At 39.2% G+C, this 72089-nt stretch overlaps 2 protein-coding genes and 1 long non-coding RNA gene across 3 annotated transcripts in view; 1 reads left to right on the top strand and 2 right to left on the bottom strand.

Annotated features, from left to right (window-relative positions):
• TRPM7 (transient receptor potential cation channel subfamily M member 7) overlaps nucleotides 1-31461 on the bottom strand; it is a 57757-nt gene extending 26296 nt beyond the window's left edge. The window contains exons 1-11 of the mRNA XM_068410938.1: nucleotides 31383-31461; nucleotides 10009-10088; nucleotides 8556-8594; nucleotides 7893-8091; nucleotides 5970-6183; nucleotides 5295-5419; nucleotides 4509-4680; nucleotides 3469-3643; nucleotides 2114-2237; nucleotides 1198-1270; nucleotides 808-908 (exon numbers count right to left, since the gene is read on the bottom strand). Of these exons, the coding sequence (XP_068267039.1) occupies nucleotides 808-908; nucleotides 1198-1270; nucleotides 2114-2237; nucleotides 3469-3643; nucleotides 4509-4680; nucleotides 5295-5419; nucleotides 5970-6183; nucleotides 7893-8091; nucleotides 8556-8594; nucleotides 10009-10088; nucleotides 31383-31385 (1305 nt within the window). The 5' untranslated portion in view covers nucleotides 31386-31461. The remainder of the gene's footprint in view (nucleotides 1-807; nucleotides 909-1197; nucleotides 1271-2113; nucleotides 2238-3468; nucleotides 3644-4508; nucleotides 4681-5294; nucleotides 5420-5969; nucleotides 6184-7892; nucleotides 8092-8555; nucleotides 8595-10008; nucleotides 10089-31382) is intronic.
• On the top strand, nucleotides 31123-32545 carry LOC137669059 (uncharacterized). The gene is made up of 2 exons (XR_011049035.1): nucleotides 31123-31277; nucleotides 31395-32545. It is a non-coding gene; the product is annotated as an uncharacterized lncRNA (long non-coding RNA).
• A 7671-nt stretch (nucleotides 32546-40216) lies between these two features.
• SPPL2A (signal peptide peptidase like 2A) lies at nucleotides 40217-70402 on the bottom strand. The gene is given in 20 exon segments (XM_068410154.1): nucleotides 40217-43060; nucleotides 47535-47568; nucleotides 49814-49870; nucleotides 49873-49976; nucleotides 50317-50394; nucleotides 51229-51328; nucleotides 51764-51784; nucleotides 51786-51818; nucleotides 51977-52033; nucleotides 52733-52782; nucleotides 52785-52810; nucleotides 53103-53189; nucleotides 53877-53978; nucleotides 55330-55426; nucleotides 57240-57391; nucleotides 60322-60455; nucleotides 63801-63890; nucleotides 64722-64904; nucleotides 66163-66282; nucleotides 70166-70402. Coding segments are annotated over 20 exon segments (1611 nt in total). The 5' UTR covers nucleotides 70220-70402; the 3' UTR covers nucleotides 40217-43028.
• Between the last annotated feature and the right edge of the window lie 1687 nt (nucleotides 70403-72089).

The raw sequence follows: 72089 nt of genomic DNA, 5'->3' as shown, positions 1-72089 counted from the left end.
AAGCACGATTTGCTTCAAAGACAAATGCTCAGAACCATCATTGCTATCAACAAGCCTTACAGTATGTACTTTTGACTGCACATTCATGTAAGATTGTGTTTTATTCTTACAGTAATATGGGAAAAAGGCAAGGTCCACAATGTAGTTTTCAAACTAATTCGCAGAGTACAAGAAACAGCAAGCTGGAACACAGGAGGTTCCACATAAATATGAGGAAAAACTTCTTTACTGTGAGGGTGACCGAACAGTGGAACAGGCTGCCCAGAGAGGTTGTGGAGTCTCCTTCTCTGGAGACATTCAAAACCCGCCTGGACGCGTTCCTGTGTGATATGGTCTAGGTAATCCTGCTCCGGCAGGGGGATTGGACTAGATGATCTTTCGAGGTCCCTTCCAATCCCTAACATTCTGTGATTCTGTGACATTTTATCCTCCCCCTCAAAAGACACTGCAATGCTGCCAACAGTAGTTAATATACATTTTACTAGATGCTTAAGAACTTCCTATAAAGTTCTGTAAGGAAGAAAGGGTATCTGACTAACATTAATTCAGCTTCCACCTCTTCCAATGTATTTTCTCCTCTGGTTATTAAGAACATTTAGCACATTTCTAAAATTTTTGGATGATTTTCAACTACACAATAACAGAACAGCTGTAAGACTACGCAGTATGCAAAAATTACTGTCCTCAAAATAAATGTGTCAGTATTCTACAGTCTCTCTCCACAAAAGTCAAAAGATCCATTCTTTACAGTAAATTGAGTTTCTCTCTTCGAAAGTATCATTCTGCTTAATCCAGACAATTACATACCAGCCACTGTTGCCCATAAACAAAAACGTGATTTTTGGCTATGTCAACTCTATCCCATGCAAGTGTAAGAACAAGCTGGTCAAATGCAGATGCATTCGTGCCTTAAGAAGCAAAAACAATGAAAAAAATATAAAATTAATTAACATATAAGATAATAAACATTCTTGCTTCCTAAAAAGGCCAAATCAAGCAACCCACCACAAAGTTATACAGTATATTTCATTATTTATGACACATTATGGTATTATACAATGAGAAAACATAGTAGGTAATGATTTGCTTAAAAGCTAAAGATCCATACAGTTATAGTATTTTATAAATAATCCACCATATAAACACTAAACAACAATAGCTGGGGATTCCAAATGGTCTTAAAATTAAAAGTCTCACCTTTTAACAATGCTGTTAGTATTGCAACATCAATGTCCTGATGTTCGTCTGACCCAACATGAAAAACTGTGATCTGCCCAAAATGGTAAAATAGGGAAAACATATTTTAAAATTATTTTCAGGCAAAGGTGATTAGCTCCAGTCTTATGTCAGGAATTGAAATATATTAAAAAGTCACCTTATCTTCGATGCAATTTAAGCCTATGCTCAATTTAAATTTACCTTTAGTGTGCACTCTGTATTGTTTTCCTAAATGGGTACCACACACGACAATCTTTTATGAGAAAAAGCACAGCAGAAACCCTTTACACTCTCCAGTCAATCTGAACTTCTTTTCCCACTATGATTACAGTTCTCTGTTGTCTACAAACACCACACAGTATTCTGTTTACCCCTCCAATTCATTCTAGATTACCAGATTAACCTGCCAGCAAACATGTTTAGCCGAATACGACCATTTTAAACCTTAGAACAGCACAATACGATGTTCAACTTTAAGCATGCAGTGATAGTAGACCTTTGTTAGTACACTCATAATTGAAAGAACGAAGAAAAAGCAAAAAATGTCCCAAGGTTTTCAAAAATCAAAGCAAGGAAAAAGGACAGCAACCCAAATACAAAATACATACACACTATAAACAAACCAGAATCCTGTCATCTGAAAACAAACAGGCTTGGAAACAATGACAAACCCAGATTACCAGAAATAATCACGAGAATTAAGTCTCTCTTGGCCACGAGATAAAGTATACATGAAAACTGTATTCGACTATCTTCTATAACTGGAAGATCTGCTATGTCCAGAAAAGATAACTGCATTACTCTTGATCACATACAACACTGAGATACAATTTAATATTATATCTACAAATGCATGCTCCTTGCATAAAAAACTTTTATGCCAAGATCTACTTACAAGTTCTTTTTTTTTCATGCATTCCAGCAGTGTCTGAAACAAATGAACTGCTTCACTTTGACCAAAGTTAAATGTCTTTTTGATGGTTGAAATGATTTCAGGCTCAGCACCCTCAGGAACATTCCTGAGATTGAAACAACAGGAAAACACACTGTTATACATGAACAGCAAGAACAACAACACATTTAATTAGTTTCAACATGTCTATTCAAAGTCCTGCTATCTAAAAGCTTATTACTGTTCCAGTGGCAAAGTCTTGGGTAACCTTTAGGAAGAAGTATAGGTTAGTTAATCTACGACTTTCTATTACTGCCCCCTAAAAGTAATTCAGCTTCTCTCCCTTTCCTTCCCACACTCAGTTCTGAGATACTCTCAACTAAAAGATTTTGACACAAAACACAAAGTACACACCCCTCTGAGTAAGATCTGCTTCTGATCTTACTATGGACAAAGCTGGTTTACTGCTACGTTACATCCCTGGCTCCTGTTCTGAGGCAGTCCCTGCAACAAGGACCCAGTATGTTTAAGGATTTATGCAAGTCTGACAACTAACTAGAAATCACTAAGTATTATGGAGCCCAAGCACATCTCTTTTATTCTTTGAAGCTGCACTTAAAACAGACAAGTCTTTCTACACTAAACAGAAGTGTGTAAACAGTTCAGTTTTAAGACTATGCTGAAGAAACAATATAGAAACTCTTTCTGATCCCTTTTCAAAAAAGTTACTACTATGCAACAGCTAACTGCGTGAAAATATTTCCATTCAACGTAGTCAAGTGATATTTTCAAGTAGTTTGGTAACATACTATTCTCTATGTTATTCTTGCATCTCTGGAAGGTCTGGTCAGCTCTGACTTCTGTTGAGCAAAACTCTATTGTGCACTCTTAAGAACAGTCACATTTATCACTTAAGTTACTGTGGCTTAGTTAAAATTTGAAGTTGAAGCAGAGAGAGCATTTAAACTGAGAGATGGGTCCTCCAGTTACAAAGGTGTAACAAAATTACCACACATAACTGAAGTTACACACGAGAGGTTTCCCCTAATTTATGATACAGGTGTGTACCCTTTTCCTATCCTTTTTGTAAGCATTGCTAAAGCAAGCATACGCTACAGGATTTGGTGCAACTGGCACAAGGTACATGGGAGGAACCTAGAACTAGAAAAGCAGCCTTGGTCTTTAGCCAGAGCTATTATTGCAGCCAACCTGGAAAGCAGCAGCACAGGCAAGATTACACTCTCAGCTTTTAGCGTGTGTCTTTCCACAGAAAAAGCTCTCGCACAAATTCATTAAGGAATGGTCTCAAAACCCATCCATGTATGACTGACAGTTTGGCTAGCAGTGCTAGGACTTACCCTCCCTCCTCTGTTTGTTTGTGAACATACGCCAATATGTCTGCAGCTCTACCAGTTCCTTCACATACTACCACCGGCACAGGAGGACTTTCTTGAAGGAAGTCTAAAACTGTGAGTATGACATTGGGGCCACCTTCGAATACAAGTGCCACCACAGGGACACCTTGGCCAATTCCTAAAAAATTTGCAAATAAATAATAAAAAACAGACAATGTTGTAAGTGTATAGGGAATGCTAAGATTGATTTATACATATTTAATAAATCAAGTATGTCCCTTCTATTGAATAAAAATTAAAATGCTGCCTGCCAAACATTTTAACTGTTACTAATGCACAGTTTCAAGCACTGTTTACACTTTGGGCTGGAGGGAAAGCACTGCAAAGAAGCTGATAAATACAATGGAATACAGTCTATAAAACAGAACAGATTCTTCACAGAAATATTCCTGAACTAACGCAGAAAAGTGAATATATTTTCTTTAGGGAACTCCCCTTCTACCTTCCCCCCAAATATTTCCCAAAGATGACAACACATATACAATTTGAACATAGTTCCATGGAAACCCTCTACAGACAGGGAGTATTACAAAAGCATTCCTAGAAGAGAATAAACACACGTGTTGCTCCATAATTGGGAAAACACCAAAAGAAGTCATGGCTTCTTTGCACAAACACAGATGATGTTTTACAAACTCAGTTGCCCTATTGTGAAACTGCAAGTGATCAATGTCAAAACCATGAATCAACCAGACCAGTAAGGCCTGACAACATATGAATAACTCAAGTGACGTACATTTGCTTTATTAAAGCAAAATTGACAACTTTATTCAAAAGAACCCTCTTCTCTGCTCCCAGAGAAAACCTAAATCCACCAGCAACATCTAGGGTCCAAAGCAGCAGTTTAAATTTGAAAAACAATCATTCAGACAGGAAACAAACAAAAGACTATTTTTTTCTATTTTCTTATTCAGAAATTTGTTGCAAGTACCTTTTCATTAAAGCATAGTAACACTCAGCCCTCAGGCATCAGAATTGCTTACTTGCATGGATCCGTTGCAAACTAATAGTTTTTTCCAGTTCTCTCCGCAATTTAACTTCCGCTCCATACTTTCCAACTGTTCCATCATCCACCAGAATGAAATGGGAATGGAGGTTATTTAGGACGTTTAGTTTACTTAATGGGTTTAACAAGGTTTGATACGGAGCAACCACCTAAGTATAAGCATACAACAATGTCTTTTACTTGTAAAGATTAAAATTTGTTTCTGTGAAACAACTTTTTGTCTAGACACAAGAACTTGTGGCTCAACAAGAAGCACTGACACATGTAAGCATGCCTTGGGTCAGGATACACCAACAGCAGTAGCTCTTAACTTTGTGCAGGAAAGCAGATAACTATATCACAAAAGGATTCTGTTCTGAAGGATAGCAGAGAAAAGATCCTTTGAGAAGGTGTCTTTGGGGAAAACTTGTGACTGCTCTGGCAGCAAACAGGAGCATTAAAGACTCCACATCAAAACTTTTCATCTTATCGTTCTCTGTAAATGTGAATTCTCTGTAATACTTTAACATTTTTGTTATTTGATTCACTAATATCAGTAGGGTGGAAAAAAGGATTAAGAACTTGAGAACAAGCTTCTCCTCTAGCACATTTGCATTTTGTAACTTGTTTACACTAATGATCTTGCATAAGTCACAGATGTCAATGTATCTTCATAGTAAAGCAAGTATTTCAATGATGCAAAGAAAGTGAAAACACATGCTTGAGCAGATTTGTCAAAAAATGTCAGGTAAATCATTATTTCAATTAGGTAATTTACCCTTACATCTCTTCCAACAAGGTCATTTCTGTTTTCAATCACTCCCCACGGAGCAATCCCAATAGTGCAAATCTTTCGAGATGATCTGGAAGCATGTTCTCTTAGAGCATCACCAACATGTTTTGCAACACCTGTTTGTGCATGAAAAGGTTTCAATGTATTGAATGCTGCATCTTATTAAGAAATATAACTGGTTTATTAGTTAACTGGGTCTTTAAGTATCTGGGAATTTATTTTACACAAGCCCAAAGAAAAAGCATCATCTACTAGAAGGAAACAAAGTACTATGTATCAGTAATTCAACAAAATAAATATTAGCCTAATAAGAACTAAAGAGTTTCCAGTATATTATTGTACTTGTTTTAATCACATTAAGTTTTTCCTCTTGCAGTTTCAAAAACAAAACCACAAAAAACAAACAAACAAACAAAACCAAACCAAGACAAATAAAAAAGCCCAAAAAAACCCAAAAAAAACACACCTTTGTGTTGTTTCTCTTTGCAGGAAAAAACAGCAGCCCACTTCCAACTACACATGTTCAAAATGTATGATTTTAATTTCATTTGACCAAATACACTCAAATTTACTTTGCTTTTAGATGAAGGTATGCATCCATTAAATCTTTTGGCTCTTATAAACCATAATCCAGTTGACTGTGCACATTCATTGGTATTTCTTTACCTGTGTTCACCCCTCCAGTTATAATCCAGGCTCCTGTTGTTACTGCAGCTTTAACAAGACCTTTGCCAAGCAACTGTTTGATGCGTGGGTGAAGTTCAAATTTCTGCATGCCCCCATGTACAGATATAACAAGCTTCGGCAACTCCATCTGCCATTCTTTAAGCATAAGTTGCAGAATAGCTTCAGGCTTAGTGTCATATGACAACCGCACATACTGCAGGCACAAGAAGAGAGTTTAAAGGTTCTTAAAAGAAATCATCACAGAATCAATGAGTAAAAAGAACAACCAGGATGTATTTCAGGATATATTATCCTATTCCAGGCTATGGGAAATTTAATTCACTTTCTCAAAACACGGCAGATGCAATAAATCAATAAGCTTACTTTAGGTCCTCCAGAATTAAGGGCAAGACAGTTAACGGTTTTGAAAGCAAGTTTTGGAACGGGAATGACTACAGAAAGATTATGTTATTCCATCCTGTTGGCACAGTGACCTAGAAAAATGTGTCTTTATGAAAGCACTGGATGATGTCTAAATTAGACGAAATTCAGAAACATTTAAAAAGTTTTGCCATCTACTGGAGACAGGCTTGCATGGCTCTTGTGAAAAGTTTTACAGAAAGAGTTGCTTGCTTTTCCTTCCCTATTCCTGGTGGGAAGGAAAGCTACATTCTTTAATAGAAAAATTCAAAACTTGCAGCTTTTTAACTTGCTGTGTTTAACAGCATAAGATTAAGTAAACAGCTGATCAGTTAAATATACTGCTGCGTCTTTAATACAAGCTATTCAACAGAGGAGGGGACGTTATGCAGAAATTAAGCCCTACTTGAATCAAGTTCTAACTAAAAAAAAAAAAAAAAATCACTATTCCAATACACTGGTTTTAGCAACCCCACTAGCACTCTGCAGAAGTGCTAGAGAAAGCACAGAAATGAGTATAGGCAGCTTGCTATTTCTGTACTCCTAGAAAAGGACTCACAGCACTTTAAGCTATGCTAAGCGTACAAAGGAACACATACACTGCTATTACGAACAGGAAAGAGTTCTGCTAAGAGCCCTTCTCTCCACAGAGATGATCTGACCTAGAGCACCGGACTCGCCTTGGGGGCTCTGCCAGCTGCATAAAGAACACAGCTCCCTCATTCAAGCTCTTCAGCATAGGAGCCACACTCTATCAGAACTCCTTGCAGCTTATAACTGCATGAGTATTAAATCATTTCTACCACAACTAGAAATACTTTACAAAATGGTTGTGGAGAATATGTCAGGATTTCCCATTTTCTAGCCTCTCCAGTACATGTGCACTTGTGAATTGAGTTAGTTTCCAAAATTCTGATTTATTGGTATGCTTGTTTTTAACTAAGCCACTCTCTCAAAAAACTTAGTTATTCTGATCAGTACGACTATGCTTTAATAATTTCGAACAAATCTACTGAAGAAGCATATTCCGCATCTGTCCGTAATTTTAAACAATTTTTCAGAGTTTGAAAATTATGAATAGTTAAGATAGCAGATGTTACTTAACAGGTCCTATAAAAATTTAACAATACTGAGTAAGCAAGCAGCACAGATGAGTAAGCTGTATTTTCATGAAGTCTGAAACAGTGACACTGAATTCTTAATGTAATGTTTCGCTGAAGTGATTATGAACTCGTCACCATTTGCAATTTGAAGGTAAGACTGCACATGAATACAACTAACTCTGATAGATCTGAGCAACTTTTGTTACCAAAAATAAATTTAAAAAATGGAAATTAGAAAGAACTCAGATCACAATTTAAAAATACTAGAATAGTAGAGGGCACTGGTTTGTCACAATATGGGTGACATTGTTTTCAGCCTTCCATTTCAAAAGTTAAATGAAGCATCCACCATCTCTATCAACTTGTTTAGAGTAAGAAAAAAAGAAAACGTCATACATGCCTTAGCCCTGTAAGAATGAGAGCCACCTTGAAAGGTGATGACACCATACGCATCAGTAGGGGTCTGTTCTGTATGTTTTTCCACTGACCATTCTTCTGTTTCCTGATTAGAGTTTTCACCCGGCTTCACATCGGAGTATTTCATAGCAAGACTTGCAGTAAAACAAGCATGTTGCCTGACCAAGCGACCACAACAGCACCTGCAGCCAACCATATCATTTAGAAGACTTGAGTAAATACTATTATTAGAAGACAAGAGAGAAGAACTTCTTTTATCTATAACAGAGATACATCAGATTTAAAAAGCAAAGATTCTAAATATTATATAAACCTCTTTTCCAGAGCAAGCCTTCTTGCTATATTTATAGCAAAAATTAATCACAATACAGAATTATTATGCAAAATATTGAAGCTCACTGAGATAGAAAGTTGGAGGCCGGAAGAAACTGATTCTTTGAAGCCAAATAATTTATATAACATTTATAAATCTGTGATCTACGTATGGCAGACAGTTCTTTATTCATTAGTTATATTTGGTTTATATCTAACCTTTCACCAACTTGTCACTTGCAATATTGATCAAAACTTTTTAAAACCCTATTATGAAAGCGCTTATTTAATGGAAAAAATATTCATAAATATTATAATTACAAAGAACTCTTACCTGATAAGTTGCTGACAAATCTGACTTCCTGGAAGGCATCTATAAGAAATATTTAAATATATGAGTAAACTTCAGCTTCAATTTTAAGGGGGGGAGGATACACCCCACTTACACCACCTCACATGCTTAAAGAGAGATTACTGAACAAAAGAGGTCTCCAGTAAATGGAAAACATGCTGCCCAAGTTTGCCCGTTTTTAACATGGTAACTTGCCTGTCTGTCTTTTACATGACTGTAGTATACTTGGCAAGTAAAAACACATAAACATACAAAAGCTTCGGTCCTGAGACTTCAGATGGGTTTTCAGGCTTTGAACCATCAATATCTGAAGCTCAGGAATATTTCAGAACGAATTATCTGCACTACTCAAATTGAAACATTTTGCTAGATGTTGAGAAGTTACTTACAGACCAGCATATTCTTGGACTCATTCTAACTACACAGGGCTGCATCTAGTCTACAAATTCATCCTTCTAATATACATGCAAGTTGAACTGCCTCTGTGGGAAGGTTATTTGATAATTTCTGAGTTGCATGTACAGAAAAAGATATATTTGAACAAACCTTATACAGTAGTGTCTTTATATAAACTTTATTATATAAAAAGAACTCTTCATTTCTACCCTCTTTCATCTTAAACATTTTCTCTGTTTTCCTGCTAACAGCTTTCTTAACATTCAAAATTAGCAGAGCAGATAAATTTATACCAGTTTCCATAATTTTCATAAGCAGCTGTTAACCAACTATGGTTAAGAGCTAGTATGCAAAAGCACACAAATACAGATGTTGCACAGTAGTCTTAAACTGTTTTCAGACTTTGAGCATAAACAGGTTTTTAATTTCGTCCTCTATAGAAGTTACACTGCTATTAATTATCTATGTTTTTAATACTGAACTATAGCTTTAGATCAGTTTGGAACAGTTATTAAAGTGTAATTATCTATACTAAAAGGTATAGATCAACGAAACATACCAAATACTCATTTATGCATAATCTGCAAACAACAGTACGTGATTCTCACAAACTGAAGGACAAAGTCCATTGTATGCTACAAATGGGTTAAACTAAAAGGGCAAGTGTTGAAGATCATTTTGTTCCCTGTGAAACACTCTGGAAATGTTAACAGCTTCCTAATTACTTTGTTTGCATTTGCAAATTTTCCATATGCTACAATCATGGCTATAAATTCAAAAAGCTTCTCATGCCACATGGTTTCAAGGAATGTAGTGAATTATTTACAATAACTTAAAAATTCTACAGCATTTACTTTGTTCTTTTTCTGCCTCAAAACAAAGTTCTTAAAAGAAAAATAACACTCTTCCCCAATAGAACAAAAGAGGTTTATATCTTTTTTCTTGGAAAAGACTGAAATATACATTTTTTTTTTTTACAATACTGACTGGTTTTAATTTCAAAGAGCAGCAATGAGTTCTTGCATCATTTCTCATTTACCTGTGAGGGTCTTTTGAACTTGGTATAATATACACACACTCCCTCTTGGTGAAAGTATTTTCTATCCAGGATTTCTGGGACTGAAAAATAAAAAGTGTAACAGTATTATAAAATACAAATCATACAATTTGGCAATGAAAAATGCTTTTTAAGGAAACAAGAATTAGAATATGAAGGGTGTTTTCTATTTAAAGATGAAGGCAAGTAGGGTCTAACATAAAGAAGTTAAATTATCATTTAGTGTCTTGCTGTCTCCCAAAAACTAGCAAAACCATACATGACCCTATAAAAGCATCTCACACTGCCTAAAAGTTGAGATAACCAGAATGATTACATAACATATTTTATACAAAAATCCCTTAAAATCCAAAGTAATATTTTTCAAAGCTTACATTTAAAGAGCAAAAATTTGCAATATGCAAATAAAGATGTACCAAAAAAACCCCAAACATTTTCAAAATATACTGTTTACCTACCTTGCTAAGAAAAAAAAAAAAAAGAAATCAGTTAACATTTTTAAAATAAACTGCACTATGCTGATATAACAGTAATTTCATCTATTTACCTCTTTAATAAAGTAAAATTTTCATCTTGAAATTGTGGGTAAGGAAGTTTTCTAACAACACTGGCAATCTTTTCTAGTAGCAATAAATAAGTCATAATCTTTGTTCTTCATCAAGAAACTTTTCATTTCAATAAACAAATTTAATTAGCCTCTCTAAGCAGTGTTTTAAGCTTAAACTTGAAACATGTTCTGAAACATGAAATTAAGCATATTTACTTCTTCAAATGCTTACCTATTCTAATAGCTGGACATAATTTCATTTCAGTTGCTTTAAACAACCATGTAACATTATCTTACACAATAATCTCAGGCTTACATGCTAAACAATATGCATAATGCCCAACGTCTACATCATGTTTCAGTAATACATTGGGAATGGAATCCAGACAGTGATTTTTAGTTATGAAAAACAAGAAAAAAATCTTGGGATGCCAATTTGTACCTTATGCAGTATTGCTTTAAATCCTTATTAAGATTACATTAAAATTTCTTCATAGCTAACAGCATGCCCTGTTCTACATTTACATTTTACCTTTAAAAAAATTTGAGAAATTTCATACCCGTTCTATTTTACAATGAGGGAAAAATATACTGATGTATATTATTCACAGGTATCTAAATAGAGGTCTGCAGAAACTATGAAGAAATTAATATATTTTTTTTTCAGATCTATCATAACAGAAGATTCAGTAAAGATGGATGGTTTTTCACTCACTGCAATTTCAAGATCAGTTTAAGATAATGCAGAGAAAATATTACAAGTAAGAATGTACCAGCTAGTTTTAATACAGGTCCCCTGGAAAACTGCTCCTCAGCTGCCGACCCCCTTTCAAAACATCTCCCAGACTCAGCAGATCTTTCCCACATTATTCACCATGATGTCCTTTGAATATTTTGTTTTAGTGAACTTTGACTACGAATCCGTCAAGACGGCAACAAACTGCTGCTCCAGTTCCTGTCTTCCCGTTAAGAGGGCCACCAGTCTCTTCCAAGGAAGATGGAAAGTTGCAGGGTACAGGCACTTCCCAAGAGAGAAAGAAGGGTAGGAGAAAGGTAGATGCACAATACACAGGGAAGAATCACGGCAGGGAAGAGGAGCTGTAAATAACAGAACGAGCACTCACACCATATATTTTACATTTACATTAATATTTTAAACACCTGGAATAAACAGCCAAAGCCATTATTCTCTACTGTCCAACCTCCTTTCCCTTTACATAGGAAAGAATACTGCTGCAAAGGAGAAAGAAAGAAGGTCTAGCAAAGGAAGAGCAGGACATAAGACATTATATGCAAACACAGTGTTACGAAGGATTCTATTACAGTTATGGTGCTTTTCCTTCGTATATTTTTTTCTTTCCCCTTCTCCTTTGGAGCAGAAGATCGAAGTGACTGACTCTTAACAGGCTTGTGAAAGAGAAGATCTCTTCCTCTGCTGTTCTCAAAAATCCATCTCTAATCTTTCCGTAGCTTTCTCCTCAGTTCTCAGATAAGGAAGAGAAGCACATCACTTTCCACAAGGAGCTGGGTATTTCCTGGGACACCTGTGCCTTACATGAGCTGGGCTCAAAACAGCTTTATCTCCTCTTTACCTTTATCAGAAGATTAGCAGTGTTATAAAAATAAGTTTTATATATCTGTATATGTACATTTATATATGTGTATTCATACTATATGTAAAAATACACATATAGTAGGTAGTCCAAATTTTTTATCTTCCTCCTCTCATAGTATGTTTTTACCACTATCAAGCCTTAGCCTTTGTGATATGAATCCCAGTTCTGAAAGCTGCTCTCTGCTTAGCCAAGCGTCCCCACTGTTCACATAGGGACATGTTTTTGTACTTTCTTTCTTAAAAATGAGGTCTTCTATACATCATTACTTTAACATTGCAGCAGTTTAAACTTACATATGAATGCTGCAGATCCTCCAGAATATAAAGATAGAGAAGAGTAATTTAATACTTACAAGTTTTAGTCAGCTGGCTAAAACCACACCTTGAAGCAAGCTATCACAGGCATAACATGCTAGATATTGAAACATGAAGTACATAAACCACAAGTAATTGCGTCAATTGCTCCAAGCAATATTGTTTTATCATTAAGTGGTGATCAAAGCTGGGGACAAGGAACGTTGGCTCACAATGTGCAATAACACTTTTCATAATAAACCGTTCAAAAAAAAGAAATTATTAATTTTTATCTTAAAGAATGTGCTGTTTTAACCACTCATCAAGGATTTCTCTCTATTCTTCAGCAGTGAAAGTATTTTCAGCAGACCATGGGTACATCACATGGAAGAGGCTCTATAACATTATTAAAACATACTTGTAACTTTTCATTTGGTAAAATTAGACTCTCTCCAGAAGCACTCCCATACGCTGATTAATCTTTATCGCAAGAGGTTTTATACAGAACTTCCTTATTTTTGAGTCTTGTTTTCAGCTGAGAAGAAGGGAAAAGAAAAAAAAAAGAAACAAAAAAGCCAGCCAAGAGAACAGAATAAGTGAGAGAAGTTTCCCATAAACAGGTAAAGATCACATTAAAAATGTAGGAAGAACTGACACACAGTATTGCCTTCCGTGTAGTAGGAACTTTTATTACATAATGTTCCTGTGATGACCAGAAAAAGGAACATAACGCGAAGACACTTAAGATAAATTACTTGCAGCAATTACCTCTAAGAAATACTTCCTCACCAGCTAAAGATTAAGTTAAAATAGGAGATCAAGTCAATAGTCAAAAATTGATCTCCAAGTTATCAGACTGTTTTTAAAAAATTGCCTATTCTTATTAGAGCTTTTTAATCATCTCTACAGCATACACGACTACAGCTCTTAAACTCTGCTTCCACTAATGGGGCAAGTTCTGCTGATCGGAGTGATGATGATCTGTTTTGCTAGTGTATTTTCGCAGGTGTACCTTACGAGATGGTTACAGGTAAGATGGGTCAGGAGCCCTCACCACAGTGAGCTCTGTACTGCTGTTATTCAAGAAGATGGAAAGAATGGGGGGAACAAAAAGAAACTATGAACCCTCCCTCAAAAACATATGGTCAGATTTTGGCAAAAAGAACAAGTAGTATCAATATATAATGAGCTACTTTTCAAGTATTTACTTTCCTTTCAAACTTGCATCTTGAGGAAAAAACCCTTAGCTTTCCAGATTCTCTCCCGTGCATTTCAAATATTTCACATTAAATAAAATTTAAGACTTACAAGAAAAATGTTAATACAATTAATATTACTCCAGAACTACCTTCACTCTCTTTTTCCTACAGGTGAGTTACCTAGGAAAATTCACCATGTTAAGACCTCTATCAGTCAATGTTGTCAGGATCTCATCTGCACACCAAAAAACCCTCAACTTTTACCTTTTGGAAGATGTGCTAAGTAACTACTAACATCTAGTTCCAAAGTGGCCAACAAGGCTTTTGCTCAGTCTGTAAGCTGTAGACGGTTATGCAAGATACCTCATTCTGGTTGCACTGATTTCCGAGCAGACAACAAAGTTCACTGTGTCTTTCAGTACTTCTGAAAGAACTTCAAGAAACAAAAAGCACATAGATTTGATTCAATAAGCTAGAAGAGATATACTCACTCTGGGATCACGATTAAAGGAAATACTTTATTTCCAATAAATGAGACCTTTCATAACAGTTTCTCAAGTGCAGAAATAATTATAATTGCTGAAATAATTATAATTGCTATTTGGAACAAAACTTACACAAGTATTTGCTGAACTACAAACTGAAGAGAATGTGCCCGACCACAGTATTTCTGATTTCTGGAGGTACCTAAATGCCAAAATAATCCCACCGCCTTTACAAGAGGTGGAAGTTTTACCATAGCGATTTTAGCATTACCTATTTTTGATTCAGCAATAGCATTAGTACTCCAAAGCACCAATAACAGAAATTATTTAAGTGTATCTGCTCAAGATGCAAAGAATTCCTTATGTTATCTTTACTGAAATTCAGAATGGGTATTTCTAGTAAGTCTCCTTGTACAATGAAACTTTTAACACAAAGTTAACCATAATTTAAGGTTTTGTATATAGCAGGTTACAAACAAAAAAAGCAGTCACTAAAGTACAGTATGAGATCAGGTCTCAGAAAAAAAACCCAACCACCTACCACTCTCCGCCCTTTAACTCACATAAGTGTTTATAAGAGCCAACATATTAAAATAATAAGACGGCTAAGTTCTAGGAAGGCAGCAATTGATGGACAACAGTACTGCAGAGCTTTATCAAACTATTGTGAAATTATCTGAGTTTATCCAACAAGTTTGGTCTGAATTATTTTCTGTATAGAAAGTAAGCTTTCTTATTTGGAGAGATCTCAAAATAACTTGCATGACTTTCAATTAACACAAATATGGCAGGTATAAATATACTGTACAGCTGACAATCATGAACTTGTTCATGTACAAAAGGATCCCAGCTTATTCCTTCTACTCATTTGTGATACTGTACACTGTTGGAGGCTCATAAATTACACAGTATGTGTTACAAAACTAAACTTTAACTTATCCTAAAGTTATTGCTCTTGAAGCTGCAACACTGCATACCAACCTAGCAGTTCTGCTGGCATTTTTTCTACAAAGCTGACCAGCTGAATCAGGAAACTGAACTGGATTAAAAAATAATATTGCAAACTGTGACTTTTGTGGAAGACTGATAATAAGAGTTTTCAATTACTAATTGCATAGACTTCAGTTTCAAATTTAGAAGTCATATCACTTTCTACTGCATCTCATATTTCAGCTTTCAAATCTTTGCTTATACCATACAGCAGTTCAATATATGCAATAGTTGTTACAGGAAAAGATCTTCCAATTTTATTTGTGCTTTATTTAAAAATAAATAGACTCTATATTATTTCCCCACCACCTCAATTTTCCAAAAAGCTGAAGCTTCCATTTGGGCAAAAAACAATACACGGAAAGTTTCAGCAAGCCTGAAAACAAGAAGATAGAGAGGAAACTGTCTGCAGCAGGAATACTCATGCTCGCACTGCTGTACAGCAGTCCTATCTGTCTAGCTCACTTACAACCAACAAGATAGATTTCAAAACATTTCTAAGAGACATTCTGTACTAACATCCTTTACTTGTCTATCCAAGGAAAGGTCCACTGACAAGTTACTGCTTCTTATATAACTATACATACTGCACACGCTCTTTTCATGATTTACAAGAGGATCTCTTATCTAAGAAACCCACTCCATTAGCCAAACACGTGCTACACCATGGGACTGAACTGTGATCCCTGCCCAGCCAGCTAACTCCTAACTGAGCACTGGGCTCCTGCAGCTATAGCTCAAAGGCAGAAATTCCAAACAAACCTTTATCTTATCGCTTTTCTACTCAATACGTCAAATAAAACCAAATAAAGCCAAACAACCAGGATGAGTATGATATCCAATTAAGTTAATGCATATCAAGAGGTTTAGAAGTCGTAAAAGTTCTTGTGCGAAGAAACATCATAAATAAAATGCATACTAGCTCTCCTGGCAAAGATTTCCAGGAGGGGTTTCAAACCCTTAAGGCAGTAAGAGCTGTGCTCCAGGGAGAGTACCTGGACTTGTTCTCAGTACAAATTAACTGAATGATACTGAAAACGTGCATCCCAGGATGAGTTAAGTAACTAAGCCACTGTGTGTGGGGTGGAGAGTTATCTGAAAGACAGTCATGCCTAGATTTCCCAAAGAAAATATCTAAAATTTTGCATTAAAAATGCTACCAGAGCACAACTCAGTTCCTCAAGGAAACATTTCTAATTTGAGGAAAGGCTTCAGAACTTCAGCTAACGTCAAGTAAATAAGCAGATGGGAAGAAAAAAGAAAAAGGCAGGCAGTTTGATGCCATATATTTGCTAACATTTGTTTTAAACTCTTGGCTCCAGCAAACCCCAGACATTTAATTTACTTGCTTTCCTTGCAATTTAAAATGACATACCTCTATAATTACTGTTTGGGGTTTTTTGTTTTGTTTTTTTAAAGGAGGGGGAGAAGAAAACAAAGCATTTAGCCAGCTAATATTACAAACTATATTTAAAAGACTCTCTGCTGAAGAATAACAGTGCTGTCTGTCCGTAGAATACGCAACACACAAAAAGCCTACAAAATTTGTTCCTGAATCAATAACTAGAATACCAGTCAACCTTACCAATTTTTAAAGTAACTTCTACAGAAAGCGTGGATATTTGCAACACTAGAAAGACAAGGGCCCAAATATTGTCACACCACCAAATTATATTTGTACAGAGTGCTTTAACGTACCCCTGTGAAGTATGTCGCTCTAAATGAGAAGGATTGTTGCATTAATCTTAAATTGTTGTTTAATCCACTACAAATGAAAATTTTTGCATGGATATTTTACCCTGCTGCCCACACCAGGATTACCTCATTATTATTCTGAAATAACTATCATCCTCATCTACAAGAAAAAGTTGTTTCATTTCTTTTTTCCCAAACCCATTGAGGCACCTCTTGTCACAGAACCGGACCGGCTCAGACACAGACAGACCCATCGTGCACAAAAGGTGTCTCTGCTATGTTGAAGATCCTGTTCTGAGCAGAACGGCTCTTCTGGCTTCACTTGCTTCATATGAAACCAAACAGCTCTAGTTTTCTGGGTTGAAAGACTTCTCTAGTGAAAATATTGCTACAGTCCTGACAATACATTGCTCAATAGCAAAAAAATAATGGTTTTATTTTAAATAAAAACTGTTGAGGAAGCAGGGAAGGAAAAAGGGCAGTCCGAGAAAGTCTTCTGTCAATTCTCCTGCACACCGCATTCAGAAGCAGACCTCCAATGAGCCAGGGAGCAAAGATACGAATCTTCCTATCAATGGCTCCCTTAGTGCTGAAAACAAACCTTCATCAATCCTATTCTTTTTGAAACAGTTCAGGAGATTTGCTCTGAACAGTTTTCACAGCAATCCAGGTCTCTAACAGAGCAGCTATTGTTTCATCAAGTTCTTCTCTGACGTTAACGCAGTCATGACCGAACTCACCAAATCCACGTGCAGTTTTGGATGCAGAGAATACTTGGAATTTGTCAAAAGGGATTTTTACAGCTCTCTCAAGCTTGATGAAAATTATTCCAACGTGCTATTTGGAGAATGCACTGCTGCTGTGGGAATTTTTTCACCAAACAATCAGAAAGCATAAAATTAAGTTGTCTGGGGATTTTTTTTTTTGTAGATTCATTTAACTCAGAAGACCATAAATTCATATACAGAATTTAACATTCTGAAGTTGTTATTTTTAATCCAAATGCACCAGAATAAAACCCACAGACCTAATATTTTTGGGACATTTTTATTACATTCAAACTCAATCAACTTTACCCACATTATTGGGAAAGTCATCTTCTAAATGCAATACAGGTCTTTCAGTGGGAAATTCAGAGCAAATCCAGCATATTTTAAAATAAACTTTAAAGAATTGCTGGTTTAACACCCATGTGAAGGTGCCTGCTGTTCTGCAGTTAGACCAGTCATAAAATTACTTCTTTCTAGCAAGTATTAAATCTCAAAATGTATATATCATCCATACAAGGCATTAAAAAAATATTAAAATATACCTAGAAAAGATTTCACAACTGATTCTACAGTATGAATTATCTCAGGTCACACTGGAATAAACCATCAGTTGATTTTCAGAAGACACACGCACACTGGTGTAATTCCAGCTTTCTCTCAGCTGAGACAACAATAAACATTTTCAGAGTTAAATGTCCAATTAACAGATACAGTAATTAAATAGACTTGCCAAAACCAGAGACAGCAGATGGCATGCCGTTCCTGAACATGTGTATTTTGCTTTTTATTTCCCAACTTTCATCAACAGAATTTGGAATTTTGGTAGGAAAAAGAAAACACGAAGAAGGTAAACCAGTTTCACTTCTGTAAACTGGAGTAAAATTGATTTTACAATTTACATTTGCAATCCTCCCAACTAATGAAACACCAAGCTAAAAAATTTTAGCCCTTCCAAAGAATCTACAAATGACTTTCTCTGAGCTCCTAGACCAATCAAATTTTGATGCATTCCGTAAAGTATTTCAAAACATATATCAAAGCTATGATCTAGAAGCAACAAGCCAGGAATTAGCCCACGGAGTTTTCAAAGGAGATGAAGATAATTCTTTACCCCCTAAAACTTAAAACCATGGATGAAAGAAAAGGATAAAAAGGGAGCATGTGGTAGTAACTGCAAGGAAAATACAGCTACAGCTTTTCAGCCAACGTTTTTAACTCTAGTACCAACTTTGTTCAAATGAGAGATTCCAAAAAAATACATGGCAAAAGTATATAGGATTGTTTTCAAACCTGTCATACAGTGCCTGCTTCTTGCTGCCAGAGTCCCTCGTTCAAAACTCATTTTTAATTATGTTGTCACCAATATAAACCAATTCCATCTCTTACATTTTTAAACACACAGCCTACTTTTCCTTCCTTATCTATAGTGATACAATTGTATAGTCTGCACCCTCTTCACCTCTCTCAACACCAGTGATTCAGCTGCAGTCTGCAGTCGTTCTAATCTTACCGATGAAGCAGACTGCAAGCCTACACACTCTCTTAAATAAGACCAGCAGAAAGGTAGTCAGCATACCTACTCACCAGCACACAACAGAAACGATGCCAAGGCTTTTCAAGTGGGTCAAATAATTTCTGTGGGTATCAAGGATGGCCACTCAACCTGGTCCTTTGTGCAGGGACCGAGGGGACACACTGTGCACGGCTGCTAAAACCTCTGCACTTGCTGGCTCACCAGATTTACTTCACGTGAAAGAATTAGTTGGATTCATACCTTACGTTTCTGGCAAGTGCTGGGCTTACCTCGCACATGCCAGGCAGGGTGTATGAACAGACAATCCTATAAACTCCAGGTTTATTTTTGGAAGGAATGAGGCTTGGGGCACACTATCAGAGGTAAAACAATTCATGTAGCCTGGATCCATTGGCTCTCCTTCCCAAGCAACTTCCAGTCCCTCTGCCATCACATAGGGAATACAAATCACAGATGCGAGAAAGGAGTTAGCGGTGGCTGCATCTGGAAATACAGCAGCAGGAAAGGGCTCCTGCCGCCAGCCAAATAATTAATCCTACCCTCGATTCACTTCCGATTTATTCCCAGATGAAAAAAGCTCAGCTGTGGCAGCTGCTATTCATAGACAGCATACAGGCTGTGAGTTCACTTCACCTAGTGCAAAGGATATATTTCAGCTTTATTTGAGTTGCAGATTTAAAGAAGGTCCTCCCTCTCTGGTTCATGAAGTGCATGAACATCCGATTAATGCGTTATGTGCTGAAGCACGTTATAACCACAAAAGCCATCTGGAAGGGTGGATGTTGTTGGTCTTGCTCTACTACCTTCTTAGCCTTCCATTCACAGATCTGACTTTAAAAAATTTAATGTTGTAAAAAGAAACGTACTTCTCCATCATCACAGCAAAGATTTCGGCGCCTGCTGACTTTAGCAGGCTATTATTAACTCACTAGAACAGTGGAAACTTGTTATCACTAAGGGATTTTTGACATAGCTAGCCTCAGACAACCCTTTGAATATCTAAAAAAAAAAAAAAACAAACCCAATGGAAGCCTTATGCCTGCATTTAAATTATTACAGATCAATAATATTTCTCTGAATAGCACGGGTGAGAGGGAAGAGCAAGAAACATACCAGGGGGCATGTGAAATAGGTGAGAGCAGCAGACCACTGCTAAGGACGATGAAATTTCACACAACTTATCTTTAGACACAGTATCAGGGAAAACCAATTTATTTTTATAATCAAAACTACTGATACTAGGAAAGAGGCCCGTCAGCAAACATGCAATCAAAGAACCACCTGAAACAGATTTGGAATTTAGTTCACTTTAACAGTGAGTACCATAAAAAAATCACTTTGTCTAAGTCATGCAAGTCATCTCAGAGCAGGAAATTAATATTAGGCTGGTTCCAGGCTAGTATTAACATATCAGCATTGGACCTGATGCCTGAGGGAGACAGAAGTTAGTCACACAACCCCTGAACTGCCTTCACTTCCTTGGTAAGGGGAAGATATGCATTACTCGCGGCCAGGATTGTGGAGGTGTGCTGGGGTAGCTCATATTCTCTACGTTCTCCCTGCCTGTACATGGTGCACACCAACGTGACAGCATTTGCTAGCTACAGCAGGGGAACCAAACATTTTGGTCAACTGTCTACAGTGACCAGAGCTCTTGGGAGATTAGAGTAGGATGGAGAAAGCAAGATGAGCTGGGAGAAAAGCCGAAACAAGAGTTTGCTGTAGTATAGTTCACCTGCTGTAGAATTACAAAGACTTGGGCATTTTTGAATTCAGCTCACTAACAAAGGGCTACTGGATTCAGTTACACTTCCATTGCCTGTCAAGACAGAGAACTAGCTCTCCTATCAGAGCTAGCTAGGTCCACAGTTGCTCAAGAGTACACACTGACTACAGCCCTCATCTCCAGGCATAAGTAGCCTGACAGCATTCTAGAGACATCCATGTACCTAAACTCTTATCAGAAGATAAAGTTCCCCACTAAAACTATTTTAAGTAGTTTCTGTTTACTCTAGAAAAGTGCAAAGAAGAAACTTAACTGAGTTTACTTAGGCAAATGTGAAAGCAGCTAATTACTGTCTGAAATAATATATAATGCTTATTCAGGCACTTCTAAAAATTTCCACCCTCTGTTTTTGAGGGGAACAAAGTTGTTTGAGCTACCGTGTCTTATTTTGTTGATTTCTCAGGAGGCTGTCTTCCATAAAAATTGAGCTCTCCATCACAACCTGATACTAACTTCTTTTATGCTGATTTTCCCATTAGCATTCAACCATTTTATTATTAGCACGTTTTGAAAGTCTCAGCTACACTCTTACATCCCTCTTCATGAATATTTCTTTTAAATATTATAGCCAAAGCTGTAAACCTATAGAACGCAATGTATTGTGAGAGAGCTTAAAGTCATTCATTTTATCTCCAAATCAATACTCAGACTGCTAATATGTTCCATTTTACCTCACCATTTACCAAAAGCACTACAAAGCTGCCTATCACATCGTCCTTCACACGCACATAGCATTGTGAATTAAGATACAAGCACAGACATCCTAATTCCTAACTAGTGATTTAAACCTAGGTCTGGCTAGCTCTAATGAAGAGGGAAATAGAAGAATATCTTTTGGTGTTTCTCTTATCTTAGTCTTACAGGGTTGCCTCAACAAGCTTGAGTCCCCAAGCCGAGCATTCAGATCTCAAATCAAAAGCACAAAACTCTTACAAACACTTGTATAGAATTTAAATACTCTGATTCATCAAGTTGGACAATATCAATTCAGATGCAAACTGGGCAGAAAACTAAGGCACAGGAAAAGGCCACAAGGCTATGATCCGGGTGGGAACAAGCAAAGCAGGACATCCCCTTTGGTAGCAGCAAGATACTGGGTTAGCAAGACAGCTGAGCTGATCTAAGCAGACTGTCAAGGTACATCGAAATAATCCCCCAAAGCATACTTACTCTAGGCATCCAGGAAAATACTATAGATCTGTCACACAAAAAGGCATTCTTTTTAAGCACCTGTATCCTGATGTTCAGGAAGGAAAAGAAGCTAAGACAGTACTTTTCTATTTCTCGGAGAGCTGCCAATGAAGCAAGAACGTATTGCCTAAGGTCACATTTTAGGTGAGCAGATACCCTAGGTTTGAGAATAGCATCCATTCACCTGCCACTGGAGATGTTTTTTTTTCTAATTCATGGTATAATTAAAACCCAACTAACTCCTAATGCATTAATTTCAAAAGATTTTTCTTGTCCTGCATGCAAGATCTTTACATTTGTCAGAAAAACCCTGAAAAATCCAGTAATGACACTCAAGAGGATAGTCAAAAAAGACTAACCTTATCTTAGCAGTGATAATTTTTCTACATCCTCTCTGCAGAGAGAAGAGAAAAAAGCTGCTCTGAATCCCCCTCAGTCTCCACTGAGCAAGCCTAGGGACTCACTGCCTAATTAGCTTTTGCAAATAATCCTTCCCCTCTCTGCAAAGTCTACCCATGTTCTGCAGATTGTCTACACACATGTGACCAGAAAACATTTTTCTACAACCTGAAAACAGGATTTTCTGAAGACAGAAAAGCTTCAGTGTTGCACGTTATCTATAACAGGAAGAAAGCGCAGCCCAAAGTTTACTGTATGATGTTGTTCTCCAAATTACTATGATTATACTAGTACCAAATATTTCTCTCGTGGGCTACAGAACACCAAGCACAACCAGACTGATGCATTCAAACAATGACCCGTTTGTTAGCGGCCTCCATCACCACAGAACATTCACCTATAACACTAGCTGGCTGCCCAAACCAGGACAAGGCTGATGAGTGTTTTCTGCCCTCTTTCCCTATATAAGCAACATAAAAAGACCACATTGTTTCACTAATGCGTTTGAAACAATTATAGAGAATTTAACAGTGAAGAGTCCCCGAGTTCTACATACAGAGGCAGGATTTATACAGTAAAAGGCATGCATACAAACTGTGTTTTTCCTACAACTGAAAACTTAAAAGGATTTTTCTGCATAAGATTTCTATAAAAGCAACCAAGAATAAGACAGACCAATTGCTTAACGAGGCAAAGGCATAAATCCTCATCAAGAGCATTTCTGAAGCTGGCACAAATTAAAAGGACAAAGGTTAGTTAAGGGGATAATTCTGCTTTTCAATGCCTCTGGCTGCAAAGCCAGTCAATGTCAGTTTAAGAGGCTAACGTCCATCCCAACCTCCACATCTTTGCTTAGTGCCCCTCACACAGGCCGAGGTAAGTGCCCACAGATCTGACGCACAGGCCAGTCTGCAGCGTAACCCCGTGAACATTTTCAGCAGCACAATTAAGGCGTCAGTAAACTATAGCTTGTGAAACCACGAGGAGTGAGCCTCTTCCAACTAGTTCTGCATCCAGAGGCACTGCAACACCAGATGATCCTAAATTCCTAGAAAGTTGTTTAGGATATTTGTCAGCTATGGTATCGGTGATTCACTGCTCTTTACCTAGTGCTAGATTACTACCATGAGCAGGAATTCCTTCAAGATCAATCACTCTCATACATTTTGGCCAGAAGGACCACCCTCAGCCATGCACTCTTCTAACGCCTTCAGTTCAAGTTTTACTAAATTTGCTGTTTAACAGAATTCTGCAAACTACAGTTTAGACAATACTGCAGCCAGGGAACACAGGAGAAACTGGTAAGGCTTCTGACATTTAACACATCATTAACTGCACATACTCTTGTAAATTAACTGATTTTTATAATTGAAGAGAAAGTTGATTAACAGTTCTGTAATTACATAACTGGTATTTTTAGGCTCCAATCATGTGTCACTTAAGCACATGCATAATTTAACCTATTCAGGTGACTGAAGTTATACCTGACTAAATACTTGCATGACTGCAGCAGCCACAGGGGCAGGCTTTGAAAGGACGCTGAGCTTTTTCAGACTGGCTCTAGCCACAAACTAGTATAACGCATCGAGCTTACTACAAAAAGCCAATACACAAGCAATTTTATCTATGTTGTACATCAGCCTGACTGTCTTTGAACCTGGCCACATGGCTGCTGTGCTGAGCTCTATCAGAGCTACATTTATAGAACGTGGCTTTGCTCTCTCCTACCCCAAAGGAACAGGTTCAGCTTCTTGAGAAAGTTAATCAGGAACGGGAATAGCACTAAAAAGCAAGTAAGCAGCATGTTAAGAACATGGAGGAAAAAAATCTAGCAATATTTTGTTATGTGAGACAAGTTACCAACAGTGGGTCATTTGCCAACAGAAATAACCTGACAGAAGGAGTCAGACTCATCTTGATGCAGCTCAGTTCACAAAGACAAACTACAGCACAGCATAACTGGTAAAAAAGTTATCTTACATCTGGTAGCACACATTCAGAAAAGAAGGTCAAGAAAAACATCCTCTGTAAACAATTTAGATACAAAAGTATTCAAGCAGAGATACTATGTGCCTACAGTACAATTAGATATGGTCTGCAATGAAATTTGGTTTATACTTTTAAGAGGCTACAGAACCTGACTTCTGATGGCGCAGCTCCATCCATGCCTGCACACAAGGCTATAAGACTTGGAAAACACTCACGTAGAGCAGGTGATACCCAGAGTAACTGAACACTCACCAATACGATGGCACAAGTCAACCCTCAAGGACCTCAGAGCAAGCTTCCAAACCAGCTTCACAGCTGATGTCAAGTTTGTGGTGCCACAATCCCATTTTTCCTAAGTCTCTGCATATGATCCCACCCTATCTCATACCAGCACCAGCATTTATGCAGTCACGTGGAGAACCGATTCAGCAAAATGACCGACAAAATAATTAATCCTCAAAAAAAAAAAAAGGAGGTGATTAGATGTTTATTCAATTCAGATCCCTGAAATAGTGACTGAGCACAGAGGCAAGCACAAAGGGATGGGTGGAAGGGTGACAGCCAGGGCTTAGATGAGTTTAGACTGGATTACAACCACACCTTGCAGAAGAGTTTTGGCAGATTTGGGAGCAGCTAGTAAAGATGCTATGGACTTGAGCATCAACCCTGCCCGGTATCAGAGATTATTATCCTGCAACACACACATCCACACCTCAAGCACTCCACGTCAGTCTAGGAAACTATATTGTCAATTAAGTGAGTAAAAGTGGGACGACCTGGACTGCTAAGTAATACTAGTTCTAAAAGTGCCCTGAGTCTAGAAATTTTTAGGCAACAAGTGCTTGTAAAATACAGTATTCCTAACAGAGCAACTAGAAATTTATTTGCAGAAGGCATAAATGTAAATTCATTTATTTATTAAATTTAAATTTTAAAAGTCAAGTTTGTTAAGTCCACATTTCACAAAAAAATGATTATCACTTTGCAGTATTAGGCTTAGGAGGAGAAAAACTTAGCAGGTATTAGTATAAGAACCATCAGCCAGGGACATCTTGCAAAATTCCACCCAGCACAAGCCAGGGGACTACAAAGTGAAAACATCGCTTCTGTTCATCTCTTAGCAAAGGTGTATCAAGTAGATAAGATTAAGAAATAAGTACCTCTGCATAGAGGTAAGTGGGAACAATGCACAGAACAAAGGCTGGTATTCAGTTGCAATAACCATTGTGTTAAGACTGACTGAGCTGTAACAGACACTTTCCCAGGCTTTGAAGATTATGGAGTTGTATTACGGTGAAAGACTGAACACCTAGATTAAATTAATTTAGAGCTGTAACTGAGAAAGCGTTCCAAGCAGGAACGCATTAGTGTATGACAGCAAAAATACACTGCAGTAATCACCCAAAAGACTGTCAGTAAAAAATTAAAACAAACAAACAAACAAAAAACAGCAAACCAGAACTTAATAGAAATATGCCAGTTCTCAGAACCTCCAGCTTATTTTTTTTTTTTTTTTAAAAAATCTCATTTGGTTAGCAGCAAACAATTAAAGGCAGAATCCAATAGCACTGGGAGTCATCCACACCAGACTTTGAGATCCATGACTAGGAAGCAAAAAGCCTGACCAGGCTGCCACAGACCTTGAAATAGCTCCAAAGCTCTCCAGCTCAGAAAGAGGCCTCCTCAAATTGTTGCTGTTACAATTACTAGCATAGACATTGATAAGATGCATAATTTTCAGACGTAGACAAACTACCTACACACATCTACCTATACTCTTTGAAACTGTGTATTAGCCAGCTGCATGCTCTTTGCAAAATACATGATGTGCAATAAAACAAAATAAGCACCTCATTCAGCACGTATCTGAACGTAAACTAGTGATCTCCACGGACAGGTTGAAGAAGAAGTAGCAATAAAGCTTCTCAGAGGGTTTACAATAGCTGTTTCTGCAGTTGGATCATCCTCTGAAAACATGAGTTGTCAAACTACACACAACAGAGCACCAACTTTATTACTGAATGAGCCTGCAAAATTCCAATTTTCCAGCTGTAAAAAATCAAGATATGCTAGGACACATACCACATGCCATCCTCCTTCAGCTGAAATCATATGGAATAAAGATGGGTTGGGATACACTAACTCAGCAACTGCACATTTGCCATACACACAGAGACTTCAAACATTTCAGAAAATCTGACAATAGAAAATGTGTGAAACAGCTTGAGTTAGCTTGTGAGAGTCTTTAGGAAAAAAAATATATTGCTTTTAATAACACAAGTATTAAATAATACATAACTTTGACGCGACTTTTAGGGTCTTTTTTTACAAAGACATAGAAATTCCCAGAATTAAGGTTAATCGAAGCCTACCACCTCACTAACATCTGAACTTTGCTTTAGTTAACAGGAAAAAAAAATGCATAACTTATAAACCAAGTTCAATCCACTCTGACATGCTGTCAGTTTGTTACCATACTTTAAACTCTCCTTGGCAATCAACCACTACATTTATCTTACAGACTATTCCTGCAACATCCTCATACTATGTTGTCAAACCATTTCCACAGTTAAATATTCTAGTCCTTTCATAAGGCAGCTTTTCAGAACTATCAGCACCACTATCAGCAACACAGTTATTTTTCTGCCTGTATTTCCCAGAGGTTTAGGACACTTTCTGCACAATTCTTAGGAAGGAAAAAAAACCTGACATAGTTAAGGATAACGATGTTATTTATCCCAGTTTCTCTGATGCTTTTTAATATTTCATTATCCCATCAGAAGTTCATTAGCCTTTCCCTCTTGGAAAGAACAGGGGAGTAAGAAATTTCCCCTGCTTGCCTAACAGTGATTAGACAACCTGCAATGTCCCTAGTTCTGTGCAAGAATTACAGCAGCTGGGGAGAAAAACAAACTCGAGCTGTACTGTGGTTCCAGCAAACCTGGTAGTTAAAGAAAGTGGCTCACGCCCCTGCTTTAAAACAGCTCGCATCCACTTTACATGCAAAACATAGGTGTAAAGAAGGCTGAAAAAACCTCACCGCTCCTCAAAACAATAGCATCCTCTCTGTCAGTGCAACGGCTGTGACGGAGACTAGTCTCCAAAACACTGCTGCTCGGGTCTGTGGTCCCACCCAGTCAGATGCCAAGGCTCAGTGTGCCAGGCAATGTTGGTTTAATGACTGGCTGCTACCAAAAAGACAAGTCACCTCCTGCACATCCTACCTCCTCCCCTGCGCAGCAGCACTGATGCCCAGGTAGTCCTGTGCTGAGCCAGGTCAGGAAGCAAAGCTTGCCAATACAAAGGTTTTGGGGTTTACTTTCTCTGTTCTTCTGTTAGGTTAGCTTTCTATTACTTGAAATACAAAAACATCTACAATTCAAGTAAAAGAAAAGCTAAGCTTAAAGAAATAACAGAAACCAAGGATTAGTTAGATCATTTTCAGTATAGGTTCTATCACGATATATTAACATGACACCATTACCTGTACATTCTTACTTACTATGTGAGAAAAAAAAGATTAAATCAAATAAAGGACAGTAACAGGATAGCAAAGAATACAGTAGAGGATAAAGAAGGTTTCAGGCCAGGGAACATGAAGAAAGCATGCAACAAACTTCATTCAAGTTTTACCACAGGTCAAGTCAGTATCACTGACTACTTTTTGTAGAAATAATGAAGCATATAGACCCATTTGTCCAAGGCCACCACTACTTGTCAGTATCAGAGGCAAGAAGTGACTTTATCTTTAATAATTATATAAGTATCTTATCCAAATACACACACAGAGTGAGAATATTCAGTAATTTATCTGCTGAAAAGCCAGCTGCTGGAATCTCAACCAGTGAAGCTAAAATGCACCATGACAGAATTAGTCACATTAGAAACAAGAAATATGGCCTCAAACGTCAATTCTGGAAAACACACACATTGATTTAACTGCCAGTTTGCCTTTAAAACAGTGGGACAGAAAAAACAGAACTAACGTTACTCGTTTCAGCAAATGAATGTGGCACGCAAATATTGCGGCCAAAGTAGACATGGTTAAAGGAAATGAGAGATTCCAAAAGAAAGAAATATCTGTTTTAAAAAAAAAAGACAAAGATACATTTTTCAGGCTAAATACATTGGCATGAGAAGTATAATTTCATTGTCTTGATTTTTCAAAGCATTAGCCATAATTTTAAAATCCAACCCCAAGTCTTTAAAAGACTGGAACTTCAAATTTGGGCTTGTTTCAGACAACATGCTGAGTATCAGAAGTTTAGTAGCAGTGTCACTGCTAGTATAACTATGCATTAAACTCCTAATTAGGCTAATCAGGGTCTTTTCTGGGAAAAAAATTAAACTTACTATGCAAAATCCGGTCAAGCACACAAATGGTAGACTATAAAAGCATCTCCCTCCCTTCACACAGATTTTTTGACAAGTCCTCTTAGAGATTTATTTGCAACATTACTGGTGAAAAATCAACAAATCAATATGGCCAAACCCTCTTGTGTCAGCATCAATTATTTAAGTTCAAAACAATATTGATATGTTTAGAAAATACTCATCTGTCATGACTGTCCCCAAGGAGCAAACAGTTAATAGAAATGCACCTCATGAAGGGACATGAAAGAGAAGCTGGAAAAGTTTGGGTGTTGGTGCAAAGCTTCCAGGAAAGGGAAGCACAGCAAGTGGTAAAGATAACTATAAGAAAAAGAGAGGAGTTTGGATGCTGCAGTCTGTCACCAGCAGAGCAGAGAAAGCAGGGCTGATAAGACAAAAAGGTAAGGTGGCAAGACTAGAGTTACGAAGAGCCTCAAGGGACAAGAAGAGAAGCAAAAGTTTAAAACACAATAGAGAACCTCTCTCCAAGACAATCCACGTGGGGAGGTAGACGATCTGATAGAGTATCTTTAAATATAAGTGAGATAACTGCGAAATGTAAGGTGATGTTTCAAGGTGCCTTTGTATGACAAGTGAAAATTATCCTTCCACTCCTGAGCTCAAACAAGCAAAAAAAATATCAAAGTAAAACATCAGGAAACTAAGGTACAAACAGTCCAAAACCAGCCTAAACAGTTCCACATGCACAAAGGCTTTTTCTCCCACTTTAAATAGCAAAGTCAAGAACAGCCTCATACCAGAAGGTATGAAGGATGATCTAGCAGACAGTTATCTCACCCACACAGACACATTAAAAAAAAAGACTGAACTCCCAGAACTGGCACACTGAAAAACTCACTCCTTAGAATAATTCCTGATTTAATGTTGGACACTGTCCAGCAATTCTTCAAAACTGCTAAATAGTCATGGAGCAGCAGGGAGATTTTTAGCAAAATTAACTTGCATAAAATGTCCTATATTCAACTCAGGCAAAACACCTGTTAAACAGTGGTTTCAAAATAGTTGATAAACACATGGTAAGTATAAAACATTGCATTCATGTTACAATGCCAGAAAAACTGCTAAGCCACGATCAGTTTACACATCTATAATGGTTAAAAACAATCTGTACATTTCTAGGCTATGCCAGCACCAACAAAAGACCAGAATTAAACTAAAAAAAAAACAAAAAACAAAAAACTAAAAACCCAAACTACAGAACTAAATAAACACACTTCAGTTGAGAAGAGCAAGTACCACGCAAGTGGGAGATGCCAAGTACTTTTTCAGGTCAGAACGGAAGGTTGCACTTTCAGCTTCTTCCTAGGAGAGTGCTGGATTTGCAGATTCTAGAAAACGACAGCCCACAGTTCTACACAGTTCACAGATATCATCAGAAATGGAAGATTCATGGGTATAAACCCCTGTGGTTTTGAACAATATACTGTGAAATAAAACACTTTTATTTAAAATTAAATAAAGCATCTGACTAGAAGTTCAAGCAGATTAGTGAAATCGACAGATTTACACTGAACACTTAGATTTTCAAAATGATTTGAAAGCACTTGATGTGACAGCTCACTGCTATAAATATCAATTAAGGAATAAACTTAGAGGGATAAAGAACTGATTAGCAGCCAGAAGAAAGAGATGGAATTAAAACCGTTTCCTTTGTACAAGCTCATACACCTCTTTGTAAGGGTTTACACACTCCTTTGTATATGACAACGTGTAGAAATTGTAAAAGTGAAACAGGTAGAACGGTAAGAAGGGAAGAACAGCTGCATCCCAGAGACCTACATAGTCCACCATATAAATTCTGGTATTAGACAAAACCGTGAAGAAGGATCACGGCAGCACTCAAAGAGCACCAAACGAAAGGTCTCGTTTCAAAGCAGTGAAGTCCCCCCCTGCCGCAGGATGGGCTCCCCAGAGCGCTGCTCCGAGGAGCGGAGGGGTGCGAAGGGCAGCGGTCGCCCCCCGAGGGGCCGGCGGCAGCAGGGCGGCGCTGCCTGTCCCCGCGGGCACCGTGCGAGGAGGCTCTACAAATGCCGGGCGGCGGCGGGAGCCTCGCCCCGGCAGCTCGGCGCAGCCCCGGCCGACAGCTCCGGGAGGGCAGGGCCCGCCGCGCCATGCGGGGTCGTGGGCGGGCGGGCGATGCCGGGGCACCGCGCGCGGACGGGCCTGAGGCGCCGGAGCCCGCACCTCCCCTTCCGGCCCGGAGGTGACAGCCCGGCGGGGCCCCTCCGCCCCGCCGCTGAGGCGCCCCGGTCGGGGCGGGCAGGGGAACGGCCGTCGCGGCGGGTGGCGGGCCCGGGCGCGAGAGGGACCGAGGCGGATCAGGACGGCTGCGGCAACCGGGACCCGCCGCAGCCGGCTGGGACAGGTCTGAGCCGGCGGCCGGCGTCCCCATCCCTCCCCCCTCCCCGCGCCCCGCCGGGGCGAGCCCGGCCCCGGCCCCGCCGCCGCGGCACCCCGCCGCCGCCCTCACCATTCTCCTCAGGGCCGGGCTGGGTCTCGGCGCCGACTCTGGCTCTCCTCGCGCCGGGCAGCTCCTGCTCGTGGTTCGGCGTCGGCGGTGGCGGGGCCTGTCTCCATCTATCGGGGCTGAGCTCGGCAGCAGCGGAGGGCTGGGTAGGGAGAAGCCAGGTGAGGATAACGCTCCCGGGGCGAAGCAGAGAGCGGGGCGAGGAGGACGGCGCTGGCTTCACTCCGCACCGGGACCCAGCGCTGGCGGCGGCCTCGGCCCGGCAGCTCTTTCTCATAATTGTGCGACTCGGCCGGCGGAGAGCCGCGGCGCTGCCGCGTCAGCGCGCACCGCCCCCGGGAGGAGGGGGACGCCGGGGCGGCGCGGCGCTTCCCGCTCCTGCCCGCCCGCCGCGCGGCCGCGTGTCACCCCACGACCCGCCTCAGGGCGGGGGCGGCCTCGGCCTCTCCACACGGGAGGGGGAGAGGAGGAATCCTGACCCGCGTCCCGAAATACCCTGAGCAGGTGTAAACGGCTGCCGGGCAGGCGGCCGTACCCCCCGTGAGCGGGCGGTGAGGTAAAGGCCCAAGAGACGTTAAAAACAGACCTTTCCGTGACAGAAACCAGCCTGACTGGAAACGCGTGGTTCAAAGAGGGAAGCTCTGCTCCCTAAAGCGCTGTCGCTGTAAACTTCAGCCTTAGCATCGGTCTTTACCGCTCCCCGGCGGCGCCGGCGCAGCACGGGCGGTGGTGAGGGCTGGGCGGGTGACGGTACAGGCGGGGGCCGGCGGTTGGGTCTGCGCTTCCCGGTCGACGAGATGTCACCTCAGGCCGGGTCGCCGCTGCACCGCGCGTTGGCGAGTCGCGGGTAGCTGGTGCCTGCGGCATTATTCGGTATTTACGCTACGTCACAGGCACCAGTATTGGATAAGATTCGTTTGAGCTTTTCTTACCAGCCGTGCATGGAAGCGCCGCCATTAGCACCGTGTCAAACACGTTTTGTAACTCGGGCTGAGCAGAAGTGGAGGAACGTTCATTTTGGAGGGAAGAAGGAGACTGCATTTCTTCCACTTCAACCAACTCCTGTTCCCCGTGTAGATTAGGAACTGCCCAGGGCAGGAACCTTGACTTCTTCTGTCAGCAAAACTTGAGAATTAGTATCACTAATAAAAAGCCTCATACAATAATTCCTGCTACACGTTTCAGTATTTATCTTTTGCAACAAACCGTATGCTGGAATAAACCGCATTTCTAAGGGAAGAAAAAGTGATTAATTAAGTTTGGCTCAAATTATTGGTGTTCCCTAAATATGAAAAATTAAGATTTCTTAGAAAAATCTCTAAAATGTATGTCTAATATTACTGTTATACCATTAATTTTTATTTAAGACATACATAGGGAGTAAGGTCAGTGTTTCCTTTGCAAAGATAACATGGTTCAAAAGTGAGTTAAATCTGGCTTTTGAGTAAAACTGGTCCTGGTAACATTTCTAAAATACCATAGCCACACAAGAACAGTAATTTTGTATAAACTCAATCAGAGCATTCAAATTCATTTAAAAACTTTGATTTTCATTATCAGAAAATGAATTTAATTTCATTTTCATTTGTCTGCGCTGTTGTGACATTATGTTAAACCAGGTATCATCCATCTCCCCTTGCTGCAAAAAGCCAGCATTAACTCTGCATAGCGGGCTAAGCTGATGAAAGATGTGAGCTGTAAGCATGTGCTCACACCTGAACCATCGGTGCAATCACAGGGTAACAGTTCTGCACATACTCACAGCCAAAAACTGGTGAGCCTCAGCATGACAGAAACAGTCTCTTAAGAGTCTGAGGCTCAGTATGCTACTAAATTTGCTAGAACCACTCCAGTGATGAGAAAAGAATGATCAAAAATTAAACCAAGCATTAAAATAAACCAGCAGAATTGGCAGCTGCTAGTTTAAACTGAACTGTAGATACCAAGAAACCAAACTTCCTCCTATTAACAGCCATTTAGCAGCGCAAGTCCAGTAGTAAATCCTGGTAGCAGAACTGCTGCAAACAATAAGTGCACATTTGAGAAGACCTGCACACCTACCAAGGCTCAGCTCCACATTAGGGTGTTGCTGCAGGGAGTTGCTCAGCTGCAGGGGAGCTCCTAATGCTTGTTTTTAGATAACTTAAGGATTTGTGCTATCTTACATTGATATGAAAATTAGGCTCCTAGGACTCTTAATTTCTATAGAATAGGAAAATCAGGTGTTTCCAGGGAAAACTTAAATTAGTCCTGAGTACAAGATCTCACAACTAACAGGCTAAATTAATTCTCTTACTGCAGGAGAAATCGCAGCCTGCTGATCCACAGCTACTTGTTTGCACCCAGATTCCCATGTGCCAGTGCTAGTTCTTGGCTTACGGAGCAGGAACAGGAGCCGTGGAAGCCCAGTAAGACTTTCTGGAGATGGTTCAAAAACTTTCCAAGGAAAGCAGAGAAAATGGGGGATTTCTGAATTCTTCAGCTAATGCTATAAGCATTTCTGACAAACTATGACATTCTTGCTTCCTCCCTTCCTTTTTCCCTTTCTAATTAATTAAACTTCCTCACATCCCACATGAAGTTAATGAGCAAGTTCTTCCATGACTAGGTCCTTCATCTCATCTCACAGCAGTATTTGGGCTATACTGACTCAGTTCTTGTGGTTATCATGTTGGCCTCTAAGTTCAATATTTGTAAATCCAAGAGATAGAAGGAGCAAGGGAATTAGGAAAAGTAGCCAGAGGCCAGCCTGGGCATGAGACTTCTCTGGTATAAACTGTTGTTTTAGGAGAACATGCTTGAGGTAAGGAATTTTCCATGCCTTTTTTCCTGTTGATCCTGCAAAAGTGTAAAGAGATTGACATCAAATTATTTGAGAGTTAAACTATTTGTGATAAGCTTAGATGGAGAGACAGCACATTGTTTCACTGGAACAGCTTGTGAAGAAAATGAAGGGAAAATGAGTCATCAACATCCTCTCTGCCTCTCTCTGTCTGGGGGAGCGTCAGCCTCTCACCTTCAGAGTGTTGTGAAGGGGAGGCAGGACATAGCACCACACTGCAATACATCCCCGTGACCTGAGAGTGATGGCACATGGCATAAGGAAGTGACCTTATATCCTTTTATTACGTTGATCAGCCATACAGACCATGACATGGTTTGACCCTAAGCTAGCAGTGTCAGTCATCCAAAAAGAGTCAATTCTTGTACATTCAGATGTTACATCTTGTTTTAATCACCATACCTCAAACTTAGAGGGCTAAGCAGTAGGATAAATATTTGCTACTTGTTACCTTAAGTGTTACCTTCCAACCACACCAATAGTCAACTCAAAATTCTGCTGGTATCTTTTTCCAAATCAACAACTGTCAGCTGCGAATTAGAAGGAAATAATGAAGCATTATTTTATACCTTTATTGCATTTAAGGACCTTAACCTGAAGCAAGCTTCTGTTATCTAAAATGGAATATAACAGGTTTAAACAAAACTCCTTTTGCTCTGTGGTTCCTATATCTCAATTTTATATTTCAAAGCAAACTATCAGTCTGTCACTGGCACTTTATGTTGAGTAATTACTTGTTATGTAATCACCAGAACTAGTAAAATCTGTGACGTCAACCTTAATAGGTTTTACATCGCATTAAACCAGCTGTAACTTGATCTCACTGCAATAAGAGTGAAAGGATTATAAGAAACCTCTCTAAGGAAGCTCTTATCTCAATATTGCAATATCCAGTAGCCAGCATGAGGCTGTTTGCTTACTCACCCTCATGTAGATGAAATACTGACTCATGCACAGAAAGAAAAAAACAGCATTCCTCTTTATGAGAAATTAAATGAGTTACCATTAATCTGGTTTTGACTTTTTTTGTTTCTTTGACTCTGTAAATATGCTCTGTTATTCTGCAGCTGTTCATTTAAAGTTGTTCAAAATACATGCTGTAGTTCATATAGTTAAATCAGATGCAAATGCCAACTGATAAGGAGATCTAGTTAATATCCTACTCGAGGTCAAAGAGATTCTGTGTAGAAACCATTTTTGTCCCTTATTAAAGTCACCTTTAGGAAAGAGGTATTATTGATTCACTTTTCTTATTCTTTAAATAAGGGTGAATTCTCCCAACCCCCCTGCCTTTTTTTTTTTTTGGCCAAAAGTTTGCCCATCTTGATAGATATAGGCAAATCAGCTGTCTAGCTGTAGCTAAAGTGGCAACTCACCAGTTTACATTTGGACTGCTACTTCTGAACACTGAAGATGATAAACTTTCATGTTGAAAAATTATGTAAAATTTGTCAAGTAAGGCAAAAGGAGTATAGGATCGTTAATGGGATCTGTAAGTCCCCTCTCTTATTTGTGAAGGGTTTTTTCTAGTGCTGGAGTTGCAGGGTTTCTGTGAAAATATTTTGCCCAATACCTCTCAGACGATATACCAGATAACATTACAAACACACAACTTTTCAGCAATTCAAAATATGCTATTTCAAAATGGGATGAAGTAGAAACAGCTTATTGCTGTTAATCACAACACTTAGGAAATAAAAGGAGAAGGCTTATTTCCATAGAAGCCAGGGAAAATAAACTATCAAAAAATCTGTAACAGCTTCAGTTTTAAAGTGCTTAGAAATTTTAGTACTTTGTTGTATGTGGTGCACTCCAGGGTTACACATCATCTTAAGAGGTCCCAAAGGTTTAGTAATCTTTTTACGCTATACCAAGGTTCTTCAAAACAAAAAAAAGTTGTTAGTCTGAGCAATGTGTTAGCTTCAGCAGCTGAGAAGGTATGTATTCCCTCAAAGCAAACGAGTGCCTTAGCTGTACATTCAAGGAAAAAAGAAAATCTAGGGCAAACTCAAGATGTATCTGGAGAGAAATAATGTACAAAAAGTTAATTTTGCATATTCTAATATTAGTCATAAACAATCTATCCCCCATAACTTGATTCAGACTCCAATCTCACAAGCAATGTATGTATTTAAATTAAAGTAAACAGAACTGCCCATATATTAAAATTGGCAAATAGCATTGACAATCTTACTGTATGGAGTAATTATAAAAAGGGAACCTGGAGGTAGCATGCCTTTAGAGAGCTGATTTGGTACCACCCGAAGGGCATCAGCGCAGTTCAGCTCCCCTCTAACCAGGAGGCCCATCACAACAGCACAAGGGTGTTTTCACTGCATTTAGGTGTTAACTTAGGGCTAGAGCATTATACAAAGTCAGGCATTTACTTTGCAATGTGCATATAGGGAAAGGTATTTGAGGCTTCTCAGTTTTTCAGTTCTTCTCTGTTTTTCTGGGACTGGCAAATTACCACTGCCACTAGGAAAGGATTGTGGAGTGGCTTTCTGATGGCAGTGCAAAGGGCCCGATGACCTAACACGCCAAGCTCAGAGTGCAAAACCAGTCACTCAAGTTTGGCTTTGCATTATGGCTTGTCACATCCCAATTAGGCAAATGAGAGTGTGGGTTTTCCAGTTTTAAAATCTGCAATAAAGATATTCCATATCTATAGGAAGGGATATTCGAGTTAATGAGCTAATTAAGTTGAGTGCACACAGTAGTTCTGAATGCAGTTTTTCCTTCAACATGCTCCATAAGTGTACAAAAAAAGATACGTTACCCAACCCCTCATCTAAAGTATAATGTAAGCATATCCTGTATTTGGGAATATGATATGTTACTTACTGCTCAGAAAACTCTGAGAGCTTAACCAACACAGGCCAAAGTCTTGCACAAAACTGCCAAGGGTGTGCCTCCACGTCTCTATTTACATGTGTAAAACCAGCGGCTGTCAGGAACAGTATGGGGACATTTACACCATAATGGTGACCCTTTGCAAGATTTTATCAGTGCCTGCCTTAAAAAAAAAATAACTAAAGCGACTTTATGTCAGTTTTGTTCCTTCTGAACTTTCTCCCCCCATAACTTTTATAGGATTTTTAAAGCTTCCCTGTGAAAATTGTTCCTGCTGCAATCTTTGGGCTCACAAATTCTTGTTTCGAGTTTCAGCTTGTTAGCAGCTGAGCTGGTGCATGGTGGGCAGGCAGTGAGGTGGCCGTTGCAGAAAGATGCTCCAAGGGCAAGAAGCGTAGGTGCAGCATCTCCATGGCCAGGCAGGCAATGCCAGCGTAGTGCGACAGTCTCAAATTGCTTTACAAGAACAGGGCAGCAGGTCAGACCAACTGCTTCCTGAATTTTAGAAATCAGAGACAAGCTCACAGGTATCCTTACAGAGCTTGGTTTCTTGACTTTTTTTTTTTTAAATCCGGGGATAGGTAGCTCATAATCAAAACATAAAAATTTAGGTGAGCCTGTACAGGACTGGTCTTAATTGTCCAACCTTGAATTCTTATTTGAGAGTGACCCTGACAAAAGTGTCACTTTGTCCTGCAGAGGCTTGCTGTTCCATTTCCTAGAGAAAAAGGTACCAATGGGCATGCATTTGTTCTTTTTTTCCATTGTTACTATAATGTATTTACTTTTAAAACTCATTTTTGAAATCAGCTACCAGAGAAATACCTGTTTGCTAATCTTCTGCAGTTAGTTGCCTTAAATCCACGAGGATGGATCAATTTCCCAGCGTAGTCCCTGTTACCTTCTGAAAGAAACATTAATTAAAAGGACCCCACATTTCTTGTAGCTTTGATAGGGACACATCACAACAAAGCTTGAAATTAAAGTAAATGAGTTATTCTTGAACTTTGAAATGTTCTATTTCCAAGCATGTACAATACAGAAGTTGATATATTCTGGTAGCCTTTCTGCAAAACATGGGGAGAGCCAGCACAAGCACATTTCAGCCTCTGAGACAACTGTACAAAACTGCCTTTACTTTTTTGTTTTTCAAATCTAAGTCAGGCTGTTGCACCAACATTAATGCAACCCCAGAAAGCAAGTGGGCCTGTAACACAGACAAGGATGTGCAGAAAATAAGCTATTGTTTTAAATTACTGTTACTGGTTGATTGAGCTGGTGGGTATGACTGCTGCATTTGTTTTATGAGAGTCCACAAGATTAAACCTCCTCATAAACGCTCGTCTCCATACTGGAACAGAGGCACATATTATTGTCCAAGACATAGTAATTTGCAAAGACACTTCAAAACATGCTGGTATTGCCCCAAACAGAAAAAAGGAGGAAAGGAAGGAGGTGAGTATGTGCACGAGCAAGGAGAGGGAAGCAGACAGCAGAACACCTGTGAGCACACTCCTAAGAAAAAGCTGAAAGGGAGCTCTTTGATCTAAAACTTTCTTGGTTAAAAGGTCTTTGACCTGCAAGCAAAAAATCTGTTCTCAGCTATTTGATGCCCTCTGTGTTCAGCGAAACAGGATCTTGCACATTCTTTATAAATAAGAGGGATTCCAGAGATACCTGAGCCTCCATCATCAGCCTCTCTCAAGAACACAAAACCTCGAACTTTGATCACTCACTTCTGACAGAAGAGATAACAGTCTGAGTTGCTCTCCTCCTTCTTTCCTCAAAAATTAGAAAGATAAATCATTCACACAGTAAAATGTGCTATATAGGCTACTTGAAAATAAAACAGTGCTTTAGCTTCTGAAAGTATTACAAATGCAAAGACAACTTTCAAATATGCTTAAATCTAACAGTTTAGTAGAAGTCAATTATTCTAAGTGAAAATCAAACCCATGTTGTGGTGATAAAATTTGAGTTTTTCATATGAAGAAAAAAAAATGCGGATTATTCAAGCTTGAAAATGAGCAGAAAAATGCCTTAATAATCAGAGCAGTAGAGTTGGAATAGTCCTCTGTAGATTGCCTAGCCCAACAGCCCTGCTTAGAGCAGGCTACCAGACCTGTGTCCACTTGTATTTTGAGTATCTCAAAAGATGGAGACTCCACAACCTGTCTGGGCAACCTGCTCCACTGTTTGACCACGTTCACAGTGAAAAGCTTTTTCTTGTCTAAATGGAACTGTATTGTAAAGATCGGACTGATCTAAACAGGCAAGCACTTGTTAACTAATAATGGTAACCCTCTTCCTTAGAGAAAAATGCCCCTCTTCTGCTTGCAATTTTGAAGCCTCTGAGATTTGCAGTTTTGCTGGTGTCAAATGTACCAGCCTGAACAACAGAATGCATGGGGAACAGACAGTGAAAAGCAAGTTTGGTGATTGTACCTGTGTCTGTTCTGCCCAACTTCTCTACTTTTTAAAATAACTAAATTCAAAGAGCATTTTGGAGAGTTTTCTCCCAGTTAATTACTGTTACTGTGACTCAATGCTACTGGAACCTCCAGCGTATGAGCAGAAGAGGCTTAAGATACTTAAAAACATGTTAAATACAAACACACTATCACAGGTTCTAGGGATGTCTCGGGGATCACGTATCAACTGTATTCAGGTTCAGTGTTTGGTTTTTTTTTTCCCCCCCGCCAACATTTCCAACCCAGCCTGGGTTTCAAGATTGTAGCTTGGTTTTTTCTTTCCCTTCATGTCTAAGGCTAAGTACATTCAGTTGAACAATGCTCCTACAGCACTACTGCCTAGGCTGAATGCAAGTAAGCTTGGTACCATCAAGAACTTTGCACATGTTAAATTTCTAACTCACTGTTTGTCAGCTACACTTTCACAGCGTCCCACAACTAACAGCTGTGCAACAAGCATTTGGCTGAGTTAGAACAGGAAAATTGATGTAGCTCAATTCACAGACTTCAGCTCTCCACACACACTCCCCCCCCCCCCGGCCCTGATCCTGAAAAAAAAAAAAAAAAAGGCAGGGGGGGAAACAATGCACCAAAACCACCACATAGGTATTGACAAACAGAATTATAACTTTCATACATCAGGCAGGATGGATAAAAACTGCAATTACATATTTTGTGGGTGTATAATGAATTTTTAATTTACTTGGTATTATGAAGTGTTGACTGTTTTGCCATGAATGTTCACAGTAAGAAAAAGACAAGTCAGAACAAAGCAATTACTCAACTATTTTTTTTCCAAGTAACATTTATTAATAACATTCTTACAGTGATAACTTAAGAGTCATAAGGAGGAGGGCTGTTGTCAGTAAACACACAATGAAAAAGGTAGTAAGATTTTTATATTAAAGTATGACTGAAAAGGCTTTTAACATAGTGTTTAGCCCAAAAAAATTTAATATTAAAAACATTCAAAATTGCTAAAAGTGTTGCAATCAGTTCTACTGAACTTATAAAAACTTCATTTCAGTAGTCAATACTAACCTATTGTTTATATAAAATTTTAAACTCCATTCTTAATTTTTGTAAACAAAGCACCTAAGTATTTGAAAGAAAAAAGTTAGTTTACATCCCATTAAACTGCAGCACATGTGTGTGAAACCTCAGGCATGATCAGGCATGGAGCATAATTAGGCACAGAACAAGACAGTTTCCACAGCCAGCTGCTGAATACACTTATGTTGCCAAAGGTCGTATTTATTTATATTAATTCCATTATCATTTCTAGCTGAAAATTTAATAAAACCTCCATGCAGAAGATTTCAAAGAGAAAAAGGAGTCATATTACATAGATTTGTGAAACTTCTGAGGGCTTTGAGTAGTGCAAGACTTTGAATAATAGTTACGACTTCCTTATCTCAAGAATTTCAGAAACTTCTTCATAACCATTTAACTTGGGCAGATACTGGGCTTGTCAAAGAGCATGACAACACATCAGAAGACAACTTTTCAGTGTGCTGTTGGAACACTGAAGTATGCTGTAATTTATTATTAAGTGCCAGTCAAATAAAAATTGAAGATGGTGAGCAAGATCATTGTATTCTGAGGCTGTCAGTCCAAGCTTAGGTCAAGAAAGTCAAGAAGGGCAACTACTAACATATGAAAACTGTTTGTAATTTCTGTTTTCTTAGGGAAGTTGCAAACAAGGTGGTTATCTTACCCATATCAGCTGCCACCACAGTCAATCTGTGTGAATGGCAACAACTGATACTCAGGCTGTAAGTCTGTCTGCTCCTGACTCTTGCGAACAAAAGTTTAAACTCCGTATAAATTACATAAAGTGGCAAATTTGCAGTAAGCCTTTACGATTTACAATCATCTCAATTAGCATACTTCCAAAGTACATCTAGCTAAACTAGATTTAATCTGGGTAAATTTTCCTGAGCTGACATGCCCCAAACTAACTATAAATGTCTAGAGGTGACCTTCAGACAAACACTGAGGCACTTACGTGAGGCACTGCAGGAAAGCCTGCGTCGCCATTGCCCAGCATGTGCTTACGTGGTTGTTTTCTCCAGGGTTCTTGAACTTGTACTGACTATAGGAATGACATTCATTTAAAGAATAGGAAAAATGTTTTAACGACTACCTGACATTAGCACTAAGTGAACTCAGTGGTTTCCTGTTGTTGCCTTCTCCAATTTTCTTTGGTGTAAAGTGTTAGCATTACAGCTATACAAGTTTTCTATGCCTAATCCCCCTCAATTTGCAGTTTCCTGAAAAAAGAAAAAGTGTCAAACAAACTCAAACTCTTCTAAATGCAAACTAATGATTTAAACTATTTCTCCTTTTCCAAGTCTTTAAAAGTTAAAACAAATTAAGATTAAACAAGTTAAACACATGCACTGGCCTTAACTAACACAGGCAATACTAGCCCTATTCAAACCTGTTGTTTTCTCTACCAATTGCAAAGAATTTTCAAAAATAGATTAAAAAAAAAAGTATGGTGTAGATGCAAAAACTAAAAAAGTCTGCCCTGTCTTCCACCATCCCTTTGAACTGATACACAGCCAAATGAAGACCACAAATATAGACCCAGTCTCAATGGGTAGGAGAGAGCCAGGCCAGAGTTAACATTTCCCCCCACCCTCTAAATAGCACTTCTTGAGCAAAAAAACCTCTTGCCTTTCACACCGTCTTGTTTGTCAACTATTCCAGGAGCTGCACCTAAGTTTCCAGGACCACTGTGTAAGTGCCTCCCCCCTTTTATTTTTTTGTAAATGCTTGGCAATGTATATAATCCGAAGATTTGCATCAAAGCTTAAGAATTGTCACAATTAAGGCATAAACCAATGGTACTATGGGGTGGGGCAGGGGGAGAGCTCACAACCCCAAGCTAACTTTGCCCTGTTACCTATTTTATGGCTTACAATGTACGTAGACTAACATACACACTGTTTATTCAATTACTTGTTGTAACGGAACTATAGTTTCCTTCTTCAGATGCTACAGTTAAATTACTATCAATCTTTGCATTCAAAATCTGGAAAGAAATCCTTTGAAGGGTACTGTATTTTTTTTTAAATGAAACTTGACTAGTCAATCAAAATTAAGAAAACATTTCATGCATCAAACTGATATGGGCAAGCAACTTTTATAAAAATATACTGTATAGAAACACATTTGGAAAATTGCATAGAAAATATCCTTTTATTTAAATCGGAATAAGGCACGCTTTTACTAGATGTGGTTTGGCTGTAAAAATGCAAGTCTATTTTGATTACTTATATGTTATTAACAATATTTTCCATAAAAATATAGGTGCAGGAGTAAAAAAAACCTTTTACATAGAGTAGGAAATACTCTATTGTAAAACTTCACCAAATTTACTGTAATTAATTTGTAAAAAATTTGAATACTATTTTAAATCAGGATCCTACATGTTATTGTCCTCCAGGCTGTTCACTGACTGATGCTGTGCTTCCTTCATTTCCTGTATAATCCAGGTGTTCCATCATCTAAATATAGAAAGGGAAAAAAAAAAAAAAAAGAGACATTGCTGTTTATAAAGAAATACTGCTTTTCCCCCATTGGTCCAAAGTATTTGTTAGCTAAGAGAAATATAATTAAACACGTGTTAGAGTGCATTTTAGCAGCATACAGATAGGAAGTCCTCTAAAGATCAGAAAAGTATCCAAGCCAAATAATCAAAGCTCTCTTAGCTAATGCTTTCCACTACAAAAGCATTCTCCAACCAAGGATCCAAGTCCTCTACAAGAAATTAACTTATGAGTCAAGTCAAAAGTGTCTCAGTTATTAAATACTGAGAACAAAAAAAATGATTGGGGTTAAGCAAATTTTTTCAAAGACATGGTTTGCAGAACTGGGAATAGACCCTAGGATCCTACCTAATGTTTACAGGTAGCAAGCAATAGCTTGAACAGAGAGGACTAGCTTTCTCTTTTCATGACTGTAAAGGCTAGCTCTATTGCAGTTAGTAAAAACTAACTGTATTGGCAACATTTCTTTGTAAATTATCCTGTTATTTTAAAAAGGATAAAGGAAATGGAATTGTAAAGTCCTGCAACAGAAAGGAATCTAAACCAGATTATTATATAGACTGATTATACTTTCCAATTAATGTAACTGATTAGGTCATCTGAATAACACAAGACAACGTTGTACTTTTCCTGACTAAAAGCAGCCTGTTTCCCATCCACTGCTGTATTGCTAGAGGGCAATGAAGGCTCTAGTTTCCTCCCTGGAACAAGGTATTGAATAAATTACAGAGGTAATACACACATTTGTTAGCATGACAAACTGAGACCCATCAGTTTGAGGGCTTCAGAATTAAGCATAATTAACAAGAGGCCGAGGACTGGATAGTTTTGATAGCTGACAACCAGAGACAGGAGATACAGAAGTAGTAAAACTAATGCTACTAAATGCATTAACTATGCACTATTAACTAATGCACTAAAATAGAATGTGTCAAGGAGCTCATATGCCCAGAGTGGCAGGATTATTAGGACAAGGGTATAATGCTTTCAGCATCAAAACGTAGAAAACCCTACATACGTTCTTCCATAGTGGCATATCCTGCCTAGTAGTTAAAAGGCTCCCTGTCTTTCTGTAAAACAGCTGCTCACCGCGTGGGTTCTAAGCTGGGCAGATTTCCACGCGATGAGGACACGATTGCTTTCTTGTCTTACTAGCACCTGCTGGAGGATTCTTGGCAAGACAAACCCAGGCTCTGACACTGTTGTGCCGTACACACTTTAGCATGGTATAATTCTATATATAGGACAAAGAGAGTAGTTCCATTAACTTCTCTTCTCTAGCCATGACCCACCTCTGTGCCATAACTTCTTTTTGACTAAAACCAGAAAGGTCTTTCATATCCCTCCCTTCATGTGTCAGAATTAAGACAGTAAGAATTAACGCAGGCAGTAGTCTTGCCAATATACCTAAGAAGTGAGTCCTAGCAATAGCACACACTCAGTCCAGCAGTGAATGCCAAGCTCCTGGGCTAATGGCAATCTTGCATTCACTTCAGTACATCTAGAACGTTCCCCCCTGCACTGTGACCAAAAACCCACATCAAAAGTCACACAAAGCAAAACACTCCCTACAATTACAGAAGTCAAACTGTCATTTTGAGTGAGGATTGAAGTATTTGTTTCCGGGAAAAAAACAACAACAATAACAAACCCCCACACGGTACCACATTACATCAAGTAATGCCATGTATCTTCCTTCATCCTAGGGAGAATCATCTAACAGCTGGCATAGTGAAGGTAGTTTTGGTAAGCATTTTTTTTAAACGTTTCCCTATTAAATTGACAAAATGCTTCCAGAAGGAAGAGTTAACACAATTTGCAACAATTCAGTGTATCCCAAAGTCAAAGATTCTTCTCTTAATCGTACAGCAAGGTAAGAAGCACAAAATGTACTTATGCTGGAGATACCACCTGTATTTAAGTTTTAGAGTCTCTGCTTAATATATCAGATTTTTAAGTTAACTTTAAAACCAAAATGGCTCGTAAAGCATAAGGGTGTTTGGGGTTTTTTGATATACATAAATGTTACAATGCCAAAAAAAAAAAAGCCACCCCATGTCTAATCTCTCCACCATACAGAGGAAGGATAGCCTGCAACTTGAAGTCAGGGACAACAGATGCCTTTCTAGAAGTCTAAGATTGCATTAAGCATCTTTTTCCACTAGTCCATCTCAGTTGTAGGTTCTCTCAGGACAACCCCATCCTCCAAGCAGAAGCTGCAGGAATCTTAATGACAACCAGCATCAAGATGAAGGCACCATGCTAAAATCCTGGACAAAGTTGTTGTTTCAAGGCTCGAAAGAGCCAAAGCAATCAGACCGTACATTGTGCAGAGCTGATGAACATTTTGCAAGAGAAAGACATTCAGAGGCTTTTCTCCCACATCTGAATTCTTGACAGTTTTTAAGGGGGGAATGTGTCAAGATAGGTTAAACATAAATGTATTTTAGTTACAAAGCTATCTCCTAACATGATGAATTATTACAAACCAAAAAAACCACAACAAAACCCCAACCTCCCCCTCCCTGAGCCAAACTAGAAATGGCAATACAAACTCCTACCTGTAAAAGAGTATGTAGTACCTGCGCACACATTTGCCTGCAAGATTCACTCTGATGATGTTGCGTTCACTTAATTCTTAACATCTTATAGCCATGCTTAATTTGCAAGTATCTAAAAATGTGATTTAAAATTGCAGTACTAAACAGCAGGTGCATGCTGTGTAACATGCCAATGACAAATCTCTTGATGTATTATTTCAAAGAGATAAGAAAGCTTGCTAAACACTTCAAACTGACAAACTCTAAAAAGCTGCAAGACTATTAGATCTAGAAGATTTCAAAATTGCATTAGTCCATTAGATTTTTCATTATGTTACTAATATTATTTCATAGATTGTACCGATACAAAAACCACTATTTTTAAATTAAATCAATAACTGCAAAATAAGTATCAAATTAGTTTATCATGCAGGCATACATGAGTATAAGCAATTCATAAAACCTAGAAAAACCTTTATTACATACTTCACAGCAGCAATACTGCCTACTTGGTGGTAGGAAAGTAGGTACGTTACTCTCCCAAGAAATCCTTGTGCTTCAGTGAATAGTTAAAGTGTTTTTCTGTGCAGCAACTCATTACAGCTCAAGACTACTCCATAAAAAAGCCACATACAGCATAACTAGAATTTAAGACTGCATTATTATGCAGAAACAGAAATGCTCAGCTATGAATTATGGGACCTCAGAGCTATCTTAGGGAGACAAGTATTTCCCATGTGTATAAAGTAGAAAACTGAAAAACTGATTTTAATAATGCTATCCAAGAACTTCAGGGCACACAGCAAGACAGAAGAATTTAAAGTTATAAAAATACAGTCTGGCCATCTGATTTTAATTTGCACTCAACCTTCCCACTTCCTAACCTCTTCTTGGGTTTGTACCATAATTTCTTTATTATTAAGGCTTTTTAATGAGACTTAAATTGTTCAAGTACTCTTTATTAGAAGAAAGAAGCTAATGAGAAAAGTACCTTTTAGATCAGAATCTAAGACACAGACAGAGCTCACCATCTCAAATTATCTTCAGTGTATAGGGCAGACAAGCTATGCTTTATAAATAGATGTGTAACTCTAGACTGCTGACTATAATTCAAGACTACATTTAAGTATTTAAATTCTGCAAGGAGTTGAAATTTGAAAGCTTGCATTGCTCTCTCCATGCTGTGCTTGAGACAGTGGACAGTTAAAATAAATACCATCAGTGTTAGCAGTCATGAGCTATAGCCTAGTAAGGTTAAACCTTCTCGCTGCAGTCTAGAAGCTGCAGCAGCAAGACCACGAAAGCTGGTGCAAATCCTTGCTCCCTATCCCACTGCAAGCACTGCAGACAGTACAGCATGAAGTATACTGTTGAGTAATAAGATGACAGAGGGACTGTAGACATGATTACTAAAGGCAAATTACAGTGCTGAACATTATAACAGAAGACAACAAAATTGTTGTTTGGCACTATGCAGGTTTTCATGTCGATGCAGTGGCACAGAAAAATCAGGTGAAGGACTTCCATGTAGGTAACAGTAGAGGAACTAACACCAATTCTAAATATTTGAAGATACTCCTAAGGATTTGGGAAGTTATTACAGAGAGGCATACAAAGCCTGCCTTCACGCTTAGGAATCATGGCTCCATTGGTACTTTACATTAAGTTTTCCTGTATTCCTTTAAAGAAAGAAAAAAAATCCCCACACCTAAGCATAAAGGGAGATTTATAGCTTGTCTTCACTTCTACTCTCTTCTGTTGAATTACTCAGAAAAATTAAGAAGAAGATAGAGACAAAAAAGAATGAAAAGAGGAAGCACAGAGGAAAAAAGGAAAAAAAGAAACCATAAGATGATTTATAAAGTTGCATTAAAAGAAGGCTATAATCACACCTTGTAGCAAAGGCGTCCTGGAGGAGTCCGATACCTAAATAAAATTCATTCAATTATTAAAATCATATAAAACAAAAATCAGAAAACCCCCAAACTCAAAAAAGCTAACTAATGGACTGTAAACAAAGAGCAGCATTCATGAAGTTCAGTCACCTGATACACTGTACATGCTCTTGTACCCCTACTCTTAGGACACTTTGCTCTAACAAAAATCCGCAAGGTTTCTCCGTTCCCATGAGGACAAAGCAAACCTCTGCAGATGTCTGGTCACCCTTTTGTCAATGAGGCAGCTCTGCTCCAGTCCACATTACCATTGTTGTAGCAAAAAATAGTCTTCTGTCACCTTTCTCTATCTTTCCTCCTCAGTATGAGCACTGAAAGCTGGAGCTTCCAACCCTGGGGTTGTGTGGTGGTGGTTTTTTTTGTTGTTGTTGTTGGGGTTTTTTGTTTGTTTGGTTTGTTTGTTTGTTTTTTTTTTTTTGTTTTATTTTGTTTGGTTTTGTTTTTGTTTTTTATGCTTGTTTCCAAGTTCTGTAAGGACAGGTCAAAATACAGCTTTATGTGAGGAGGACAACATATGAGAAAGATGAACACTGCAGCATTCTGAGAGTGCAACTTGAATAACACCCTCTGGAAAAAAATTAATATATTAAAAGTTCTTCAGAAAGTTATAGAAAAATATGGGTTAGTAGAGTTACACAGAGGTGTTCAATCACAGACAAGTCTAACTCAGGGGTAGTGAAGTGGGGGTGGAAATCAACATTTTAAATTGTGCCAGAAATGAGGTCATCTGACCTCAAAACAAGCTGAAGTTCAGAGCAGTTTTAATCCTTCAAGAAACCAGTTGAAAGGACATGAAATAACTACTATGGCAACATAATTCTTCCAAGTATGAGTTTTGCTGTGAGAAGTGCAAGTAATTTTTGTTGCTAAAGAGAGTTGCCAGATTTACTTAGGCCAATCTTACTCAGAACTCAAGTGAGGAAAATAAATTGCAAAGCTTTTTCCCCCCCAACAGACCCAGAGTTACTGGGCTTCATATATGCGACCCTGTTTATTTCAGAATAGCAAACAGTCACCAATTTATACACAAATGCATGGTAAGCCAAATTCATTCTGACCTACAGAGAAACATTTCTAGTCACTGGACCTATGAAAGGAAAAGAGTTGTTTTTGTAGACAAAAAGAGAGGGTATCTAGTTAAAGCTGAAGATCTCCCAAGTAATTTCATACCTAGCGCAACCTCCAGCTGAAGCAGGTGTAGAGTATTAGTTAGATCAACAAAAGGTAGCGTTTAGCTGAGACTACTATAGGAACTGCATGCCTGCAGTTTTACATTTACAAGAATTACCAGCACTTTGACTTCCATTGATCCACTTGAACCCCACAACCCAGAAGTTGAAAAAGCAGGAGCTGCTCCTTTCCACCATCAACTTCCCACCACCACCTCCCCCCACAACAGACTACCATTCTCTGAGCTGAGTTCAACACAGCCTATATACACGTGACAGTTTCTGAATTCAAACAATATTGAACTTTACTCTAAATTTTGTTTGAGACCTAATCTCAAGACTTGTCTGTCTTATGATAAATGCCAGCTCACAAGGGCTACTGGCACACTCAGTTATTACAGCAAGTCAGATCAGGGGGAATGTGCACATGTCAACAGGCAGAGGCAGGCAGCTGGTGGGATTTAAGGACTGCAATTCCTGGGTAGCATTAGAGATAGCTAAAGGGGAGATGCAGAATACCCAAGGCAGTGTGCACAGAGTGTGTGCCGTGATAGTAAACAGCTATATAACCACCCAGCTATTTTGTTGCTGAATGCTCTGTATAATCCTGACGATGCAGGACACCAGTGATGCATGGAAAGTTTCTAAAATTCTAGTTGATCACCAACGTTTTTGAACTGTGTCTTAGTACAGGACTAGAGCAGATTGGAATCTGCATGCTTAGTTCAGTGACTCATGTTATACTACATCAAGATGATAGTTGAGGAATGTTAAAACATGAAAAAACATTTCAAAGAAAATAAAACAGAACAAAAGACTTTTTCCCATGAGTACTGAAGCAGCTATTTAATCTCTCTTAAGCTTTGTTCTGCCATGTCAACTACTAGACTAAGATTTTATAAGAGTAAAGACTATTTTTCCTTATTAGTTCCAGAATATAACATGAAGACTAGCAAAAATTGGATTGCGGGTGATATATTACCACGTACTTAGAAAAGCATATACTCCAAGAAATTAACAACAAAATACTCAAGGCATCCAGCCTACCTGGTAACTGCTTCCTTTCCAAAATTTCTTCATCTCTTTGCGGCCTCCAAGCAACAAATTGAGCTAGTAATGAGTGTACATGGTACAAGATAGAGAAGGGCAGGTTGTCCCATCTTCATTAATGCCAAACAACGAAAGTCAGCACCATACCAACGGGCATAAGCTATAAAAAGATATTTATACATACAGCATCAAAACCAGGTGAATTTTAAAATTAAGTCACTCATTTAGTAAGCCAGAATTATAATTTTTTTTAAATCAGTATCTTCCTTGTCAATATAATTGAAGAAAAGAGGGACAATAGGTTGCTCTGTATTTGCAAACTTTCTCAGAGCAATTGACTACCATAAAGAAAAGTCACCTTAAATAGGGCAGGCACATTAGAAACAGATTATAAAGAGATTCTTGACAACATTGAACCTTTACCTGAAGAAACCTATCTTGTTCTGCCATTTAAAAAAAGCTAGCATGAAGATTAACATTGCTGAAATATCACGACTTACCTATTGTACAGGAAATGTAGTACACAGAAGATGAACTTGTTTGAACATCAAATCTTCGACAATAGGCAACCAGAAGCCCTTGAAGAAAAAAAAAAAAGGATTAATGGATTATTTAGCCATTAATTTTTTTCTCCCCGATCCTCCAAATCAAAGCAGCATTAAAAGAATTTTAGTAAGACTTCCCATTACTGTATGTTTTCTTCTTCCCGTTTATTTCTGGAAAGCCAAGAACCAGTTTAAGAAATCCTATGGTAAGTCTTGAAAATCAAAACCATAATGGAAACATACGCCAAGTGAGCTTCGTATTAAAAGGTTTTGTTTTTTTAAGCAAGCTAATTACACTGTGCTATTTTCAATTTTCTAATAGAGAAGAGTAACAACCTGGTTTTAATACTTCAATACGATTTTAATGCTCAATCTTAACTATCAGCAGTTTTGCCTGCATGCTGTTCACGAGATGGTGCTTTGTGCCTGACAAGTAGTTTGCTCAAGACTCCAACTACGGCAAAATTCAGCTCTTCTGAGAAAGACGGAAAAACTTGATAATACATTTTCCGTTACCTCACCTCTAAGTAGGTAGTCTAGGATACGAAAATACTATGAAGTCACAGAATCTTGCTTTCTGTGAGATTTCGATGAGATTTAATTAATACTGACAACTGGATTTATCTGTGGGACTTGTATTTACACAATACAGTGCAATAGAAAAGCAAAAACCTTTCACTATTTAAGTGCTCTGTAACATACTAACCTTTCTTATATTGTGGCTTTTGTGTTCTGCACTGACAGATCAAGGCAAACTGCTGCATTTGATTTAGTAATTACTTCATAGAATAAACTAATATAAGTCAGTTGAGAATCAAACCCAAAGTATTTAATCATAAGTTACAATTGCCAAAAACATTTGCTCACCTGGGACAATAATGTCTCCAAAACCCAACAATGAAAATGGCATGTCACACAGTGTCGATGCAGAGTATTCAAGTCTAGGCACTCTAATAACCACAGGTAACTGTAAAACAGTATTTCAGAAGCCCACATAAATCTCATCTAAAGCATCCTGGGTGTTTTGGATTTCTTTTGTTTGTTTGCTTAAATTAATAAATAGTTTTAATATAATTAATTTATTGTTAATGCAGAACTTCAGAATAGGTAGAACCTAAAGTAAAAACCAGAAACCAACATAGAGAGTGAATTAAAGCTTAAGGCAACAGGTAAGCTGGAATTTCAGATTTACAAATAATATGCACATACATACAAAAAAAGTTAAAACAACATTTAAGCATATAATGGGAATAACAAATCTGGATTATTAACCTAACTATAGAGTATTGATCAATGATATCCAGGCCCTGAAGAGAAATTTGGACAGTCAGGTTTTCCCCAAAAGAATATTCTTTTCAGAGGGAATAATTTAAAAATCCAGTATCTGAAATACAATCCTTACTTTCTCATGGGGAGCTGAGCGATTCAGCAGGGACTTCCACCAAGTTTCCATCATTCTAGGATCAAACCCAAGTCAACAGGTTATTTAATACTTAAAAGAAAATAGCAGAAGCTGGCTATATTTTGTGAGAAAGTTATGCTGAGAAGCACACTATGAATTAGCTACGCAGTGTCAGTATTTTTATGTTGCACATATTAAACTAACTGTTCATACCTTTTCACTGTTTCCAAAAGGACCAGCTGCAACTTCAACCATTATACTTGCCCCATTCTGAAATTAAGGTTATTTTTCCAAAAGTTAATGGTTTAATATATCAAAACATTCATACTTACATTTACAAAAAACTGCTTCTACCTCATCTTACAATTCAGTGTTGGAAAAAAATCCTGAATATCAAAAGGAATGTACTAGTGTTATACAATACTGTTTTGCATTAAAAACATGTAGTCCAGCCTATAATAACTGTTTTTAAAAAAAACAAACAACAAATCCCCTAGATGTAGCTGGAAGTTTAGATAAAAACACATCAGCTTTTTCTGCCATGAGCTTCTGCTTCAAAATAAAGAAGGATACACTTGCATACAGTTCATACTACACTGCAAATGAGCACCACAGAAAAGTACTAGAGCATGTTCCAATATACAGGTTATTAAAAGCAAAAGAAGGAAGAAAACTGGAGGCCAGTAATTTCTTATCATCATGCTGTCACACAGTTGGGGACAGCTTACTTTTGGCCATGTGACTGCTGAAAAACTTAGGTCATTTAACAAATTTATGGCACCTACACAAGCAGTATGCTCTATGGCCCATGCAAGATGAAAATTTAGGCCACTGCTGTCTCAAATGGGGAAAAAGCAAGTCAGCATTTCTGCATCAAGAATACTGAAGACATTAAACTCTGACAAAAATACTTCCCCAATGACCAGACAACATTTTGTTTTTATTGTAAAGATAAATACACAGACATACCTTTGTGATAAATGGTGTTATGAAGACAAAAAAACACATCGTATAGAAGGGAGAAGGCCTAGAAGTATCACACAGGGACTGGCAAAAAAAAGAAGAAATATTACCATAGGTTTTCAAGGACTGCACAGTTAGATTCTGGTACCATTGTAAAAAAAGAAAAAAAAAAAAAAAGAAGAACCCCCTCACCCTCCCCATATTTTTATTCTGGCATAACATTTAAAGCAGGAATTAATTTCTTCTAATAATTATTAAAAATGGTAACAATTTTTTTTTTAAATATATATTTCTTGAGTGTTGAAAAACCTACTTCCTGACACTAAACTTACAGACTGATGGCATTAGAATACTTTCTTAAGGTAAGCAACTTAACAGTACCTTGAAGTTGGGCATTTTCAGTGTTTTAATAAAGTTTAGGCAGAAAGCAACTCCCAAAATATCTTGCAAAATCCAAGCCCACCTGAAAACAAGAACACATTTTCACACGTTCAGACTACTGCTGGAATCCAAGTGCAGTAATGATTTTAGATTTTGCTGGAAATAGAGAGATTGCAGAATAGACTGAAAAGCAAGAAATTAGTTTTCAGGAAGTATTGCTACCAAAACCACAAAAGTACTAGTTTCAAGATGGTCAATTTACACTTGCCTCTGATCATACATCGGTAACTGTTCTTCATCAGTGTACTACAGAGAAAATAAAGTTGAACAGAAACCAATAACAGGGCCCTTGGTGTTCACTTGTATGATTGCCCACTTGCTTCGAGGCCCTACTTAACATCTGGCTCAAGGTGCTACTTCGGATTGTCCTATAATATTTATGTATTTGTGGCCCTGCGCTGCCACTGGACCATAGGAAGCACAGGTCCTACAGTCCCTGTGCTATTTTTTCTGTGGCAATCATTAGCCATCAAGCTAGTTCTTCCTCATCTTCATAATTTTTTGGAACTTCAAATAACCACACAGTTCATTTGTATAGCTTTGTTCTCTATTATTCCCATGCTTGTTAAGCTTCATAAATACTTTCATGACTTTTTTGAAATTGGCACTGGAGTTTAGAAGGATGCTATGCTCCAGGATTAGTTATATGATGGGAAGTTCATTAATGACAATTATTCATATTGCTCTTAAGTCAGAAAGCATCACTTACCTATCTTCATTTCGAAACACTGCCCAGACGACAGCTGCTGCTATGCAGAGTACAGCAAGAAAAATAAGCCTCACTTCAATGTTTTTGTTGCAACATGCAATCCTAAAAGAAAATAATTAAATCAAAAAAGAAAGTCTGCAACAGCCAAAACACATGCCTGTGCTATCACGCGTCCTTAAGCTGACAAGGTGTTTTCTGCCTGAGAGCTTCTCCTTTTCCTGTTTGTTCCGTCTGGACTCAGGTGCCATTATTCCTGTAACTGCAGTACCAGTCCTTCTCTGGGCTGCATTAGAAACATGCCCACATACAGTAAGCCAAGTGGGCTTTGATGACCAGTCCTCATTTTAGCAAACACATCCAGGGAAGGCAGCAGGGCAGATTAATTTATTTAATCCATTTCTGTCATGTTACAATTATGCCAACAGAACTGTCAGTGAGGGACAGTCATATCATGATTCCAGAAAGGGGTGGTGATGGTGAAAATCAATTTTAGGACACGTAATTCAAGTTTAAAAATGGAATAACTATGTATTGCAAAATTGTGAGCCAATATCCGTTTCCACTGCCTACTCAAGTTTCTGGGACAGTTCTTGAATTGATACTGACAGAAGTAATGCCTGTCCTGCAGCTTACACAGAACGTGTTGTCTTTTCTACCTGATCTCTACCTTTGATAGGCTACTGGATCACCTGGCACTAATATCCTGTACTAAGCAACATGCAAACTTAATTTTAGGCTTCCAAGCTTATAAGCGTTGTTCCTTTGGGGAAAAGAACCATTTGTTGCATTAAACATTAGGGCTTTTTAAAGTGAAAGCACATGGGAGGAAAACAGGGACATTCCCATACTCACTAATACCTGCAGGATACTTAACCTGGAGTAATAAGAAGAGGCTATCTGTACACTGAGAACACACTACCCGAGTTAGGCCTATAACCGCTAACTTCTAACACAGAGGACATAAGCAATGTATTGCCTTTGCAAGAAAAAGTTAAAACTTGGTCTGGCACAGGTACAGTACAGATTAACAAGATGAAAAACCACCCCTGTTGTCTATAGCATCGTACTTGTTCAAAACAGTATGAAATGTGCAGGATCCCTCTGTACAGAGTTCCTTGATGAACAAAGTGAGCACACCCTACAGGCAATTAGAATCCTGTAAAACCAAGCTCAGATGGCCAAGCAGAGCCTTTCCAGTTTGATTATAGCAATGCTTTCAAATAAAGGTAATGCAGCAAATCTCCCACAACACTATTTTAACTGTTGATTATGCTACAGACCCTTTAACAGCTATTAAAGGAGCTTGTAATTTTCTTTTTTTAACAATCCCACACAGTAAGCCACACAGGAAACAATTTGTCACTGTTCTCATGATTTCACGCTACCTTGAGTAACAACCAGAAAATACCCAAAAGAAAGCTTACATTTATAATAACTGAAAGGAGTACAATACCTGCACTGCCCAAATGGTATTTCTGCTATTAATGCTGCAAGGCAGTTGTAGAGACTCATTGCAGATGCCAAGCAGAAGACCGATATTATAACATACACTAAATAAAAAGAATAGAAGATGGGAATCAGTGACAAAGTACAATAGAAAAAAATAGCAACAGGAATCAAGCATAAGGATGATATAAACTGTTAACAGTTATAGCACTGCTCGTACAGTTATTGGAGACTACAGTCAGCTGATTACAGAAAGTGCTGAATTCTGAGCGTCAGCCATCACCAGAGTTCTTGTCAAGCAAAGACTTGAGTTTTGAAATTTTTTAACTGAAAACTTTTTTTTTTTCCCCTCCTTTTTCTTTAAAGAAGAAAAATGTCATCTGTTACTGCTTTCACATACTTTTTTTTTGTTATGGCTAAAACCAAAGTGCTATTTTACAAGTACCAGCTTTCTCAACATCTAACAATACTTCTCACTTCAAATTTTCCCTTTAATCACTTTGTCTGCTTACGCATAAAAATTTCAGCATCCCCAAGATCTGACTGATGATTTAGGTAGCATTTTAAGATACTAAACACCCCATCCCTTCCTCTGAAGTCAGTAAGAAATCAGCTTGTTTAGGGAATCTCAAATTTTGAGGCAACAATGCAGAATGAATAATGCCTGAATACTTACAAAAAGAGACACAGAGAACTCCATCATAGAGCTCAGCTTTGCAACTGGCTTTGTGCTAGAAACACTCCCTCCGTAGTACTTCAGTTACAGAACTGATTGTAACTCTGAGTACTGATATCAGGGCTTACATTCACACACTATAGTAGGGACACATCAAAGTGGGGGTTTTTCGTTGCTTGTTTTTAGTTAAATACAGATTTTTTCCCTGGGACAGCATGTCATACGGTGGTAACAGCTTCTTTACTGCCAAGAAATTTCATATACGTCTCCTCCAAAGTGCACAGAACTAAGGCTTCGTAGCAAAAAGCTATTACATATTTTCTTTGAACCATTCACTTTTCTTCCTCCCCCAAACTAATTTGTTACTCCTCTCCCTTTTCCTTTCAGGGGCCTCTTTCTTCACTTCTTCCTAAATCCAACCTGAGACATCTCAGAGTAAACAGGGGACATTTTTAACCTAAACCTTTTGACCACGTTAAAAAGTTCATTAGTGTTTTCGTGGGACAAGTAAAGGTAGCATTGCCCACAGTCAAGATAACAAAAGCTAAACAAAATCAGAAGTCAGGATGGTGAAGTTTCTTTTGCAGAAGCAGGAGGTTAACTGATAACAAATTCTACAAAAGCAGGAATTTTGGAAGTTTTCAGAATGACAGTTACATTGTTTGTACTAAAAAGTGTAATTTAAAACGGTGTACATTTTCTGGTCGCATGACTTGAGAGCAGGGGAAAAAAAAAAAAATCAGCCAACAGTTTGGAAACTATATTTTACTGGAATTGCATAATTCAAGAACTTAGCTTATTAGTAATATGCTGGAGTTTATTCCATTACAGTAATGCCATTTCACCTGGTACTTTAATTAGGGCACTGCAACCACAAATTCAACATTAACGTAGCAATACCTAACAAAAGCTTTCACTCTAAACACTACTAAGTTACCCTTGCCATCCTCCCAAGGATGTTGACATACATCATATAGTTTTTTTACCAGTCTCTAGTCACCACTCCTCTACATTACTTCATTCAGGAGAAGCACTGTCAAGGCAGCCTTTGTAATAGAGCAGAAGAAAGCTTCTCTTTTTTTAAGCAGCAACTACATCTTTTCAATCCTCAACTCATACATGGAGAGAACAATTTAAAAAATTACATTAATTTTACTTTTAAAATCTAGCCTTTCAGACTTAAACACCTAATAAGATCATGCAGAAAAATAAGTCAAATGAGATTATCCATTGTTTCTTACCTAACCATTTGTAGAAGAAATAAAGTAAGACCAGCATGACACAACAGATGACAACAAACAAGATCACTGTTACAGGGGTGAAAGTAACATTTTCTTCCTTCTTCCGTCTTGTTTCTCGCTCTTCAGGACTTGCTATTGCTTTCAAATTCTCACTGTTTTAAAAAAAACGACAAATACGTTTACCTCAGAAGACAGATTATGAAAACGTTTTACAATGACCAGAATTGTAGGTTACAAAGCATTTAGACTGACAGCATTTCAGTCCAATCCTTCATACATTCGACTTAAAAATACAGAAGAATGGTATGCTTATTGTTTGAGTTTCTCTCCATTTTTTAGTGGAGATATGCACTTCTAACCTAGCATAGATCGTAAGGAAAAGATTCTTAACTGCCCTCCTTTCCAATTGTATGACGATTGCCAACTTTAAGGAGTACCCCCAACCAAAACCCAGATCCTCGTGAGGAAAAGTAGTCTGATATCAAAGCTCTTAAACTCCTTTTCAGGATGCACGCACTCAACTCTATTAGCACATCACCTCTGACTATAAAATTTCTTGGGCTAAATGTAATCAATCTGATAAAGATGTCTATGATAAATCAAAATCATGGGTATTTCACACTGTTTTAAAACCTCAGCTATAGACATTAAGTGTCTGAAAAACCCATTCATGTTAGCAGAATGAAGCTAGCTAAGCACTAGTTCTTTTACCCTTACACCTCATAATTACAGAGTAAGTGAAAGAGAGGGGGTGTAATTGGGTATTTTCACTGGGAGTAAGACTTCTGTGCATACATACTCCATATTTATACCTCACCATTCAAAATAAGGAGACTTAAATTGTTGCGTTTGTTCTTTGAGCAGATAGCCCTACTACTCTTTAGTACAGACACTAGTGCAGCTTGCCCATCAGATAGCACATTCCTGACGAATCCCAAGACCTACCTACAAAATGCTGAATTCAGCACTGAAACAGCTACCTTCAAAAGAGAAAAACCCACAGGAGTAAGGTACTTTGTTAGATGAATCACCTTCTCAGAGGACGTGCTTTGAATACGCAGCTTTTAAAAAAAACCTCACCCTAGATTTATGAAAGTGCACTTTAACAAGTTTTAATATAATTACATCTAGGTATTTTTCAATATGGGAGACAGCATCGCATTTTGTTATTTTAGCATTCAGTGCAGCCACACCCTATAGCACTGCAGGGTAAAAAAGAAGCATAATCAGATCCAACTTTAAAAAAAAGAAACACACGTACACACACCCCTTTTTACTATTTTAATCTCTTTAAAATCACTAGATTTGCATAACTAGTGGGAAAGAGGAAGCTGCTGTTATCACATACAATCCACTGCCTCTTGTTCTGGGGAGCAAAGCACTAGACCACCACTGAGAACGGGAAGCCCTAGGTAGCAACGCACACTGGCCCATTCAGCGTACGCACACGTCCAAGAAATACTGCAGAATAATACTATGCTCTGAAAGGCCAGCTATATCCAGTTTAACCCCAGATTAAAAACAGTTCTGTGCATTGAGTGTGCTCCACTTCACTAAACAAAGCCACACAGCCCTAAAGCACAGTGCAGAAACCCCTACTCCCTTGTTTCTCCGCATTTGCCACATTCTACACTTCCATTCCTTCCCCTTCCCTGCACAGAGACTGCTGCTGCCTCCTTGCCCCTGCCGAGTCCTAGAGCTGCTATTGCCCCTGGCTCTGTTGCTCCACCAGGTAACACACAAAGCTGAAGCAGATAAGCCTGGCTGGACTTTAACTGTCAGGAGCCACCCAGACAACCAAACCACATTCCCCAGTGCTCCTAGTGACAGGAGTGCTGTGCAGAGACATCCCAGAGGGTGCTGCACAGCCAGCTGGGATGAAGTAGTTGTAGACATCCCTGCCAAGGCAGACACTCCATACAACTACGTACGTACCTCTTGGATCACTGGATTTTAAAGGTGTCATTAGAATACCTACCTTCTGTCCTGGTTTGGCCTAAAACAGACCAATTTTCCTTTCAGTGATTTTTACTTTCAGCGAAGTTTCTTCTAAGTAACTGCACTTTCTGAAACTAACTGCATGTTTTGCAGACAGCGTCTGCTTCCAGGACTGATAACACTTGAAGTTTATATTTATCACTGAGGCACCGGTAGGGATGTTATGCAGAAAGGCTCTTGCTGTACTTATTCTTAGAGAAACCACGGTCACTGCTAAATTCCTCACTGATTACGAGTGAAGAGCCATATAATGGTTGCATCTACAGGGAGGAGCAGACAGGGCAGGTGACCCAAAACTGACCAGTGAGGTATTCCATCTCATACATGTCATTCTCAGTATAAAGCAGGGGGATCACGAGGGTCTCACTCCCTTCTCCTATGGCTGGTGCCCGAAGAGGACTCTGTCCATTTTCCTGCTGCCCCAGATCCCAATACGTGCATCCCTGAACCCAGTTCCTGTCTGTGGTTGGGCCCAGTCTGGGCCTTCCCGGAGCCTGCCCTGCAGTGCCAGTGGTGATGTGACCAACATCGGGGCAGCTCAATCTTGGTTTTGTATATATTTGTACATGTTTAATTATTTACATTATTATTATTATACTCTTTCTCATTATTTTAGTTCATTAAAACTGTTTTAACTTTCCAACCCGTAAGTGTCTCTCCCTTTTCCCTTTCCCTTCCCCTTCTGGGCAGGGAAGGAGGGTTAATAGAGAGCATCTGCCATGGGTTTAATAGCCAGCCCAGCCTTAAACCGTGACACCTTCTATCATGGATATTGGAGTACTATCATGCTAGTTAAAGGGGTTTTGGTAATTTGTCAAAATGTTCACTCATTCCTTTTCCCAAAAAGCTGCATTATCCCTCTGGGACTTTTACAATCTACTACTCAAGGTTCCTCGAAGACTTACGGTGATTTTTCAAAGGCTGAAGTGCTCAAGCATTTCATGGCAAAGCAGCTAATTGCACCTAGATCTTCTAATTTTTAAACTACTAACCTAAAAGAACGTAATTTCTCACTAATTATAGTGACAGTTTCCACAAAATCTGTAGTATGCATCATTTAAGCAGTTCCATTTAACAAACTTACAGTTCTGCTACTCCACTCCAGTAGCCTCCTAATGCCACTGTAAATACAGCAATTAGGAAGATGACAACCATGCTGCAATCAAACTCTGGCAAAGGTGGTGAATACAGAGTCACATTAACTTCATTGCCAAGCGTCTGAAAAATAACATACAAGTTGGTTCATAAGGACAACAAAGAAATTATATTGCTTCTTTTCCAACAAGATGAACATCATGATTTCCTGCTTTTAACCTACACAATGCTGAGAGCAAGTTCTCAACTTACTGCATAAGACATCCCATGTATTTGCCTTGGTCACTGTAAAGAAGCAATGCTTTCCAGGCTGCCTTTCAGGATGGTCAGGTTTGAAAACAACCCTATTACTACTGCTGGGGAAACATATGGATACCACAAGGCAAAATGGTACTTCTTTGCATTCTTTCAACACTTCTCAGAAGTTGTGCCTCTAGCCCACATGCTTTTCATCCCCCAAATATACCAAGTACTATCAAAGACGCCTGCTCCACAGGAAAGCATATCTGAGTCAATCAACTTGAAATACAAACTCACAGGTCCACTGAGATATCAGCAGAGGTCTACCTCTAGCGCTTGAAACCACAAAACTCACAGTTCAGCTATAGGCATGAGGCATGATGCTTCAGACAGGACACGGTGAAAACTCAAGGTGGCAGAAAGTTACTTAATAACAGCTTTATCCAAACGTGATTTGAGATGGATTCAAAAGAAAAGAAAGCAATTTCACGCTACTTAAAAAAATTAAGACCTAAGTAAAAAAAAAAAAACAGCTGAAGGACACCGAAGAAGATGGGAGGGAACACAGCAACGTAACTGATACTGAATTGTACAAAAATCCTGAAAGCAAAACCAAGATGCTTCCATTTGACTGAAAGGTGAGATTTAAGAAACAAAGAAAGGATGATAATTTGCCAAGAAACGGAAGGTGGTAGGGAAGAAAGGCTTGCTGTTGCAGTCAAAGTCAGTCAAGGCATCTAAAGCAATCCTGCAGTGAAAACAGACTTCAGAGATGCAGCAGAAAAAGAGATTTGTTAACAGCCTGCATGTGGGATGAAAGCAGGAGAGGAGATGAACGTGCCAGGCAGGTTTGGCTACAGGAAGATCAAACTGGCAGTGGAAAGACTGAATGGGAAGCTGAGTAGTGTAGTGGAATACACTGGCCATATGTGAAAAAGCTGATTCATTTCAGCATCCGAATTATCTAATCACAGATATTAACCTTACTGCGGGCTAAAGAAGTCAGAATTACTCATTTGCCTGAAGTTATGGAAGTTCAGAAAACAGGAAAGAAAATTAAATTCTAGTGAAACATTGCAGGTGTATGAAGTGGAACATAACATTAGATAAAGACAAAAAAACCCTATTCAAATTGCAGCATCCTCTATGTGAGAACACAAAACCCCAAGCAAACCAAAACACAAACAGACATGAAAAAAGCACAAAAAAAACCCCCAAGAAACCCGAAGGCTTATACATTTTTAGTATTCAATTCCAACATGTCTTAATCCAGTTTTTCCTTTAAGTTTCATAAATCTTATAAAGTATAATTGACATTAGAATCTAGAGTGATTGTTTGCTTTTGTTCCTTTTGTTCTGTTCTTCACTAAAAACATGCAAAGTCTTAACTTCCACCACAGGGAGCACTAGAATCAAATCCATCACATCAGATAACAACTCTGCAAGAGAGCTGTGCACTTACTAGAAGGTTTCTAACACTCTGATATTGCTATCAAGACTCATACCTGACTCAAATAGTGAAAGCTAACAGAGATGAAGTCTTCTAAGAAAAAGCAGAAAGAATGCTTATACAAACTAGCTACCCTCAGATTGGTGCTGTCTCCCTCTTCTGAATAAAAGGAGAAAGGCGGAAGCCTTGAAAAGAGTTAACACACAAATACAACCGTAGTAGGAAGAGTACAACGGCTGCCAGCTTCCAAGCAGCACATACCATTCAAAACAGCTGCCAGTGACATGACAGAAGGCTTTCGCAAAAACTACATCAGAACTAGGAAAAGATCACTTGTAGCCTAAGCTGTGTTCCTCACTACTTTTATGAAGGCAGTCTCATTATAAGACAAAACCAAATTCTTTGATTCAACAGCAGTATGAGACATCATCTGGCACACTAATTTACTAGCAAAGTTACTTTGGTGAATTACTATAGCTATACAGAAGTGATTCTACATCACACCACCCCAAGCAGCACCAGGCAATAAAGTGGTGCAGAGAAGATTTGGAACAAATTAAGGATCTAACCTTGCCCCAGTTCCCTTTCCTGTTAGTAGCGCATATCTTAAAACCACTCAACTCAGCAAAGAACACTCGTCTTACTTGAAGGAACGAATTTCAAGACAGAGGACAACCCAAACCAAAACACAATAGTCATCAGGACTATGGTGGACTGAGGACAGTCATCACAAACCTTCAGTCATGTCCATGCTCAGCAAGAACCAATCTTTAAAGGGAACAGACAGTAAATAACCAAAGTCCTATACATCTAGGAATGGTTTCAGTTTGCATACTTACCTAAGACAACCTCCCATGGCAGCTCTGAAGATTAAGAGCAGAAATGGTGAAGTGAGCTTGCAAATTCAATCCAAGCAGCTAAACTACACAGGTTAGCACTAGCCTCTGCTATTCACAGAAAAACACGTGCTGTGCAACTCCTGCCTAGCAAAGCTATTTAACACGCAATAAAAAACAAAACAAAACAACACAACAGAGAAAGCCACACCAAAGAAAAGATACTGTTTTCTTTAACCCCTCTGCAATATTCTGTATCCTAATATTACATGTCAAGGAAAACAAACTCCAAATACCCCCAAAACAAACTCCCCTGCTTATAAAGTGTAGGAGATACCACAACTGCCACACTTTAATGACACATGCTTGGCATCTCACCATGAACTCAACAGCAGAAACTCAAACTATTCTGCCTAACTGCTCTGTAACAGATGCTGTCATGCTCTATAAAGATAGATCTCATCATCTAGCAAAGACAAAAAAAAAATCCCCACACCTTCCTCAAGACCCAACCTGATAAGCCACTGCTTGTCTGAAAGATATCATGCCAGTAGATACAAGCTCAACTGTTGTAGCTTCTGTGCTAAAGGAACAGCCCTCTCAGGCTACAGCTCTTGACGTATGTCAGGCATCTGCAATTGTATACAAGTCTACTGGAAGGCTGCTTATCTTGTTTAGCAGGATGACTTCTAAGATCAGCCTCCCCCCAGTTAGGTATTATGTTTCCTATTCTTAGTGTCCTAATTAATCATCCTCTCAATCTGAATTAGGAAGACTAGCACTTCCATGACTTAATATCCATCCTCATCTGTGAAACTGAAGGCAGTATCTATGCACATTCAAATCAGGTAGACATCCATATCTGACCTGAAATTATTTTATTTATTTGTTAAAAAACCTAAGTTTATACAAAACATAACATGCTGAAGTGATATTACTTACCAACTGCATATCTACAATGTCATTATATCTTATAAGAGCAACTGGAAGAGTCACATCTTCAAAATCGGTCTTGTTATCTGAAAGAGGAGACTAAAAGAGAAAGTGTCAGTGATAAGTATGTTGAGCCTATTTGCTAAGCAGGTTAGATCCCTAAAAGTAGATAATCCTTTAAATTTCTGCGTATTTGTAGGAAGAGAAAAAAAAAAAAAAAAAAGCTCATTTATCACCTTTTCCAAAAGATTAATGAAGACAGATATATTTAAATCAAAGCAGGTGATACTACCAACACATCTGGAGTCATAAAGTTCTTGTGTTTTTGCAGTACTACAAGGGATAATCAAAACTCTAGTTCTATTCTCTATGCTGTTAAAACAAGAGTACCTTTTCATGATAATCACACGAACTCATAAATTGCAAATATTTGTACATATATGTTGCAGCTGTAATAGAGAACAAAAAAGCAACAGAAGTATCTTAAATATACCTCAAAATACCTTTTCTTTTTTCCAATTTTGGATTACATTTTCCTAGCTATTTTTGTCACACAAAAAAAATCAATATCACCTAAGATTACAGGGAATTCAGAGTACACTAAAATTAGGGAATTATAAAGACAAGCATTTGCATTCAGAAACATGATCAAAGATACAAGGAACAGATTAAAAATATATTTCAACTGTAGATGCTTTTAGATGCTATAACACAGAGTTGCACAGAGCTAACTCGGAATGACCCTCTTGGGCTCAGGAAGAGCAGCACAGCGCTCTGTGGGGAAGGTTACTGACTCATGCTGGAGTCCCACATGTTGCCAGGGTCCTCTGCTTTTGGGGTTTCTCTCAGCTAACCCTGCACAACACTGCACTGGACCAAATAGGTGAGACACTATTTCACTACAGAAAAAAACTATATGTCGTAACTTACCAGACGAGATTTACTGGCAATCAACAGCATTTTAGCACCCGAACTTTGTGCAATTCTTGCTTTCTCCAAAAAAGTGCAGTTTCCTCTCATCACTACTACTGCTTTGTCCTTCATTAAGCCAGAAGGCACTTCAGAGTAATTGCAGAGTACTGTAGAAGTCAGGTTTTCCAGAGTCCCAAAAGTCTGCAGAGAGAAGAGGGAGAGAAGGAACATGATGGAAGTAGGGAATTTGATACTGCAAACTAACCTAGAAGACTACATTACTATGCTCCCTAATTTGAGGTTTGCCAGAAAGAACTGTAACAGAAAGGAATAAATAATTCAGAAATATAAAATCAGAGCAGGAGTCTCTGCATCCTGTGGTACTGAGGGACATTTAGGGCAGCCTAAAGCTGAAATATCTGGCTGTTTCTAAATGCAATTTCCCAGCAGTTGTTGCTGTAATTTAAACATAAGAAACTGGTTATACAGGAAAATCACTGCCTGTAGTTCTGGGGAAGCCAATGTACACTATGGGATATTTCCAGGCTTCACAAGCCAAAAGAGCACTGACAGATAAAACATGAGTTCTGAGGTATAATACTTGTTCAAAAACAGTTGGCGAGCCTGATAACATGCTACTTATTACAGAAGAATTAAAAAAAAAAAAAAAAAAATTTATATCCTTATTTCAAAGTTCAATTCCATACTGACAATTATTTTTAAATCATTGTCAGTTTTCTTTAGTTAGTCAAGACATCCCAGTGGCCAAAGCAGCACAGCAAAGATGTTTGGGGCAGACAAATGATTTTTACTCTCTTTTACATTCAGTTAACCTGCTTATGAATGACAGGAAGGAAGGGAGAGAAAAGTGCCTATATCACTTCCAAATACAAAGTATTTCTTGTTTATATGAAAAGCACCTGAAGAAAATTTGTTTCTGCCTCACACTCTAGTTCAGCTCAAAGAAACACACTCAGAAAATATGGCATGATCATACATTCCAGATAATCTCCTATTCCACCACATGTTTTCAAGACAATTAAACAGAAGATCAAACTGAGGAACCAATATAAGAAATCTGTTTCACAGGTTTAGAACGTTTTTGTAAACAAATAAACACAAGTTTTACTCCCAAATCTAAAACTTGGACATACTTGCAACACCCGAAGAAAAAAATTAACAATATCAGATGAATATATAAACATATTTAAAAGCGGTTCCAAGCACAGAGAGAGCATCACCTTTGTAAACTTTAGAAGCTAATTTTTTTCAAGTATAGAAATGTTCACTATAGAGATTTTGGAGAGGGGGTGATGGGGGACGGTACAGGGACACGACCCCAAAAGGTAAACATTCAATGTAGCACCTATTTAACTCAAAATTTTGGAGACCAGTTACAGATGATTCAATTCATGTTGCATTCTAGTTTTCTTAGGGAGTATGATTATAAACAACTTACAGCATTGTCCAGGCTCTTTGGAAGAGATATCCAGTTAGAATTGTAAATTATGCAGTAATCCTTTGTTACTGGAGGTACACCATTTCCAGATGCATGCAGGATCCCCTCATCTGCAGTTACCTGCAATAAACCAGGGTGTTGTGAATTAAACAAAGTTCAGAATATCAGTATACAGATATTCTTCTAAAAAGCTGTTAGGAAGAGAAAGAGCTGCTAGGAGAAAAAGAATTTATTCAATTAATTTATTTTGAATAATGACTGATTCCATGACAGATGTGTAGCTTGAGAACAGGATGGAAATCTCGTCACTGTACAATGCTACTTAACCTCATTTCAAATGCAATGTATTTGTTACATGTACAGTTCATGTCACTGAGTAGAATGCCATCAAGAAATCCAGGCAAATTATGTCAGATTCTGTACCCTATACTTTCCAATAAAAGTGTAAAATTTTACATAGAAAGCAATTAAAACAGTACATGGAAAAGTGGATTGAAGTCTTTCCCTCCTTACAGACTCTAGAATTTCTCTACTAATAAAGGTATTATATGGCAATTCCTAGAATATTTTTTATCAAGTAACTGTAAACACAAAGAGATCAACTAGTGTACTTTAAGAAGAATCTGTGTTAAGGAAATACTGGTGTCTCTTAAGATTACTCTGAGAGTCCCTCACGTAATATGATTTCTGTTATTTGCTAATATATGTGAATTTTAAAACTTCTGATAATCTTAGGGATATATACTTCTCCCGAAGCATTAATATACTAATAAATGTCAGGTATCTAAGTGGATAAATTAACAGACTAAGGATTAGATGTAGCTACAGCTGCAAAGCAGTGAAAACAAATAAGCATCATTTGTATCTCAAGGAAGCGTCACCTTAAGAAAACTGGGAGATGATCTCATTTTGACTGTTCTTTAGAGAGACACTGACCTCAATACCACAAAGTACCAATAGATTAAAAAAAAAAAAAAAAGAAATCATTTCATAAATTCCAGGTTGGCCTGAAAGAACACTGAGATACTAAGCTAGAAGTAGGCACAGGTAAGGGGGGAAAGCCCAAATATTTGTCCGATGTACAGTGTTAATCATTAACAGTGCTACAGAGGCATTTCTCCTCAGGCTAGCCTATCAGTATTCTACAGCAAGCGAGACCTAGAGAGAAAAGAAAAACATGTGACGATATTGTTTCGAGGTTTATGTCTGCCTGGTTTGAATAGCAAAAAACCTTCTGCAGAGGAATCCATTATATTGGCCATAGCGCATGAACATCTGCTGGGAGAACCGCGTCAAAGGGCCTGAGCGCGTTAACTGTTTAACATATAACAGTTCTTCAGCTCTCAGCTAAATAAGTCGTTCCATGATTTATGATCGCACAAAAATTATCAAGCTTCCCTCTTTGAGTGCACTCACCTAAAAGTACAAGCTAATGGCAAATTAAAAGCAATATAGACTTCCAACAGGTGCAAACCCCAGATGTTTCCATTCATTAAAGCTCTTTCTGTTTCACGAAGTAGAGTAATACGTGTTTTCTGGGTTCCCGGAAACCAAGTGTTAATGCTGCACAAGCCTAAGTCTACCTACAAGGAGCGATTACTTGCTTATTTGAGACGCATGTTTTGTTTGGCAAGCTTCCCTTCTCTGGGGATGAATCAGGAAACACAATTCCTGCTCACGAGGTGGGGGAGGGAGCATGACGTTTACCCTCACGTATGCACTGCTGAGCTCTGAAGATAGCATTTACAAGTTAAAAATTAAGAGAAATGCTACGTACTACACCTCACTCGGAACATCCCCACTGAAATCCTGTTGCATCCAGCTGAACTTTTATTATTTTCTAATTGGTTCAGTATCCTTCTTTCACAACAGACAAGGGCTACTAGTCTGGGTATGTGGCCTTGCAGTCAGCTGTGCCACAGAACAGTATAAACCAAGGCTGACTCTCTGAATATATGCAAAGTAAAGATTTCTTACCAAGCACATTGTCAGTCTTGTTACTTAAGTATAAGACAGTGTCCACAAAAAAAACCCAAAACATTCCTGAAAAGATTAAACTGCTTCCACAGGCTGACTTGCTCCAGCATAAAAATGTTCCCAGGTAGAGCAGAGGCATAACCGCTGTCCTTACCTAAAGGGGCATTGTCATATCCTCTCACTTCAGGTTCAGACACTTCCCAATAGTCCCTCACCTTCAAATAAATGTCTTCCTATTTTTGACAGGTGTGTCCCTCATAGTATTTCCTTCCTTTACCACCTTTAAACTTTTCTTGTATGATTTCTTATCTTTCATAGAGAAGACGACATCTCATGCTGTCTCTTAATCCTTACTTTTCCTAACACGTCCCTGTCGCTGCAGGGATATAAGGCTAAGCTGACTGTTGAGCTTTGGAGTGCACTGGTAACCCCATCATGCAGAATACTATAAAAGTTACACAAACCATGGGACACAGAGATCAAACCAAACCTATACTTACAATATCCGTCACAGTTAGTGTCTAGATGAGACATACAAGAAACTCCAAGGTACAGAACAGGGAGAAAGTGTTTTGTACATAGCAAGTAACAACACAAACATCACAGAAACATAAAAAGGTAGGAAAAAACCTAGGCATAAACAGAACAAGCATCATTTTGTAGTTCTGGCAGCAGCCCTGTGACACACACAAACTGTCCCTCCTTCCCTCCCTCTGGGCATGGCAACCCAGGGGAACCAGTGCCCAGAGAGCAGCAGTGGTCCTTCCCCAAACACCTACTACCTTCCCAAGCACTAACTCCCCACGCTGTTAGTCTCAGGATGCTGTTCTCGAGGCTGAATGACCCGGTCTAATGCTCATCGCTGCTACGAGTGCACCTGTAGAGCAAAGGAGGAGGCAGGACACGGGGCTTGGAGTCTTACCAGAGGGCAGTTGAAGCTTCTTCCCTTGTCAGCAGCTCCAAACCATTGGGGTAAGGAGCAAAGTTGCTCTTCAGAAAACCCCAACACAACTAACGACAGCTATGTGGGGCTCACAAACAGCGAGGGAGCACTCAGTAGAGAGACACAAGCTACTTTACCCAAAGGCATTCTCAAGGCACTAACAAACTGCGCTGTGCACCTACTGTTGAGCATATCCAGTGGTGACTTTCTACCTAAGAAAATACCCTGCATCCTGCCTTACCAAAATAAGGTAAAAGTTACGTTAAAAACAAGCAAACAAACAAACAAAAAAACCATCAACAAAACAACTTAGTGGAGCAGCACTTAATACAGATATTCCCTTCATACAGCTTAAGCAGATTACAGAGGTTCTGGCTTCCCCATTTCACTACTCCATTAGGCAGAAAGTGATCGACCAGATGCCCACAGCAATATACACCTGTGTGCAGAGAGGAGCTGCAAAGGTGTCCCATATAGGAACCAAACTGGCACTTAGGATGAACAAGCCCAAAGCCAGAACACAGACACACACCACGAGCTTCCCCCCCTTCCACAGCATCCTCATTTAAATATCTCTAGAAACGACATCAACGTTTATCTATGCAGGCATCCGGAGATTTGTTATCCAAACCCACCAACGCGTGACCGGAGCCCGGGCCCAGCCAGCGCTCCCCGGGCACAGGGGAGAGGGCTCGGGGGAGGCGGGGGGAACCGGGAGGCCTTGCCCCCGGCAGGCCCGAAACCACCCCGGGACACGCTTCAGAGCCAAACCGCTCTGGAGGTGCTCGGAGGCGGGGGCACACACCCGTCCAGCCCGGGCAGACGAGCTACACGAGCCGTGCCCGCGGCGGCCGGGGTGCTCCAGGGAGCGGTTCCAGGGGGATAAGCGGGTACCGGGAGCACCCGCCCGCACCTCGGGCCGACCAAGGAGGGTGAGCGAGGGGCAGCCCAGCCAGCCCCACCGCCGCCCGCGGCCCTGCTGCCACCCCGCGCTCACCCGGGCCGCCACAAGCGGCGCGGCCCAGGCCGGCCCGGCAACCGGGCCCCGGCGCCTCCCGCGGCGAGGGCAGCACAGCCCCTTACCGGCGGGAGCAGCAGGCCCCACAGCGCGGCCCACAGCAGCCCGGCGGCCCTCATCCTCCTCAGCCGCCGCCACCTGCTCGGGGAAGGGCCTCGGCTGGGCTCGGGCTCCCCGCAGCCGCCGCGGAGCCTTTCACCGCCGCCGGCTCCCGGAGCGGCGCCACTTCCTCTTCCGTCCGCCGCGGCGATGGAGGCGGCGGCTCCTGCTGCTGCCGGTGCGGCCCTTCTGCGCCTCCGCCGCGGGGACGCCCAGCCCCAGGACGCTGCTCCCGGCGGGGACAAGTGGCTCGTCCCGGCTCCCGCTGCCGGGCCTGCGAGGCCGGGCCGAGCCAGGGAAGCGGCCGGGTGGGCGCGAAGGGCTCTATCGCGAGGAGAGCCAGGCCGGCCCACGCGTGTTCCTGCTGGTACCCGGGGCCGGCCCTTGCTCCCCCCGCCCGGTGTTTCTTTTTGCCTTGTTCTTTCGCTGTGGTTTTCTGGGTGGCCAACGGCTGTCAGCTTGTCGGGTTTTCCACCTAGCAGCTCCAAGAGGTGCGGGTTTTAGGTACTTAAATGCTACCTGAAACCCTTCACAGCCATTGTAAATAAAACGGTCGGGTTTGCCCCATGTCTCCCGAGACAAAGAAACCTGAGTGTTTCAGCTCGCTCTGTCCTTCTGTGTGATCAGGCGCACACGAAGCCATGGGGGAGAGATACGGTGAGGGTAGTGGTATGTCTTAAGTGAGAGCAACAAGTTCACAAAACAGCAAAACATGACTTCACCAAAAGGTTGAGGGAATTACATTGTTCGTGCTTAAAAATAAGAGCATTTCAGAGATTTCTTCAAGGCTCTGAAAGCATGGAAAGGGCTGTGTTGCATCAGATGTAAGTGCCAGCAATGATCTGCAGGAAGGAGCTGACTGGAACAGCTCTGTGATTTACCAGCTAAGGAAGTTGTGCAACATCTTTTTGCTGGAGGTTTTCAAGCAGTGGTTACGCTCTCCTCTCCTGCCCCTTCCCGAAGGGCCAGGGCCTGCCTCAGGGCCACCAGGCACAGGGAAGTGGAAGATAAGAAAGATTATTGGAGAAAGGAGGGGCTATGGCCATGAGCAAGATGGCAGAGGCATGAGGGAAAAGTGGGAGGCAAGAGGATGAGAGTTGAGCTGCAGTCCAGCATTAATAAATCAGAGCCTTAAGTGGGTAACCCACTTGCCTGAGTTGCTCACAAACTAAGCGGTTATTAGTTATTACTACCGAGGAAGGAGGTTACTGCATGCGTGGTTTTCCCTCTGTGTGAATTTAAGGACAAAGCCATGTAAAACATCTACAGGGAACATTTCCCACTGAATTATGGCAAATTTTCAGTAAGCTGTTCTGTTGTAAAAATCTGAATAACATTTACATACCTATAAATAAGTAGTGTTTTGATCAATACAGATATTTTGATGATAACAGGCAAGCTTCCCCCCCCCAGTGACAATCTGCAATTCATCTTTGTATTAGCAACAGAACAGGCTTCTGCATCTTGTAGATTTGCTAGGCTGCAAAAGTATGTCTAACAATTTAATGTGCTTAAACAGTGAAAGATAACGGCACACCGTGACACAGCTAATAATTCATATTCCATCCAGAACTGGTATTTAAAAAAAAACCACATTGTCCATCTGTGTGTTTCTATTTTGGTGCTGTTGTCAGAGTAACCATGACACTTTACAACAACTACTGTATCTTCTTCTGAATCTAACAAGATCTGGATGACAGATTAATACAGATTACTTCAATAAATCTATCAGTTCTGTGATCTGCAAAGAGCTAAGGGTACGACAGTGTATACATGACAGTGTATTTCAGGCATGGAAGTAAGTGTTTCATTTGAATTGCAAGTGCGTAGCTGCTCACAGGATCAGATTCCACAGGGCGTCCTGCCCTACCAAACTCTAATCTCTCTCCT

This window comes from Nyctibius grandis, chromosome 11 (genome assembly GCF_013368605.1).
Source record: "Nyctibius grandis isolate bNycGra1 chromosome 11, bNycGra1.pri, whole genome shotgun sequence".
Lineage (NCBI taxonomy): Eukaryota > Metazoa > Chordata > Aves > Nyctibiiformes > Nyctibiidae > Nyctibius > Nyctibius grandis.
This window is presented reverse-complemented; position numbering and strand designations above follow the sequence as displayed.